The sequence below is a fragment of the Miscanthus floridulus genome, chromosome 1, assembly GCF_019320115.1.
Source record: "Miscanthus floridulus cultivar M001 chromosome 1, ASM1932011v1, whole genome shotgun sequence".
Classification (NCBI taxonomy): domain Eukaryota; kingdom Viridiplantae; phylum Streptophyta; class Magnoliopsida; order Poales; family Poaceae; genus Miscanthus; species Miscanthus floridulus.
In genome coordinates, this window is record NC_089580.1 from 190158660 (window position 1) to 190225822 (window position 67163).

A 67163-nucleotide genomic window follows, 5' to 3' on the forward strand; every position below is an offset into this window, starting at 1 on the left:
CCTCGGCAAACAAACCCTCACGCGCGAGGGGCGTATAAAAAGCCAGGGAACTCCCGACGGTCCTCTCACGTAGAGGCTAGGGGCTTTTCCTGCAACCTTGCCGAGACTAGAATAGGCCCGCAAACAAACCCTCTGTCCGAACGAAAAGACATGCGAAGGTCAGATGAAAGGGCCAGGACACCCAAGACAAAGACAAACGGTCTAAAACCACGCTAGAGTTTCGCTACAACAAAACTAAAGGGCACCGAGCCCGTTACGGTCCAGGGTTCGAAGGCTGGGCCTCCAAGAGGTTTCGACAGCTGCCCCAGGGCAACAGAGTCAGGGACGACTTTAGGGCGAGCCTACGAATGGCCTAGGCCCAGCGAATAGTCGCTCGGGCGTCCTAAGTCGTGTCCGAGACCGGCAGGAAACTATCCGAATGGGATCCCACCGTAGGGAGGCACCGAGCCACCGAGGCCCAGCGAACGGCCTCAGCACCCACTAGAGAAATCCTCTGGTACTTTTGGAGTGCATCTCTGGACCGCTAGCCGTCCCCTAGCGAACGGGCTCGGGCCTCCACTCGGACTACCCGATAATAGCTCACCGGAAGTGTCCACGCTCGCGCCCATCGAGGGTAGCCTGGCATATTCCACCCCTCCTTCCAAGCGAAAGGAAGCGTGAGGGTCATACCCAAAGTCAGGGGGCCCCTGACGAACCTCTCGCTTCGTGCGGAGGCTAGAGGGCTTTTTCCTACAGCCTCGCCGAGACCCCCGCAACCCGAACTTGTGCTTATGGGCTCGACAAATGCAGTAAGAACTACTCGCTCAAATGCGAAAATGGAGAAAGCCCCTGGAGGAGTAACTTCACTCCTCCAGGGCTCGGGGCTACACCCGGCGGGTGCGCTCGCGCGCACACCACCAGAACCTCAAAAAACAAACCCAATACCTACGGAGCAAGTATAAACCTAGCCTCGGCAAACCCTCAGGGAGAGTGCACGCACTCCCCCCGCCCGGGGGCTACTGTCGGGTACCTTAGAATGGGGTACCCCAAGCAACCTCAAATGGGTTGCTAAAGTCCCATCTAAAAAAAATAAAGCTAGAAGGTAAGCCGTGGGCCCCTCACCCGCCACGACCGAGCCCACTGGGTCCTCCTCCTCCTCGCATCGAGCCTCGAGCAGGAGGTCTCTCGGCATCCTGACACTAACTCCGCCTCGCGCGAGGCTCTCTAGGGAAGGTCTCGGCAGGAACGCCGTCTCCGCCTCGCCCGAGGCTCTCCACGGAAGGCCTCGGCAGGGGGTGCATTCTCCGTATCGCGTGAGCCGTCTCGCGCGAGGCCTCGGCAGGGAGACCGATCTCCGTCTCGCGCGAGGCCTCATTTTCCGTATCGCTTGAGGCCGGGTCATCCGCGGCCCATCACCCCCCGCCTCGACCGACCCTCCAGACAGTGCGTCATGTCTCATTAATGCTTCAACCACTCCCCAATCTCAGCTGGACGATGGCTCAATGCCACAGAATGGCCGACGCGACCCGAGGTCGCATCAGCGCCATACCGGCCGGGACAGGCACGGCGGGGATTACCGGCCACTGTGTCCTAACACTGTGTCCACGATCAGCGCCATACCGGCTGGGACAGGTACGGCAGGGATTACCGGCCACTGTGTCCTAACGCTGTGCCCACGATCAGCCGCCCCGCGAGGCCTCGGCACTGTACACCAAGGTCTCGGCGATCTTGGGGTTCGCGCCTGCCGAGACCCCTCCACCGCGGGGCAGCCTCGGCACCGACCAAGCCTCGGCCTCGCGCACAGTCCGTCCATAGTGCTTGCACGTTCACCACCCGCACCCACTCCGAGGCAGTCCCGGGGTTCCCACGACGCATAGAACTGATGGGACGACCACGCCGCTCCAGTGCTCCAAGGACGGACCACTCCGACGACCACGCCACCACAGGAACAAACTACAGGGCCCGGACACGCCGCCTCTGTTCACACGACACCCGTATAGTTAGCTCATGTACCGTCCTTGTCCTCCCTTCAGGCTATAAAAGGAGAGGACTTGGGCCGTTTTGAGGGACGGGAGGAAACACCTTGTAACACACACACGCGCACATCCCTTCCGCCTGAGAGCAACGCCTCAACGGCCCGCACGACACCCTGCCGAGACCTGGGACCAGCTCCCTCTCTCCCTTAGCTTGTAACCCCCTACTACGAGCACTTCGGTGCAAGGAATACAAGATCGACCTCTCAGACTGGACGTAGGGCCTCGATTGCCTGAACCAGTATAAACCTTGTGTCTCTTTGCATCACCATCCGGAATCGAGAGCACGCAGAACAAATTCACTGGTTGGTTGAGGACCCCCCGGTCCGAAACACCGACACAGGGTCCACTAACATGGATGTTGACCCTAATGAAATTAATGGCAGTGGTACATAGGCGTCATAACGTTTTTAGTGGCATATATAAAATTTCCAACTTTTTTAGTGGCTCATAGGTAAAACACTCTTCTTTTTCCACTGGCCTAGGTCCTTGTCATATCAGGAAATGACCATTCCTTTCCCTTCATGGTCTTTTCTCTACCCAATCCTCACTAGGCAACGCGTTGTCCCTGTCCAATCTATCTCCTTCATGGGCCTATTTAGAGAGACTCGAGGTTTTTTAGGCCCACAAGAGAAGCCTCATGCATCCTCCGAAAAAATATAACCCTAGTCGCCGTCCTACCTCTATATTCCCCGTTCCTTAAGAATTCTCATATAATCCTAGCCGCCATTTTTCATCTCCTTTCCCCTTTCAACTCGGCGAGAACCACCGCCATTGAAGAAACACCTCTTCCCATTGACCCTCGACGTCGATTCGCTCTCCTCCGGTGATGTTTTTGTCTTTTTGGCTCAATAACCTCTTCTCTCACCTATGGCATCCATTTTCAAAATCCTCTTGCCCATTCCTCACCTTATTTTCTCTCTCTTTAGTGGTCCCTTGTCAGATCTGTTGCCATGTGAACCGTCTTCATGACAGCCCGACGCCTAAGTGGTCTGTCGCCGTAGGCTTCTCTTGAAGCTTGCTAGATCCGGCCTGTCTCTACCCTCAAATCAACCTAAGACTCACTTGAGGTCTCATTTGGAGGATGGAGAGGGGATTGGAAAAAACATACTGATACGGTATGTTTTAATTCCTTTCCTTTTTTTCCTTTTCTGAAGCAACTTTTCTCTTTTTTATTTTTGACGTGATTGAACACTCCCTCATCTCACTAGTAGACTCTTGCTATTGTATCTTCCTCACAAACTTTTTTTTTGAGCGAATGAGGGAGGAGAGGCTGGCTCATAAACTTCATTTGTTAGCTTCTACTTTAATAGACTACTGAATTTCCTTACTAATCCAGCCAACAATTTATGCTACTGCCACTATCACTCTCATTCCTTAATTCCTCCAGACCCTGAGGAGATTTTGAGAGTGTGGTGCTTTGATCAATTTTTTCGGTCATGGAAACAAATAGACCCCTTTAGAAGAAATTAGGGTGTCTAATTCTAAAAATCATGTGGATGCAATTAAAGGTTTATTTGGTTGAGCTTCGTTAGCTCTTGCTTCGGCCGCTATTGTAGCTTGCTTCTTCGATGGGGCTTGTCATGGCCTCAATTTATACACTTCAGTTCACTGTAGCACTAATGTAGCAGAAGCCAATGATGCCCCTCTAGGCTGGGTTCACCGTCTTCTTCTATTTGCTAGTTCATTTTGGTCCACAGAGAGTACAGTGTCGCATCAAAAGAAATAAAACGCATGAGACATTGCCAAAGAGGACCACTGGATAACACAATGTGGATCCACTGCCCGACGATCAGGGTGGTCGTCCAAGCTCATGGGCGAAGTGGTTTTTTATTTATATAAAAGAAAAACACTATATTTTTTAGAAAAGTTACTTCGCGACCCGTCGCGCTCTGCGCGGACAGCTCGACCCTCTCCCTCTCCCACGCGCCCACGCCCGTGAGGACGACGAGGTGGTCGGCGGCGGACGCGTCCCATCGAGGTCCTCCCCACGCCTACACCTGCGTCCCCACCCGCGTTGGCGAGCTCCTCCCTCTCTCCCCTTCGGCAAGTGCTAGCGAGGTAGGCCTCCTCCTCCTCCTCCTCCTCCTCCTGGATCTAGATCTGGATCTGGATCTGGATCTGTAACCACCAGAGACGAAGACGACGACGCGGTGGCTAGGGTTCCGGCAAGCTTCTTCCTCCTCTTTCTTCTCCAATTCCGGGCGGGCTATAGAAGGGACCCAGTCGGGGGCAGGCAGGCTAGCCTGGCGGTGGGGAAGGAGGCTGGGCGGTTTAGGGGGGCTGGCGGTGGTAGCGGCGGCCGGGCCAAGTCGCGGCGGGGGCATCATGGCGGGAGCTCAGAGGCACGGCGTCTCTGGCGAGCATGGCCATGGCTGAGCTTCGGCGAGAGGGGAGAGGGGAAGAAGGCGGCTGCCGCGGGGCTAGGGTTCACCGGAGGGGCGCTAGGGTTCGTCGGAGCTCCGACGAACCCTAGCGCCCGTGGCAGTACGGTGGTCGGCGACGGGGGGCGAGGAGGAGGAGGATGGCTGGGTTGCTCGACGACGATGACTGGGTGGCGGAGGAGGGGCACGAGGCTCGACAGCGAAGAACGGGGCGACATGAAAGGAGCACGGCGGCGGGGAGGAAGAAGGGTCACGAGTGTGCGACCCGTCGCGGCTTAACTCCGTCCATAATTTTTTAAGATACTATATAAATACCGTGCGTTGCATGGTGTCCAAATTTTTTTTGTGAACCTTAGTATTTGGACGTGAACGTGTGAGCTATGATGACTTTGTACTGGATGCGGATATGTAGATTTTGTCTTTATTTTGGAACCAGGTAGGACGCGAATACGTGAGCTTTGAAGACTTCATATCGGACGCGGATACATAGATTTGGTATTTGTATCAGAACCGGGTAGAACACGAACACGTGTCGAGTGAAGGATGAATAGTGATTTCTACATGATCACTTGAAATCGATTAATTCTATTTTATAGTGCAACACCAATGCTCACCACATCTATCTAAGTCGAATTTGAGTGAATTGTTATTTGTATATGTTTACTTTAGTTAAACTTGTTATATCTTATCAAAACTGTTTTATTTGATTTTTTAGGAGATTGATTTATTTTGCACGGAGAGAGTTTATTGGTATGTTTCGCCAGTGTCAGCAAAGATTACCGGTACGAATATGTGTGTCCTCTATTTGAATATGTGCCTGATTTATTTCATCAGCATGTAATCAATTCTTTATATGATTTTGAACGTGGAAGAGTTTATTTTGGAAACGGTTTTCTTTTTTTCGTATATGATTTTCGATGTGTAAATGTTTGCTTTTGAAATGTTTTTTTGCCGTATATGCTTTCTTTGAAACTTTTTTTTTTGCCATAACGTTTTTTTGCCGTATTGTTTTTATTTCGGATCGGATTTGGGGCAGTGGTTTTTTTCCGTATATGTTTTTATTTTGGATCGGATGTTTTGGCGTCGTTTTTTTTGCCGTAATAAGGCGGGGACGGGGCGGACGCAGGGATCGGATTTGGGATGGTGTTTTTTATGGTGTTTTTTGTCGTGTTAGAGTATGTTTTTATTTCGAATTAGATTTTTTTTGGCGTTGTTTTTTTCCGGTCAGATTTTTTTGGCGTCGTTTTTTTTGCCGTGTAGGGCGGGGCCACAAGGCATGCAGACGATTCTATTCGTTATCTTTTAGGTGGTTGTGTTGTATGTAAAGAAACGGTTTTTTTTTTTTGCCGTATATGATTTTCGATGTGTAAAAGTTTGTTTTTGAAATATTTTTTTTGCCGTATATGCTTCTTTTTTGGAAACATTATTTCACCGTAACTTTTTTTTTGCCGTATTTGTGTTTTTATTTCGGATCGGATTTGGGGCGATGGTTTTTTTTTGCCGTATATGTTTTTATTTTGGATCAGATTTTTTTGGTGTCTTTTTTTTTTTTGCTGTAATAAGGCGGGGGCAGGGCGGACGGCAGGGATTGGATTTGAGACGGTGTTTTTTTATGGTGTTGTTTTTGCCGTATATGTTTTTATTTCGGATCAGTTTTTTTTGGTGTTTTTTTTTCGGATCAGATTTTTTTGGCGTCGTTTTGTTTGGCCGTATAGGGCAGGGGCGCGCGTTATTTTTTAGGTGGTAGTAGATAAATATTTCTAGGTAATGACAATCGTCCGGCTTCATAAAATTTCAGCCTTTCAAGCTTCGGCCAGTGGTGTAGCAGGGGCCGAAGCTTTTCCGAGATGGTAAACCTAAAATGAGTAGTGAGATATTTAAAATCAGTCTTCAATAGAGTATCTATATGGGGGATCTATTTTGGTTGTCTGAGAGACATAGCCTAAATATGGGTATCTTCTCTCCTGAAAACCTATTTGCAGAAAGGATTCTCTTTTGGGTCTGGTTGTCGAAGAAGATGTCGAATATGTATTGAACCTTTTGCCCGTAGCGCTACCCAAAGTACGAATGTGTCTTGTATTTTAGGTGGTGTTGTTGAAGATAGCCTTATTAGGATTCAAAATGGGTCAGCCCTACTGTGTGGAAATGACGCTGCAGTGATTTGCAGAGGGAGACGGAGCTGGCCGCTGGCGCCTTGGGAGTTGGGACGCCATGGTAGGCCGACGCCGTGGTGCGCTGCCGCCCGGGCCTCGCCGTGTCACACGGTCCCAGAGCCGGGTGGACCGCATCAGCGCACTCCCGGATGACCTGCTCCTCCAGGTCCTCACCCGCCTCCGCTGCGCCCGCACCGCCGCGCGCACTGGCCTTCTCGCCCGCCGGTGGCGCCGGGTCTGGACAGGCCTCCCGGAGGTCTCCTTCCGCGGGCTCGCGCCCGACGCGATCCACGCGGCGCTCGCCCGGGTGACCCGCACTTCGCTGGAGGCCATCGACATCCACGTCTCCAGGGGCACGGGACATCGCGCGCTGGACGCGGGCAGCGTCACCTCCTTGCTCCACGCCGCCGCGGGTCGGTCGCCGGTGAAGCTCACCCTCACCATCCCGGTGTTCCTATACTTCACGGTCGACCTGCCCCGCTTCGATTTCGCCACATCGATCGAGCTGGACGTGCGGGACGTCCGCTTTGCCCTGCCGACGGCGACGGAGTTCCCCAAGCTGGAGACGCTGTCCCTCTCGGGCTGCATCATGGACCTCTCCGCCTTGGTGCCCCGCTGCCCGCGCCTGCGCGTTCTCAGCGTCAGGACTCCGCACGAGGTGGACACGATCACGGTGCACTCGGCGTCGCTCCAGGAGCTCGTCGTGAGCACGTCCCGGTTCACGTCCACCATCGACATCGTGGCCCCCGCGCTCAGGAAGCTGACGCTGGCCTTGGAGTTCAGGGGCATAGACAACAGCTTGTCGGTGGTGGCACCAATGGTGGAGGAGGTCACTTGGCGGTGCTCGTACTACATGTATGCTGGGATTGGCAAAATGTGGCGCGTCAGTTCCCTCAAAGTACGGGCGGTGGAGAAGATGGAGCTCACCGACGACGACGAGGGTAGCCATCAGCCCCGTCGTGCCCATGTCCTGTCGCTGGACATACTTGACGTTCGTCTCAGGCTCTCGTGCTCATTGATTTCCTAGCTAGCTAGCTTCGTGGACTTAACTGGCTTCTAAATTGTATTGTATGCCGCCCGATTGTTTTGTAGACCCCTTATCCTTCACAGAGGGATTTTGCAGAAGAATTGAAGAAAATCCCTGTTACCACCTTCTCTGTCCTAGAGCTGAAGATCTCAACATGGGGCCATGTTCTTGGACCACTGCTGTTGAACCTGCTTCGGATTTGCACTGCAGTGCAAAGGCTTGAGCTTGACGTGGTTCTTGTGGATACCCCGCAGGTACGTATTTACTCTACATATAATCTACTGCTTGTGTGTTTACAGTGTAATTATTACATTAACATTATATGGTACATTTTGTTCTAGGTGCAAGTGACAAAGTCTTGGTGGTCTTGCAAAGAACGGTGTCCTTGTCAGGAGAATAATAGGGAATGGAGAACTAAAACTACTATCTCCGTGATCGATCTCACAGAAGTGGAGATCAAAGGACTCAAAGGCGGCGAGGAGGAAATCCATTTCCTCAAACTTGCTCTTCAGATGTGCACCGATGCTTCAGACGATGACTCTGAAACTGTCTGACGAGGTCACTGATGACTGGTACAACATATTCCTCGACACCGTCCAGGAGTACCCTTCTGTGAACTCCAATGTTTTTTTAATAATGAAACAAAACAAGGTCCAGCCTCTACCGTCCGGGAACGGTCCACAGCTGAAGTGAACTCCAGTGTTTGTATCTCGGTTGATTAACATTTAGCATGCTTCAAGCTACAGTAAGAATAATCGTCGTCAGTCGTTAACTTTTTTTATTTAGAGACTAGTCGAAACCCAAACCTTGTGGTTTATCGTTGCTAGCAATGTACCTGCAGTATCATGCTTAGAAACTTATGCAGTTAAGTTAGCCTTCCATGTTGTATGGATTTTTATCAGGCATTGGAAACTGCCATTGCTAGATCCCTACTTTTGTGTTGTGCGCGAATCGCTGCATTTCTAGTTCCTCGCTCGCCTAAAAAACTGATTGTTTGCGCATTGCGCTACTACAACAACCTGCGTTGGCTTTTGGACTTTCCTTCTTTCTAGGTGGCAGTTCCAAAAATAATGCATTGGGACATACTGTAGCATCTATTATGCTAGTGTTTTCCAGGCCTCTATAGCGCTTATGAGACTGATGTAGCAGTGGTTTATTTAGTCCTTGTGGTTCACTGCTGGCATGCTATCTCATATAAGTATTTTATTTTACATTTTAAACTTTTGTTATCTTATTATCATCTTAGCGCGTGAGATGTGCTTTATAAACTCGAATTTTTAATAATTAACTATGTGATTTACTCTGTCTCAAAAAGAATGTAATTTTAGAGCAGTGTTGTGTTAAAGTAGGTCAAGTTTAACCATATTTATATAAAAAAATATTAATATTTATCATACTAAATAGATATCATTAGATTCATTATGAAATATATTTTTATAATATGTTTATTTGGTGTTATAAGTATTAAAATTTTCACCTATATATTTTATCAAACTTTAAACACTTTAATTAAGAATGCATCTATAGTTGCATTCGTTTTGCTGGCTCTACGCCACAGCAGGCTGCGGCTGGCTTGTTTCTTTCTGAAGCAATGGTGGAGTGACAACTGACAACATTGGTAGCCCTGACCCCAGTGATTACAAATGAGTTAAATGCATCAGAGGCCCATGAACTTGTAAGGCTATGTCAATTAGGTCCACAAACTCATAATCTGCATCTCCAAGCTATTTAAGTTGTTCATCTGTCAATTAGGCCCATGCCCCTTCAACAGCCCGATTAATCCGACGTGGCGACGCCAGCGTGGACTGGATTACCACGTGAGCCGCACGTGACTGATTGAGGGCTGATGTCTTCTTTCAATTACCCCCCTCCCCAATCTCTCCTCTTTTCATTCGCTATTGGGCTTCTTCCTTGAGTTCGTCGGCTGGGGCGGGAGGACAGCCAATTCTGATCTTATTGAAATAGCCGTGAAGAATAGAAATGACAGATTTAAGTGGAGTAAACATATTGGATTTCATGCATCCTGTAGGACCTGAGAAGTCTAACATTTTAAGTTTCAAACATTTTTTACGATCATGTGTGAATAAGTAAACACTATCCTTACTGATGGAGTAATGTTATTCAAACAATTATTTGGGATAACATCTAGAGTGGAATAATGCACATGTATCAGCAGAATATTTTAAGAGAAAATTTTGCATAGTTTAATGATTAAAGATTCTGGTTAATGTAAATCATACTTCATTTTTTTTTGAATAGCACATTGCAAATCACGTCGCAAACAAGCTTGAGCTCATCATGTCCTCTGCATCTTAAATACATACACATTTTCCTCAACTGGTGGCATCATCTTATGGCCAATTGTTATAATCATCCTAAATAGCATCGACTCGGGTACATCTTCTATGGACACCTGGGCACAGAAAAAACCCAGGGTTCTGTCATTAACAAATAGGTATGCTAACAAAGCCTATCAAATGAAGTAGAATTCTGAAACAACAAACATGGTGCAAACTAGCTGTGAGGTGAATGGCATCTTCAGACAGCATTGACCTGCTCAAGCCATCGATTTCTAGACCGGATGACCTATCCCAAGTACCATACAACTTAAGAACACAAGAGGCATCCAACTCTCCTCAAGCAAGGCGGATACCTCTCTAGGAAGTACGGATCGAGAAAATTTTAGAGCCTAAGCAAAAAGAAATCAAGCCATATTAAAGTGGGATCACCAGGCTTAGATTGCGGAGATGGATGCAGCCGGTGGAGCGGTCGAGGTTGTTGCCGAGGGTGGCGCCCATGCGCTGAAACTAGGCCCACTTGTCAGCGGTGCTGATCTGGTACGCAGCCGGCCCGGCGGCCCGGCCACCGGCCACCTTCTTTCATCTCCTCTATCTCACTTGAGCGCGCTCTGGTCTCTCTTCTTTCCACAACCAGGTGTGCGCACACAAACCCTTCATTAAAAAAAGGTGTGGGCACACCTATTATCCAATGGCCGTTCTTACTTCAAGATGTGTGCAAGTCAAAGAGGCTACGACTCCTTTCCTCTCGTCCCTTTCTCTCCGCCGCCGCGTCTTCCACCACGCACCTCTCTCTCTCCCTCTCTACAGCGGCGTTGCTGCGTGAGCAGCTCTCCGCCGTCGCTGGGGAAGGCAGTGCCGCCGCCGCCGCGAGCAGAACCAGCACCGCCGCCACCGAGGCGCCGCGAGCAGCACCCGCGTCGCGGCCGTGGCCGCCGCCGCCGCCTCGAGCAGCACCAGCACCGCGGCCCCGAGTGCGAGGTGCGGCGAGATGGGCGAGGCTTCCCCGGTGGAGAAGCAGTGGAGCGGGAAGTGAGGAGCAGATGGATGACGACGGAGAGAGGCACGGAGCTGCGACTAACATGAATCACGACACGCTACTGGGAGGGTGTGCGATAATGTGTGTGAGCCAAACACCTGGTTGTCGTCATGATTTTTCGCTCTGGAATCATGGATTTCGACCGGTAAAACTTGGATCTTCTCCGTGAAGCTGTAAGAGCAAGGTATTCTCCCCCACCTCCTCAATTTTTACGCTTTGATTTGATCTATTTATTGAGTATTTATGCAAAACCTAGTTTTAATGTTGTGCTTCATTATATGATGATTAGTGGATGAAATGTTGTTTCTTTTGTATAATGTATGTGCATAGGTGTAGAAGATTGATTTACATTGCAATGTAGGTATAGATTCAATGAGTAGTTAGTTGTATGCAGTGTTTTCAGGTCGTCTAGTCGAACCTAGTCGCTATAGGACCGACCAGGCGACTAATCGTGATTAGTCGTCGACCAGGCCGATTAGTCGAGCCTAGTCGACCCTGGTCGTCCATATAATCGTCCTATGCATCAGGACATATACATACTATATATATACCTATATGTACTATATAGTGTACACAATATAGCAAGCATCAAGACTACATTAGTGTTTAGCAAGTGACTTACTTGTGGGAGTTGTTTTCTTGCCTTTTCTTCACTGTCCAACTGTCCCAAACTCCATTCCTTTGCTGACTTGTTGCTGGAAGCCTGCAATACCAAAGAACACCATAATTAGCAACACTAATGTAGTCTTGATCTTGAGTTATTGACACATATCAATAGCAGCACTGCTGCAGTAGCAAATATCTAGCATTTAGCAGACCATGGCAGCCACACGGGCAGCATATTACATAACCAAATTAGTTTAGTACAGATAAGCAAATTAGTTTAGTACAGATAAGCAAAAGTGTTCAACACAAAGTCGCAAACATCAACACACAATAGTCCAACAAAAGTAGGCAACTAGTAGCCATCTAATAAAGCAAATCATCATTGAAATGGAAGCCTCCATGTCCATCTGCAGTTGCTGTTGGTGGTGGTGCAGATTCTTCATCCTCATCCATAGGTGTTGCTGAATCAGATTCTACTTGCTGATCTTGTTCTTCATCATCTATTTCATCAAGATCTTGAGCCACTGTGTTCCTTGGACGCTTCCTAGCATAAGTACGCCTCACAGGGGTAGGAATAGCAGTACGAGTAGCAGCAGCCCTAGGCAAGTTACGGCCCTCTAGACCCTGAGTTGCACCAATAGCATCATCCACATTAGCCCAAGTAATAGCATTGGCAGCACCTTCATGAACTGGTTCACAATTGTCATTGACCCATTCATTTTCCCAATGAAATTCATCAAGCAAGAGTGGATTTGATCGCTTTCCTTTGGAACCCAGCTCTCTAATGTTTTTAAATCTGTTTTCCATCTTGCGGTTGTAGCTGACATATACCAACTTATTTAACCTTTTGTGCTCTAACCGGTTTCTCTTTTTTGTATGGATCTACACAAAAGATTGCAGAATTAGATACCATACTCAATTACTTAGCACAACAATAGCTGTAGCATAGCACTTACAGTAGAAAATTCACTCCAATTACGCTCGCATCCAGATGCAGAACAACAAAGGCTAACAATCCTTTTTGCTAAACATTGAAGTTCATATGTCAGGCCACCATATGCACCCCATCAAAGAACTGCAAATTCCATTCCAAAGTATAGAAATCCATTATTAGTTCATTGCTGATATCTTTCAGAAAAGGTAAGGAAATAATTATACAAAATTTCAGATTGGAGAACTTACTAGGATTTTTTCTATCTCTGTCTCTTATTGCTCCTGGCTTTGAGAAGGATTGGCCTTCAGACCTCTCATAGTCATCTGCTTGCTTGCTTATCTTGTTTTGGTCCTCATCATCACTCACCATCTTCCACATAACTTGATTAAACATAATTCTTAGCTTTGTGGCTTGTCTCCTATCTTTTTCCCTTATGGCAAAGTACTTGCTTGGATTCAAGTATAGGGCTGCTCCATACAACTGCTGCTCTATTTGGTTTTCCCATCTCTTGTCAAAATATTCTAGTACCTCTTTGAGTAAATTTGGTTTGTCTTTCAAAGAATCCTTGATTGCAGCCTTTGCATGATCCATGGCTGCCATAATCTCAGGAGCCGCAGGTGTCTCATCTCCATCTGCAATCCTAAGAGCAACAAGAAGTGGCTGTGTAGCTCTTATGCATAATTCCACTTTATTCCAAAATGGCATTGAAAGGATAATGTTCTCAACTTGCCGGCCTTCTGTAGTGCTAGAGAAATTGGTAGCTTGCCATTCCTCACTAACCACTAAATTCCTCAATCCAGTCTTGTTCTTATGCATGCTTGCCAATGTGAGAAATGAAGTGGCAAAGCGAGTTATAGCTGGCCTCACAAGATCTCCTCCAATCTTATCTCGCATGAGATCTAGAATCCTCCCATGCTTGTACATGAACCTACACACCTTCTTTGCCATGTTGATGCAAGTGTTGAATTCCTTGATCTTCCCAATGTCCTCTAATAACAAATCCAAGCAATGGGCAGCACATGGTGTCCAAAATAGATGTGGGATCCTCTCCATTAAAAGCCTCCCTGCAGCCTTGAAGTTGGCTCCATTGTCAGTGACAATCTGTACCACATGTTCCTTCCCAACCTTATCTATTTGCTTCTCCAACAAATCAGCCAACAATGGTCCATTTGCTATCTCACTTGAAGCATCAACAGACCCTAGAAAGAAAGTCCCTACTGGACTGTTAGCAAGGAAATTAATGAGATGGCGATGGCTTGTGTCAGTCCACCCATCGGACATTATGGTGCAGCCATATTCCTTCCAAGCCTCCTCATGCTTCTTCCTCAACTCTGATGTCCTGTTCATAGCCTTTTTCAAGCAGTGGTACCCTTATATCATGATATGATGGTGAGCGGTACCTAGGGCCGTATTGTCCAATTGACTCAATCAAAACTTCCTAGCTTCTAGAATTAATGACTTTCAATGGAATGCGATTCTCATAGAAGAAATCTACAACATGATCATCAACAACTACTTTGGCCTCCTTACTTTTCTTTGTGCAATGCTCAAGTGTAGGTTGACTATGCTTGGATCTGTGCCTCTCTTCAACTACTTCTTCCGGTGACTTGCAAAGCATTGAGCTCACTGATCTGGACATTTTTTGAGTGGCTGGTTTTGGTGCAGCAGTGACAGTGAAAGAAGAGATGGCAGCCTGAGCAATCCTCTTCTTTTGCTTGACTTTTGTTCCAGAGCTTGGTTCTGGTACAGCTGCTGGTTCTTCTGCAGCAGTAGCATCATCTTGTTGCTCTTCATCTTCACCTAATGTAGGATTCAAAGCTAGAATAGTTCTTGAGTTCTTTTTCAGGTAATCAGCCATCTCCTTCTTAACTACTTCTGGAGCACTAGGACATCCAACTGCATCTCCATACCCCCCGGCAAGGGGCTGCTTGAATCTTTTTATTCCAGAGGGGACAATCTTTTTGCAAAATATGCACTGCACAAAATCCTTCTTCAAAGCATCTGGCCACCACCCATACTTCCATCCTGGATCTTGTGATTTTGCCTTCCTCTTGGTGTCAACAGCTTGGGCAGCAAGCTCTGGAGGTAGCTTTGCAATAGCCCTCTCAACTAGTGTTGCAACATCTGGACTAGCTGAGGAAGCCGTGGCAGCTGCACCTGACCCAGATGATGAATGTAGAACACCTCCGTCAAGGTTAGGCATCGGCATTATCACTTCCATGTTTGCACGTCGTCGCTCCACAGCTGTACAAGCACAAGGCTGATAGTTAGCAGCATTACTAGCAGAGCCAGAGAGGATGCAGCCATGTAGGTCAGGAGAGCAGATGGGGAGGGAAAATGGACATACAATCGTCAGAGCAGCTCATCACCAATGAGCAGAGGGCCGGCACCTTCAGGCCTTCAAATCAGAGGAATGCAGCTCTAACTCTGAGCCCCTGACCCCTGAGAGAACATGAAGCATCCAAATTAGAGGAGTAGAGATGAGAGGGCAGAGGAGCAGGGGATGAGGGAAGGACCTGAACGGCAGGGAGGCAGCTGCGGCGGGAATAGATCAGCAGAGGGCCGGCCACCTGCTGGAGCAGAGGGCGGTGGGAGGAGATGGCAGGCGGCGGAAGCAGACACTTGAGCAGAGGGCTGAGCGACCAGGCACCTGCAGGAACAGAGGGCGGGCGGGCGCAGAGCCGCAGATGGCCAGCCACCGCGGAGCAGAGGGTGAGCGGACTGGCGCAGATGGCCACCGGTGGGAGCAGGATGCAGAGGGCTGGGCGGCTGGCCACCGCGGGAGCAGAGGGCGGGCGGGACCGCCGGAGCAGAGGGCCGCCGGTAGGAGCAGGCTGCAGGGGCGCCGGCCACCGGTGGAGCAAAGGGCGGGCGCGACTCGCGAGTCGCGAGCACAGGGCCGGCGGTGGCTGTTAATTTCCCGTGAAATTTTTGTCGCTACCAGCCAAAACCCCTTATCCCTCCCATGCTCGCGCGCACCCGTGACCCGCGCGCCCATGACCCCGCGCGCGCGCGCTCACGCAGCTACGTTTTCGCGCTCTGGCGTGCTCGCCCAGTGGCCCACGCGCGGCAGCAAAAAAAATAGCCAAAACTAGTCGTCCCACCCCTAATCGGACGACTAATCGCGATTAGGCGACGATTAGTCGAACGACCAGGCCCCTAATCGAGCTAATCGGGTCAACGTCCCTAATCGAGCACCCAGGACCGATTAGGACGATTAATCGTGATTAATCGGACGACTTGAAATCATTGGTTGTATGCCATGCGATTTTAGTGTGCCTTCATTTTGAATTAGAGACCATGAGTACTTAGATGTTGACATACTTGATTACCATTATACTGTACGTTAGGATTACAATAACGACCTGTTAGTAATTAGTTAATTAGAGTATAGCTAGTCAATTAGAGACTACGCTTGGTTTGTATACACTTTCGATTCAACGCACACTAACTTCAAATAAGTCCATATTGACTTATTTTAGTTTTGTGTATGAATCAGATGGACCAGGTAGTAACCTTGTACCATGGAGGCAGTGTGGCGATTGATGATTATGGAAATGTTCAGTTTAGTGGAATGCAGTGGGTGACTGTGATATTCATGGCTCGGCCATCGTTTAGTGAGTTGGTTGCTCGGTCTCGGGAGGAGCTACATTGTGATGCAAATGAGGAGGACATAGCAGTTGAGGGGTTACTTCACTTCGGTTCGAAAGACACAATATTAAGGCGGATGATCTCAATTGGCTATGAGTATCAATGGGAGAAATATGTTACATTGGTTATGAGCAACGATATCAATTGTTTGGACTTGTTTGTGCGGAAGGTGTCCATTGATCCCATCCCCCATGGGTATTCACTAGAACTAGGCAATCCGGCACCCTTTGAACTGCCATTACCGAACCTTGAGGTGAATGTGGAAGATGTGTCTGAGCTGCCTGATGCTCTATCTGCATTGAACGAGGTTCAAATTTCTCAACCAGTTCAAGTTGAATGTCAGACTGATGATGTCGTGGTGGCCCCTTAGGAGATCCCTTTGACCCAAAATCATCCTAGTAAGTGTCGCAGTAACACAAGCTTCCGCCTGTCATTCCATTCCTTTGTCTCAATCCTATCGTTTTTGTGCTTATGATGCAGCTAATGTCGGTGGTCAGCTTGTTGCTCCATCTGTCAACGTTGAAGAAGTCTGTAGGGCCTCCAATAGTGTGGATGTGCAAATCGTGGATGATGTGGAGCCTTACGGTACCGCAAGAGCCGTTGATTCTGATGATGACTGCCCGGTTGGACAGTTAACAAATAGTGACACTGGACTACTCAGAAGGTTTTTCCATGACCATGATCCGTTGGTGTCCCATTTCAAGCAATCTTAGTGATGCTGAGCCTGGTCCAAGCATGATAATTCAGAAGGGCCTGGTGTTTGAGAGCCTTCCTGCATTGAAAAGATGGCTGCAAGAGTATTCAGTGAGACACAACATACCATTCAAGGTGAGGCACTCTGATGTAGAGCGGCGGTACATAGTGGTGTGCGAGAAGGAACGATGTGACTAGAGGGTCTGTGCTAGGAAACAAAATAACACGGGGAAGTTGAAGATCACAAGAGTCATCCGGCCACATACTTGTAGGAGTACACAGTTAACTGAGAAGCATCGGCAGTTGACCTCAGCCCTCATTGCCACCTCATTATGCTCCATATTCACAGTACAACCCAATTTGCGTGTGAGGACAATTATTGAGATGGTTGAGAAGGAATGGAAGTACAAGATCAGGTATGGCAAAGCTTGGAGGGCAAAGCAACACGCCTGGAAGATGATATACGGAGACTAGGAAGAGGGATACGAGCAGTTGCCACCTTTGTTCAATGCAATGAAAACAGTTAATCCAGGCATGCATTACGAGTATGTGCCAAAACCAAATGAATGGAAGGATGGGAGGCAGATATTCTTTCGTGCTTTCTAGTGCTTTGGTCAGTGCATTGATGCCTTTAGGCATTGTCAGCCCGTTTTCTCCATTGACGGTACTTTTCTTCTAGGCAAGTACGAAGGCACACTGTTAATAGCTATTGGTGTCGATGGAGATAATGTGATGGTTCCGTTGGCATTTGCTTTGGTTGAGAAGGAGAACGAAGATAGTTGGGGATGGTTCTTGAGGCTCATTCAGATTCATGTGGTAGGTCGTGGGAGGGAGGTTTGTGTCATATCTGATAGACACTCTGGCATACTTAGTGCCATACAGGAGTAGATTTCGGGGCATGCACCTTTGCACCACCGCTGGTACACTTGGCATCTCGCTGAGAATTTACTTCGCAAGGATGATATAAAGGATATCTTTCCTCTATTCGAGGAGGTTGCTCGCATGCTTGAGGTTAAGCACTTTGAGGAAAAGCTTGAGCAACTTAAAATTGCAACAAATGTAGAAGGTAGAGACTGGTTAAGAGGCTTGATGATAGATGTGGAAAAATGGACAATGGCTCATGACGATGGTGGTTGGAGATATGAGTTTCAGACTAGCAACATGGTCGAGTCTTTGAATGGTTTGTATGGGGCATACTTGGTATGCCGGTGAATGCAATTGTATCCTTCATCTTCTACAAGCTTGTTGCCTTGTTCAATGACAGACATGCAGAAGCAATGTTGCAACAAAGTAGAAGGGAGAAATGGGCACCTAAACCGCATCACGTCCTTGAACAGGAAAAGGTGAAGGCCACGATACATGAGGTCGAATGTTTCGACCACAACACATGCACGTACGAGGTTGTTGAAAGGGGTGGTACAATGGCCAATGGTCAGCTTCGGCCCACAAGGGCGACGATCTGATGAGGTTCGTAGTACGTGGATGCAGCGGATCAAACGGAATAATCTGGGCAAAGCAGGGCACCCCACGCACGGTATGTCAGGTTGCCGAGCGCCACAGGCAACTAGGACGAGCGTCCGACGGCGGTGGCTAGGTCAAACTTGATGAAGGCGACAGTTGAGAAGATCATGGTCATGTATTTATATGCAAGGTTTGGGCTGAGATGGATTAGAGTTAGTATTAATTATTTTTGGAATATTTAATTTGTGTATAAAAAAGAATTCTAGAAAAGTATAGAATTACTATTTGAGCCACACAAAATACTCCTAAAGCTCCAAAAATTTGGAGAAAATTTTCAGAGATATTTTAGAACATGATGAACCCAAATAAAGTATTTGGAGCTCATGAAAAAATATCTTAGAGCATCTATAAATTAGATTATGCTTGCAGAAAAATGGGAATAACTTTCGAAAAAAGACAGAAATTTTTTGAGGAGTTTGGAGAGATAGGTTGATGGATGATGAAGTCAAAGGAATGATTTGGAGGAGAAGAAGAGGATCTTCAGAAACTTTGAATGAAAAGATTAGGATCGAGAAAGCAAGTATTTGATTATCGGAAAAGACAGAGACGAGCCAGAGATAGATAAATGACTTACTAAACGCAGTTTGAAAATTTTACTCACTCGTAACACCAAGTCAAGCAACAAGCAAACATCACATCATCCAAACGCACGTCAAAATTAGAAAACTTTGAAAATTCATATTTTTCCTATAACTAAATTTGCGCTAGCTCAAACCTAACTTGGTAAATTTTATCCAAATATTAAAATCTTTCATTATTTAGTGTTTTCTGTGCACAACCCAAAAACAGAAATTTTGGGGTGTGACAAACTACCCCACTTAACAGGAATCTCGTCCCGAGATTCAGAGAGACTAGGGAGAAAGATAAAGAAGATCTCCACGCCTCCACACTTCCTTGATTCGAGATTCATGAGATGAAGGAACTTGCATGATAAAGTGGATTTGGGAGTTGCACGGGATAGCAAGGAAGATAAAGGTCAACGATGCTTTGTAGAGGATGTTACCCCACTTAACAAGAGTTTTGCTCATCTTCAAAAACTACCTTCAGGGCCTCCTTCAGAACACATGGATGGAGACGACACACAAGCAACACAATAAACAAGACAAGCACACATTACAGCATCAGAACTACACATGATTCTGTAGCATTGGCGGACATCATAATGAGTGGATTATAGGTGATAAAAGGCCATCGCGAATTTAAATAAGGTGAGATCAGAAAATTTTAGTAAACCAAAGAAATAAAAAAAATATCAAGGAGGTAAGAAGCAATAGCTCAAAGGAAGCTATCAAGGAGATGAGACAGTAAGACAAGGATGACAAATAGGCAAATTAATGACCAAGGAGGTAGAATAATAGTTTTATAGCAAAATAAGCTTTAGAAGACGACAATGCTAACTAGGCGTATGTCCTACAGTCAACACAGCTCTGATAACAATCCATCACATCCAGTTTTAAGAACAAAACTAAGCTCGTCATATGTGTGCCCAGAAAGTCTACACATACAACAACAGAGTGAATAGTATCAGAAACAATGTTATTAAATAATGTATACATAGCTATATTAACACTTACATTAGAGTATCATGGAACGGTAACTAATCTTCAGGCTCCATTCTTCACAGGATGGCTGACTGGGGGTACATACGCCTAACACTCCTCAGAAAACTCACTAGCTCCACCATCTGGTACCCATCCGGGATTTTTCCAAAGTAATTGAAAAGTAAAGCAAGCGTAAATACATATCGTACTCAACAATTATAACATGGAGTTTAATGAGGCTTAAAAGGTAGACACTTGTTTAACTGCATTAGCTTTTATTGAGTCATCTTTTAGCAATTGAGTAGAAACAAGTTTATCATAAGCCCACATAAACACATGATCAAGTAAACATGAATAATGAGTAGCATAAACAATTAACCATTAGTGATCATCTATTCCATAAGGGTCCAAGGTCGCTCGTGACCGTGAGCACGACTGTTATAACAGTTTTACACTCTGCAGAGGTTGTACACTTTCACCGTGAGTCGTGATTTACCCTTTCGTTCCGAGGTAGCTAATCTCTTGACCCACTTCCAAGAAAGGTCGGCAGGGTTCACTATGAAGTCTTTCAGAAGTTCGTCTAACAAGTTAGGGCCGCTAGGTTTTCAATTGGCAAGGGAATATAGAGCCCCCTTTCGAAAGGCACACACACGTAGAAGTACTCTTAGGAACAGAGGCCGCACTATACTCAGCTCGGCAAGCCCCTTTTGCGCCCTTTCGGGGTAACCACTAACAAGCTAGAAAAGGTCATTCATACTAAACTAAATCCAGAGCCATGTAGCTCTCACGGTTGTACTGTAAGTCCCGGATGATCGCTTATAGATAAGTCCTTAAGAAGAGGAATTAAGAGCATCACAAAAACTATGCTCTAGCCCCTTTGTTCCTTGTTGCTAAAAATCATCTTTTAGTGTTTATTGCATAATTCATTAGTCAACTTACAAGATCATGGTCTTTAATTAAGCACTAGCATCATACTATCTAATGCAATAATTCCATAGGTGACAAGGTACAAGTACAAAGCTAGGAAATCCTTATTGGAAATCAAGGTAGACACATGCAGTATGATTTAAGTAATTAACGTTGAATAGGTAACAAGGATGATCCCCATGCTATACTTGCCTTTGCACTTGCTCATACTTTCTCAAACTTTAACATATGGTCAACACCTTCTGGCCTTCGACGCTCACGGACAATTCTTCTTCTAGTCGCAGATCGCAACAACTACTAAACACACCAACAAACATACAAGCAAACAAATATAAATAAATAAGAACAGTACACCATATGAGAGAACAACGTACTAAAAGAGAGCTAGCTACTACGGTTACAAGATCATAAGAAACGCTGAGAACGGAGTTACGGTTGAAAAGAAACGATTGTTGAGCATATTATTTATAAGTGAAAAGAAACAACTACAAGCTTGATTTGTTTTAGTAAGACAAAACCAAGGGAAATTTATTAATTCAGATTAGACAAATTATATTTAAACTTTAAAACCGAGTCGAAGCTAATCATGTTTTTATTTATAAATATTACCATGTAATTCATTAATGAAGTTAAACTTTATCTTTACAAAAAGAAGTAAACAAGTGGCAACATCTAATTTGGATTTGTATAGGGAACAAGTTTAAACTAACCAAATTTAATTTAAAAACATATTTATGTTGCTATTAATCAAATTAACAGTTAAATATAAAAGACCGATATTGTCCTATGTTGCTTTTATTTAGAAACTAGTTTCATGCACATTAATCCAATAAATATTTAATTGTAAACACAAAAACTCGTAGCATGAAAAAACGTCGCTGCTAAACCGTAGATTACGTCAATATGATCTTAACGCAACAAAAACGGACTCGCAAACTTAAACGGACGATGAAGGGTTAAAGCTATAAGATACTAACAAAGGAGAACCTGAGACTTCACGAGAGATGTAGATACATACTGTGCTTGGTCATATATCAGACTGTTTCTTGGGCAAGTCCCATACGTGATCTGCATTGCTGCTTGCTTCGCGCGAACTACAGGAAACGATGCAATCATTTACTGAAGATACGTATAGGCACAAAAGCTAGTGACGGTGTTGCAGAGAAGAGATCATGCTGCAGGGATACATGGAGATTCTCACCATGGCAGAAGAACAACGAACAGGCACATGACAGCATGCTCGCCTCATACCATGAGAAGAGAGTGGGGAGAGCTTTCACCTGGTCGTGCCCCTCCGTCAGCGGTCCCGCAGCAGCCGGCAGGGCACGTATTCATGATCTTCATGGCCGTGGTTCGCTCGCCACCAATGGGCAGCGTCGGGCATAACAGCTCCAGTTGATGAACTTGTAGATGACGCTAGACAAACAATTGAGAGGATGAGCAGCTTCATACCATGGTTTGAGTCTCGCGGCTGGAGATCGGTAGGATGCAGGGCACGTTAGGGAAACAGATAGCGTACATGGCTTAGGGCATGATATAGACGATAGAGGAGATAGGGACGAGGACATGCAGGTGCTCACCAGTAGTCAGCTGCAGACGGCGTTGACAGATGACAGGTGTGCTCAACTGGATGAGAACCGAAGATCGATGACGGCGGCTTGAAGCGGCCAGAAGGGCGACGATCTGATGTGGTTCGTAGTACGCGGATGCAGCGGATCTATCAGAATCATCTAGGCAAAGCAGGGCACATCACGCACGGTATGTCAGGTTGCCGAGCGCCACAGGCAACTAGGACGAGCCGTCCGACGACGGTGGCTAGGTCAAACTTGATGAAGGCTACAGTTGAGAAGATCATGGTCATGTATTTATATGCAAGGTTTGGGCCGAGATGGATTAGAGTTAGTATTAATTATTTTTGGAATATTTAATTCGTGTATAAAAATATTTCTAGAAAAGTATAGAATTACTATTTGAGCCACGGAAAATACTCCGAAAGCTCTAAAAATTTGGAGAAATTTTCAGAGATATTTTAGAATATGAAGAACCCAAATAAAGTATTTGGAGCTCATGAAAAAATATCTTAGAGCATCTATAAATTGGATTATGCTCGCAGAAAAATGGCAATAAGTTTCGGAAAAAGGCAACAAATTTCCCGAGGAGTTTGGAGAGATAGGTTGATGGATGATGAAGTCAAAGGAATGATTTTGAGGAGAAGAAGAGGATCTTCATAAACTCTGAATGAAAAGATTAGGATCGAGAAAGCAAGAATTTGATTATCGGAAAAGACAGAGACGAGCTAGAGATAGATAAACGACTTACTAAATGCATTTTGAAAATTTTACTCACTCGTAACACCAAGTCAAGCAACAAGCAAACATCACATCATCCAAACGCACGTCAAAATTAGAAAACTTTGAAAATTCACATTTTTCTATAACTAAATTTGTGCTAGCTCAAACTTAACTTTGTAGATCTTATCCAAATATTAAAACCTTTTTATTTTATTTAGTGTTTTCTATGCACAACTCAAAATCAGAAATTTTGGGGTGTGACATCAGCGACCTGAGATAAGAATTCATCATCCTTACTTGTCATTAGCGGCCTATAGTAGTTTGCCTCCGCTTGATCGATGAGCTGGCAAAGCAAGTCATTGTCCGAGTCATCTTCATCGTCCATGTCAAAGCAAACACCCTCATCGGCCTCCATAATCTGAGATAACAAGGGACGAGCAGATTTTTTTCCTGCTCATCCGCCTTCCTTTTTTCAAACCTTGCCTGTGCTAACTTAGCTGCATGGTCAGTGCTAGGTGCATTCCCTGTATGGACACAAAAAGGGCTAGCCACGTACATTAACATAAGAACATGTTAACAAAAAAAAAATACAAGGTCAAAACACTTACTAGTAAATCTAGGCAAGTCAGCAACGAGTTTCTTCATAGTCTACATTTGAACTTTATTTTTTTGTCTCCCTAGCCCTCTCCTCCTCTTCCTTTTTTTTTTTTTTTGCCCTGTTCACTTCTCTTATATCGCCCTGTTCGTTTGAGCTTATTTGGTTGATAAGCCATGGCTGAAAGTACTGTTGGCTGATTTGGTATGAGAGAAAAATATTGTTCGTTGGCTAAAAAAGTACGGCTTATAAGCCAAACAAGCCCAAACGAACAGGGCGTAATCCATACTTTTCAGCTTTTTTTTTTAGCCGGAACAGTGTCTTTCTCTCCCAACAAATCAACCGGAACAATATTTCTCGCCAACCCTCCTCCTTTCGTCCTCCCGGTTGTACCATTCTAGGGTATCTGGACGTATTGGATAAGGTAGACCCCTTTGCCACGCCTCACAACATTGATCCTACTTTGTGGTGTTTAATGTAGTTCTGTAGAAGCTGAGATCCACGTCTAAACTTATGGCCAAGTATAGTTTTCTTCCATATTTAGTCGTTAATTTCTTCTTTGAAATCATAGAACTCCCAATGACATTTTCGAGTGCTCTGTTGACAGAAATTAGTCATTTTATGCCCCAAGTGTAACCATACAGACTTTACTCCATGAAAACAAAAATTGAAAGTGTTTAAGAAATGAAGAACCTCATCATAATAAACAATATGCTCGCACCAGTGACATATTCCAAGCTCCGAAAGCACTAATGCCATAGTTGGCTTGCACACCGCAATGGTACTTTACTGGCGAGGCAACACGCCTCTTGTTTTCTTTCTCCTTCTGCTTTGGCTCAGGCCAATGAGACTTGGGTTCATATAGCCACTCACTGAAGAGACATTTCCAATATATGTACTGCACAAGTTGATACATAAAAAAAACATACAACTACATGCTATCGAGAAAAAAGGCGCACTTCGTTTTTGTTACAGCACTCAAATTGTGCAGAAATAAAGGAATTGAAACACACCTGGATCTCCGCATTCACATAGGGGTGGGTTATTAAGTTGTTTTGAGTTGGCTTTATCCTTCTCGTCCGTCATCGATGGAGGGTTTGGATCCAACCCACCGCTTGAACCACTCGTATTTTGCCGGCGACCCCCATTGCTTGAAAAGGAAGAACCTTGAGTCAACTTGTTGGACCCATCGACCCAATGAGAAAATAGCATCTCTCCTTGTCCTACAAAAGTTAATACCACCACCATCATATCGGGAATTTCATTAGGAATATCAATGAAACAACATGAATTATTTACAAAGGATTACTTACATGACAATCGCCGCATGTGTAGAAGACCGTGTGCAGTTTTCGGATGCCTCTATCGTCCAAACACGTAGGTTGACTTATCACAGTCACAATTAGGCACCGGTAGCTTAGGATGGACAGGTGCATCCTTGCAAGATGTGTCCCGGTATAAACCTTTGGGACGAACCTTCTTTTGCCACTTCGCCATACGTCACATGTCCTCCATCCTTAAAACAGAGACTACTAACAAATCAAATCTTCATCTCCCCTAAATGATCATCAGCACTGCTTAGCTGCTTGGTTTTCATCAAGAACACACATTTCAAAGTCACTGTACTTTTTCGTATTTAGTTGTGCAGTGCCCATACATGCCAGTAATGTATTATTTTAGGTTGCTTTATCATAGGATAACTTGGCAAATCCAACAAAATCCACCACTTCATCTTTAACACTGAATGAACACTCATCATAAGGGACAAACAAAGATAATTGCCAAGGTAGATCAGTAATAAACATGAGCTTACATGAATATTAAAACCGAACCTTGAACAAGATTCAATGTAATAAATTTATAAATAAGCATATGCATCAAGAGTTGCAGTCATATATCACTGCAGAACCAGAACACGTTGTGTACATGACCAGAACAACTTCTGTACACCACAACAACAGTTCACTAATCACTACAGAGGAAAAATAAACATAGATAACACGAGCTTAAATGAGCATAAAATACAGAACAAGACATGTTGCTTTCAGCTCACACAATCATTTCAGATCAGCACACATGATCATCATATACTCACAATTCAATGTAGCCCTGAATAGTTCGCAACCCAAACGAAAACAGAAGTTGACACAACCTAAATGAAGACAATGGTTCAGACTGCTCATAGCAGTTCACAACCTAAACGAAGACAACGGTTCCTTATAACACGAGTTCACTGCCTAAAAATTAATGGAGTCTCGCTATCTGGCACCACCTCTTCAACCATGCTAGCCTTCCTTCATTCGTGGTAAAGGTAAAGAAGATTTCACGATTTTCAGCCTTTACAAACAATCGGGTAGCCATGAAATGCTCAACGCTTCCCTCTGCTGCCCCACTTTCCACAACCAAACGCATCACCCGCCTGATGGATTCAGCCCTCAATTCCCCCAGCATCACCTTTCGGGCTACTATACTATTGGCCTGCATGGTCTCCAATATTCCCTTCATTATCTTCACCATAGTGTTTTTAACTCTCTTCCTCGCTTTATTCCTCGCACTAGTAGTCCTTGCTCTCTTCCTCGCGCTAGTAGCACATGTACTAGTACTACCACCTCTCTTCAAACTAGTGATACACAAAGGGCGTCCATCACATCCATTATCACATACATCCCCTCTGCCCCCTTCATGATCCGTCCACAGATATATGCTGAAACATGACTTCAAGATCACCTAGACACTCTGGAGGCCCATCCTTTAGCTTCCTCCATTCAGCACGTCTCTGAGAAACAAATAACCATCAGTGCGCCTTTCACTTGATGTCTTTGCTGAAAACAAAAGACCAAAGAGTAGGACAAGTACCCTTGTGTGCTCTTCCCAAAAGCTCTTACTTGCCACCACTGTCCCATTAGCCCGGCCAAGTCCAGTTTGCTTGTTCAGCCACAACCAAACGATATATAGGCCCTTAAGTGCATCCATCGATCCTTGAGCTGAATTTCAGAGTGACGCAGCCCCACCCTCACATAGTAGTTATAAGATATGTTCTTATAGCCCCTAGCACTCATATATCCATTAGGTGCATTCCCAGCTCTTATTTCATCAACACAAAGCTCAAAGAACACCGCATTGCTGTTGCTATTCCAATCAGCCTTGTCGAAAATTAGCTCCTCCTTCAATTATACATGCATTGATACAGTGAGAAAAAGTGGACAATTATCATCAAAATTCATAAGCATTAACCAAAAAAATGTATATGCTGAACTTTGTTAACACTCTTGTCAAAGCACTGTAAACATGTCTCAAGTTCACACAATACCAGAGTGGTCTTATAATTTGGATATTCAACTAATTCAAGTTCACATAGTTGACAAAAAATTATATATGTTGAACTATGTTAAAAGACTCTTGTCAGTGCAACTGACTTCTCATGGTCTGTACCAATGCCAGCCATCATGTCTTATATAAGGAATTGGCAAAGTATGCATCACAAATAAGACAAGTAATCAAGTATGATAGTTGGCAAAACAGAAATGGATCAAATAACTCCAGAAAAGAGTGAAAGACAACATCTAGGAAATTACTGACATGAAAGACCACATACATTAGGCAAATAATTCTAAGAGTGAAAGACCACACCTATTAGGCAATTACTGAAAGAGTGATAGACTACAGCTATTATTAGGCAAATAATTCTAAACTAAAGGGGTGAAACACCACATCTATTATGCAATTACTGAAACAGTGATAACTACCTATTACAAGGCAAACAACATTATTAATTCTAAAAGTGTGATAGACCACATTTATTAGAAAATTACAGACGGGCTGTCATCTCTTCATCAGTTGCTATTCATGCGCAGTGGCAACTGGCAAGAGAAATCAGTGGCAAAATAAGATGGGCAAGAGAAAATTCACACCGATGATGCCTGACGAAGAGGAGCATGGTCACCGTCACCCTCTTCGTCCTCGCCGCCAGCCACAACTCCTGCGCCCCCACGAACGCCACGACGGCCACTACCGGGAGCTGTGGTAACCTTTCTGGTAGACGCTCCTGCAGGCCGAAGAGCGCGGTACAGCCTTGCCGACGTGTGCCAGCAGGAGCGCCGAGCGACCTGGTGCGGGTCGCCGCGGAGCCACAACCCGCGGACGCCTCCAGGGACAAGGGCGGCCTCTGCGTCCCCAACCGCGCCGACCGACGAAGAACGAAGCAGCTGACCAAATGCCGTCCCGTAGTCGAGGTCGGGGGGCAGGCAGTTCAGGTTCAGCCCCTCCAATCCGCCGGGCCCGCGCGGAGGAAGGGCGCCACGCCGGCCGGACGACGTGGCCACCGCGGTGAAGCCGGCGGCGATGGGATTGGAGGCCGAAGAACTGTCCTCGCTGAAGCATTTCATGGAGGTGGAGACCTGATTGTCGCGCGCCGTGTTAGGGACGACCTCCTCGTCGTCGTCCTGCTCCTCGTACGGACTCATGTTGTGGCGGTCGCGGCGGAGGTGGCAGGCTGGCGACGCCTCCGATAGCCCGAGGATGGGCGGATCCAGCGGAGGATGGCGAGGGCTGGAGTGCTATCAGTGCTGGTGTTGCGCGCGTCGGGCGTCTAGCTGGGGAGAAATTTCGAAATTGGGAATTTTAGGGAGTAGAAGGGATGAATAATGAATTCGGGGTACACGAAGATCTAGAGAAGTGGGGATCTAGGGAAGGGTTCCTTCTAGAATTCATCAGACCGTCTCAGCTCTCTGTGGCCCACTCAGGCGTTTGCTGAGCCTCTTTCCCTTGGGCTTCTTCTAGGCGGAGCATCTTGCGCCGGGTCTGTCTTGGGCTGCGATGCAGTTGTAACAATCCTCCATTTTGAGAGCTGGCTTCCCCTCAAAAATAAAAAAAAAGGAAAAAAAAAGAGCTAGCTTACACCAGGCCCGACCGGACGGAAAGAGAACGCATCACATCCAATATATATATATATATATATATATATATATATATATATATATATATATATATATAGAACTACTGCCTTGTAACTAGCTACAAAATAACTTATTCTGTAGCCACTTTGAGTTACGATAATTACTATGTTAATTTACGAGATTATAGTAACTCTTTACTAAGTGATTTACTATAATGTTATGGTAAATATCCCCATATGTTATAGTAACCCAACTATCGTAAATATGTATTGACATTATCGTAAGTTAGTATATAAAATTATCGTAAATGAAAGTAGCTACAGAATAACTTATTTTGTAGCTGGCTATGGACCGACAGGAACGACGATTGTCGCACGATTGTCGCACGAAACGGTGGTTTATATATATATTTATATATATATATATATATATATATATATATATATATATATATATATATATATATATATATATATATATATATATATATATATATATATATATATATATATATATATATATATATATATATATATATATATATATAAACCACCGTTTCGTGCGACAATCGTGCGACAATCGTCGTTCCTGTCGGTCCACTACACCCCCTGCGACCGCGACTTCCCTCCAGCCACCGTGACTTCCCCCGTGCGATCCCTCTCCTCCCCGCGATCCTTCCTTCCCCGCGCGCTCGTTCCTCTCCACGCCGTCAATCACGCACCAGACGCTCCTTCCCCCACGCGATCCTTCCTTCCCCCGCGTGATCGTGCGATCCATCTCCTCCCTGCAATCCTTCCTTCCCCGTGCGCTCCTTCCTCTCCAGCGCCGCCCGTGCTAACATTGACCACCCGGCGTTTTTCCACCCGGCCGGCGAGAGGCGTACGACGCTGCCCAGGTCTTTGTCGGGCACTTCGCCGGCGACGTGCACCCACCAGGTATGCCCAGCCCACCCCATCCATTCCCTTCCTGCTGTGCGAAAACTGAGAACCCAAACCCTAATGCAAGCAATTTGCGTTTAGATCCCATCTAATTACAACTGTAGACATGTATTATGCCTATTAACTCCTATGTTAAGTTCAACCCTGCTTGTGATTGATCAAATTACAAGTGTATACATGTATTATGTTGTTCTGACGGAAAAGAAATCTGTTTTGGTCCTATGGATGATCCACCCCATGGGGTTTCTCTTAATCATTCTGAAGACGAAAATGTATTGTCGTCGTTATCATGTATTGAAGCCATTATGTATTTTATATTTTACTTTTTTTACTACTTTTAATCGTCTCTAAATTTTCACTGCTACTTTATGTTGTTCGGTTTGTATGCTTATAAATCAAGGAATTCAAGGGCCCGAGGGAACAGTATATGCTATGGGAGTTTTCATTCTGAAGATACAAATTCATGAAAGGTGCATTTTTTTATAGATATCAAAACCAAACCTCTATGCCTCACTGAAAAATGAGAAGAGAAGCTCATCTTTATCACCCTATAATATTTTTCTGATATTCATATTTTTTCGCAGACACAGGTATCCTTCTGAACCACCCAATGTGACTTTTGTTACTTCCATTTATCATCCCAATATTGACAATGGAGGGCGCATTTGCCTTGTTATTCTGAATTTACCCCCAAAGGGAATCGATAGGAATTGCCCACATGCTCAATGGTAGCTTAGAAATCTCATAAATTCATATCCAGTCTAGATATTTTTAGAAACTCTTATTTGTAATCACAGCAGTCTTTGTCATTGATGATGATATTATTGCATAGGGAGCCTGGCAACCATCACTCAAGGTAATTCAGGATTGTGGTAGTGATCAATATTGCTATTGTTTTGACAAGTATTAGCTTGCTGCTAAGTGATCCACACCCAGATGATGGGTTGATGGCTCAAATAGTAAGAACATTTCAGTACAGTTGCAGTGTGATAGTGGTATACTGATACATAATGCACTTGAGCTCATCATCCTGCTATGTTTCTTTTTTCTGAGACAGAGTCGAGAATACAAATACAACAGACAAGTTTTAGACATAAATGCTCGGTTATGGACAGAGAAGTATGTTTCATTTCTTGTTAAGGCCCCGATAAGAGCAATGAGAAATCAAGGGTCTTGATTCTCTGCTCTCCATCTAATCCATCAGGGTCAGTATATCCAAAGTACTTGCTTAAGAAAATAGCTGATGTAGTCAAGAAGCATCCTAGGCTTCTGGTAATTTCTTTGGTTTATATTGAACTTTTAATCAACCTGTTAAATTTCACTGAACATCATAAAATGTCATTTTTTAAATTTTTGCAGGTTCTATCCGATGAAATTTATGAGCATACTATCTACCAGCTTGCAAAACACACAAGTTTTGCTTCACTACCTGGAATGAGGGAAAGAACATTAACTAGAAATGGTTTTTCTAAGGATCTGTTTGCTGTTTACATTACTACCCCTCTCCAGAAATGCGTGTGCGCTTTATTAGCTTTATTTATTGCCCCTATCGTAAACATTATAATGTACCTTTTCAGAACTACACACCTAACTTATTCCGAAACCAGAACTTGGCCATTAGGTAATGTAACCAAGTACTGAAATATTTGATGATGGAACTTTTACAGGCTTTTGCTATGACGGGTTGGCACTTTGGTTGAGAAGTGAAGTATATTTGAAAAAAACTTGTTAATCTGATCAGGCTTGCACTAATATAAGATTTGTTGAGAGCCAGTGTCAAGTCTAATCACTACGGGATACTGTGTATTTACCGAGTGTGAGTAACACTCGACAAATAGTGATACACACTCGGCAAACTCTTTACCGAGTGTCACACTCGGTAAAGTGGACTCGGCAAACAACGACTCGGTGAAGTTATTTTATCGAGTGTCTAATATCGGTGCACTCGAAACAGAGATTTACCGAGTGCTGCAACGACACTCGGTAAACAATTATGACTTGACGGTCGTTAGCCTCCAAACTGACCGTTAACGGCGACTTTTACCGAGTGTCACCAGCAGCACTCGGTAAATAAATTAGCATTTCGTGATTAAAACAATTCCGCAAATAAATTTTTTGAATAATGTTTACCGAGTGTAGCTCCTAACACTCGGTAAAAGAATAACCAATTTCGTGATTAAAACAATTCCGCAAATAAACTTCGGGAAATAATGTTTACCGAGTGTTCACACTCGGTAAAAAGTAGTCAAATTTTACCGAGTGGCGATGTGGCACTCGGTAAAAAATGGCACACTCGGCAAAATTCACAGAATCAGAATCAATTTGGTTCTGTTCTCTGTTTTACCGAGTGCTGCACTCGGTAAAACTGACAGAAACTCTGTTTTACCGAGTGCTGCACTCGGTAAAATATGTCCACAGAATTTTTTTTTGTTTGTTTCAGTGCATATCCAGTCACAATAAGCAACAAAATCACAGAAAATTATAATAACATGACAGATAGGCAATATATATCACATATATGTCCACAAATGTCACATCCACTCACAATAACCAACATATGTCGACAAGCACCATGCAAAGTCCACAAACACCATCAACATGTGTCCAAAGTCCACAAAGTTCAACCAAGTCCACAGTTCAACATACAAACCCATCAAACAAGGTCGGATGGCCTGTCACGTGGTCGGAGGCCTGCGGAGAAACGAAGTCAAGTCTAGGTCTTGATCACCCTGCATATCGTTGTTCGATCCAGCTGTAGAAGGTCCCTAGAATGAGATTGCACATGTGAGTTATCTGGATCAAAGCAAATTCTAAGGTCTAAGCTATGGTAGATCAAACTAAGGTATAAGTCGAAGGTATATGACACGAAAGTGAAGAGTGCATCTAAGTGACTCACAGGAGTGCCGTCGCGCGGAGGTGGAGGCACCAACGGTATCATCGGCGGTGGAGGCTGGCCCATGCTCTGAGAAAAACGGGCCATGTACTCGTACCAGTCCTTGTGCGCCTGCTGGAAGGCCTCAAGCTGGGCCTGCACTCGCGCCCTCTCCTGTGCCAACTCGGCCTGGTGCGACAGCTCGAGGGCCTGAAGCTGGCTCTGTGAGGCCTGCTGTGACTCCTGCAGGGCTTCAATCTGGGCCTACAATTATTTATCACATAGTTAGAATGCAAATAAAGAACGAGTAGAAAATGAATGGACAACGAATGCAACAGAACTAACCTGGAGTGCTACCACCTAGGGCTGTGAGCGTGGGCATATGGCCGGACTCGAACTCGTGCTCCAGGCTCTAATCTGGGCGAGTGTCTGAGTGTTGGCCATGTCTATGGTGCTGTTGCCCATATAGTACCGCCCGTGTGGCTTACCTGGTCCCAACCTCATGACGATGTCACCCTCGAGGTCAGCGGTGCTCGGATCAAATTCTGACCCATGGATCTCTCTCGCCATCGCCGTGTACTCGCTGAGGCGCATGTGCACGCTCGGGTTGCTGTATGCCTCGGGCGGGTCCTCCGCGTTGTAGACGAGGTCGGGGTCCTTTCCCTTGCCCTTGTGTGCCAAGGCATATGCCTTGAACGAGGCGCACTCCTGGCCGGGGTGGAACCGCGTCTGCAGGAAGAAGCACAACAATAAGATATTATGCATTCAGAAGTTAGCATAGCAACAACGAAATGAAATCCGCGTACATATCTGGCTACATATTCCTTGAGGGTAGTGGGGCCTTGTTTGTGCGAGGAACCCTGCATCATCGCATGGCAACGTGAGCGTACGGCGTGATATTGCTCGTACTCCTCACTCAACCACTTGTCCACAATGGCCTCCCAGCAGTTGTCCATCCCCGCACACCAAAGCAGGAGGCACCTGCACGTACACGAGCACATGACAAATCATAAATCAATTTCAGTGCAATTAATCACAGACGATGTAATCTCATGTTTACCGTCAAGTATTGCTCCTTAGTCAGGGGCAGGTGCACTGCCTGCGCTCTGGTGACTCTGTTTCCTCTACGGGCATGGTAAATTCTTCTGCACAGGAGCTTTGTCTCGTAGAAGAGGTCCTGCACTCGGTGAACACAGACTCTGTTCACCACGTCATCCGCGTCCTCCCTACGTACTCCCTCCGCCAAGGTATAGTAATCCTACAAGCAAATACAGTCAGTAATATACAATTAATGTGATGTTATTATCAGCATAGTGCGATGAACACGTACCCACAGCTCTTTCATCACCCGGTCGGCCTTGCTGTTATAACACCTGCCAGCTCGATCAGTCTGATCGCTGGCGGCGTGCCAGTGGGACCACTTCATGGCGGGCTGCACAACACCATCGATCCTCACCATCCCGGGGTAGTTTGCCCTGCACAGAAGACCCAGGATCCTGTTTACTCGGCGAGAGTGACTCCCTGGGATCACCATTTCCCAATCCCTGCACAAAGTTATTGAGATTGAATATTAGTTTCTGTTATAACTTAAAAACCTGTGAATTAGTGTTAACATGCAAAAATTACTTACTTAGTTCCGGATGGTCGAATCACTGGCCGTCTCTATATGGGTAAGTTTGGGAGGCGCGACGACCCTCGCAGCCAAACCGTAGGCACCCCATTTTCCTCTGCCAGCCAAGTCGGCATCCTCCTCGCGCTCAGCCCGCTCGGCCTCATCCTCCCTTCGTGCCTCCTCCACCGCCTCCGCTATCTCCTCCCTGGTCTCCTCCTCCTCCTCATCCTCCTCCATGGCCGCTACGAACTCGTCGTCGTCGTCCTGTGGAGGAGGTGTCAGCTCTCAACACCCTCGTCGTCGCCGTCCTCCTCCTCCACCCTAGGCTCCTCCTCCATCCTGGGCTCCACCTCCCTGGGCATGCCCTCGTCGTCGTCCTCCTCCTCCTCCCTGGGCACGCCCTCCACCCTCAGTCTGTGCACGCCCTCCTCCTCCACCCTGGCTGGACCCCTCGCCACCAGCCAGTAAGGTCATAACCGACCTAAGCTTCCTGATTCCACTGCCCACCATCAATCACCTGCAACAAAAGGAATAAACTATCAGTACGCATATACAAAAGTAAATGTATCATACATGTATAAAAGAGATGCAAAATAAGTAAATGTATCATACATGTATAAAAGAGATGCAAAATAAGTAAATATATCATACATGTATAAAAGAGATGCAAAATAAGTAAATGTATCATACATGTATAAAATTGCCATAAGTACTACAGATCTTACATGTACTAGAAATAATCATCAAGATCATCGATAGGTGGGCCAAAAATCTCATCATCGCTATTATCGACGTAATTATGATCGTCTCTCAAAGTCTCATCACTAGCGACACTGCCTGAATGGTGTTGCTCAAGTAATAACAAGTCCTTCGCGTTGTGAACCTCCTCTCCATCATCCCCGTCAACAATGATCGTATCATTGTCTACTTCCATTGCGAGATCTACATCTAAGACAATCTCAAAACTCCCTTCTAATCCTTCTTCTTGAAAGAACTCTCCATCATATGTGTTTGCATCGATGTTATAATCATCATCGTTTGGGACGGGTACTTTACCATGCGGCGATACCTTGTACACAACATCATACGCCTTAAGACGGTCTTTGGTTTGGCACGGGTATGAGAGATAATAAACTTGCGTGGCCTGTTGGGCCACAATGTACACGTCGTCTCCTAACAAGACGGATGACTTTAGAACTTCGACTAACCCAAGCTCAGGGGTCTTTATCACTTCTTTGGGATCAAACCAATGGCATTTGAATATGACAGGATGAAGAGGTACACAACCAGGAAACTTGAGTTTGTATATTTCTTCAATTATTCCATAGTAGTCCAACCCATCTGTGCCTGGCGTGAAAACACCGGTATTTGTGGTTCTTCGATTCGGCCGACTCTGCTCGTGCCGAGTTGTGTGAAAGCGATATCCATTGACATCGTACACAGAGAATGACTTGACCCTAAATTCAAATCCATTGGCAACTTGCCTCAACTCGGCACTCATAGACATGTCAGTTTTGGCCTGCTAGTTCAAGTAGGATGATTCGTTATATATTTGTCAAGTTGAGAGTTAAGTACAAACAACAAATGAAATTGAACAGTACCGCCTCCTTGAACCAACAAATAAAAGTGGGATTTCGTTCTCCCGCGCCATGTCTTAGAAGGGTTTCAACTTCCGCTTCGGTGGGTTCCCTCCGTGATGGACGATGGTAGAGGAGAACAAATTTGCTGTAACGGCCGTTAACAAGAGGGTTGGATGGGTGCATGCGAAATATTGACAAGAAAAGAAACAAGTTTGTGTAAAACTTACGCAATGTATGGGCCAACCTCTTCAAGGTTCCACAACACATACAGCTGGATAGAGCGCCACTCTTCTAGGCTCAACATCTTCAAGGTAGGTTCACTTGCACTTCCGAGTTGCCCTCGGAAAAGGCTGAGGGTCGACTGATTGTCGGCAGCATTGTAACGAGGGGGTGGATTATGCATGTTAGGAAGGTTGTCGGCATAGTATCTTGTTGTGAAGTATGACACCTCCTCCACAATGGATGCCTCTGCATAGGAAGCTTCAATTTTGCATTTATTTTTGCATTTTGTTCTAAGAACCTTTAGGCATCGCTCAATTGGATAGCACCAACGGGCATGCACAGGGCCCCCCCATTTTTGCCTCATATGGTAGGTGCAAGAGCAAATGTTGCATCAGATTGAAGAAGCCGGGAGGAAAGATCTTCTCCAACTTGCAGAGCAACACCGGGGCCATTCTTTCCATTTCTTCAATCTCGGTCCGAGATATCTCCTTAGCACATAGCTTGCGGAAGAACATGCTCAACTCTACCATCACTCGCCAGATGTGATCAGGGAAATAGCCATGAACCATCACCGGAAGAAGGCGCTCAATCCATATGTGGTAATCATGACTCTTCAGCCCTGTGATTCGCATGGTACTTAAGTTCACACCCCTCCTCCAATTCGCTGCATACCCGTCAGGGAACATCAACGATTGGAACCATTGAAGAACTTCTTTCTTTTGGGCCCTCGTTAGGACGAAGTCGGCCTTAGGCTTCTTCCATGACTTCCCGCGTAAGGGAGGCAACATGTTTAGCTTTGGTCTATCGCACAGCGTTGCTTGATCCAATCTAGCCTTGACATTGTCCTTTGACTTTTCCCAGTCCATGATTGTGTGAAGGACCGCCTCGGCGAAATTCTTTTCAGTGTGCATTACATCAATGTTATGTGGAAGAAGGAGGTCCTTAAAGTAAGGAAGCTTCCACAAGCACGACTTGTGTGTCTAGGCATGCTCTTTTCCATATCCCACGAAGCCCCCCTTTTCATTGTCGACCACAAGACCATCTAACATCTCAAGAACCTGGGCACCTGTCATCATTTTCGGTGCAGAGTCTTCCACTGTGACACCTTTTCGAAAGTTCTTCTTGTCTCTCCTGAATGGGTGGTCAAGAGGGAGGAATTGTCGATGTTTGTCAAACGAAGAAAACTTGCCCCCCTTCTCCAACCGAAAGAACTCCACAGCTGACTTGCATATCGGGCATGGCATCTTCGTGTGAACACACCAGCCACAAAATAACCCATAAGCCAGGAAGTCATGCATGGAATAATGGTACCAAATATGCATTCTGAAGTTTGTCTTTGTGAATCGGTTGTATGTCACTACCCCTTCGTCCCATGCACGGACCAAATCGTCTATCAAAGGCTCCATGTACACACTCATATTAGCCCCCGGGTGTCCTGGAATTATAAGTGACAAGAAAATATTTTGCCGTTGAAAGGCGACGCCAGGTGGGAGGTTGAGAGGGATGATGAATACGGGCCAACATGTGTATGGTGAAGAACCCATTCCATAAGGATTGAACCCATCAGTTGCCAGTGCAATGCGTACATTACGAGCCTCATCAGCTTTGTTGGTATGCTTCCGATCGAAGCTTTTCCATTATTCACCATCGGACGGATGTATCATCTTGTCAGTGTATCGGCGTCCAGTTTTGTGCCACGTCATCTGTTTTGCGGATTCCTCGCTCATGAAAAGCCATTGGATCCTCGGTATGAAGGAAGGTACCTCAGGATCTTTGCGCCGACTTTTGTTTGCGTCTTCCGACCATGACCAGATTCTAACTCAATGTACCTAGATGCCTTACACTTCGGACAGTACTTATCGTCAGCATGTTCTCCCCTGAATAAGATGCATCCGTTCGGACAAGCATGTATCTGCTCGTACGACATCTTGAGTGCACGAAGGATTTTATTTGACTCATACGTGTTCTTTGGCAGAACGTGATCATCCGGAAGTAGGGTGCCAACTACTGTCAATAGTTGATCGAAGGATTCTCTACTCCAGCTAAACTGGGACTTCACAGCCATTAGACGTGCAATGACATCCAGTTTAGAAACATTGGTGCGCCCGTGAAGGGGTTGTTGTGCCGCATCCAACATGGCGTAAAACGCCTTTGCAGTTTGCTCTGGCTCCTGCTCTGCACTTCCTTCATCGAAAGCCATGTCATGGTCATTTAACATTTCTGCCACCCCCGGCTTCAGAATCAAACTCCTCGATCCGTTGTCTCACGACCTCTTCTCTCGCACGATGGCGTTCACCATGCATGGTCCACCGGGTATAGTTCTCTACAAATCCATTGTTGACAAGATCTTTAGTCATCTCCTCATATGTTTTCATTGCCTTGTTCTTACACTTCCTACAGGGACACCAGGCATGTCGCTGTCCGTTTGCAAATGCCTTCGTCATGAAATCATTGGCCTTCTCAATCCATTCATTTGTGTATTGACCCCTCTTCTGATAGCCCGTGTACATCCACTGACGGTCATCCATCCTAACATATAGACGATATTGCAGTTTAGAGCAATAAAACTGGAAATAAGATCAATTCCTCCAGTAAAAATAAGAATACAACATCAACAGAGGATGTGGATTCCTGCAATATTGTGCAGATGTCAACTTTGCGAGGAAAACAAAAGCCAGTCTGAAACTCGCAGATGCTTAACTCTATGGCATTGCTCAACGTTTTGTACTGGATGTTCAGCCAGAGGGCATGCACTTTGATTATGCTATAATAACGCTGAATTTACTAGGTCCTGATGCAATGCAATGGACTGGGGCTTTGTCCCTGGAACTCTAAAAAACTAGTAATATATATGTGGAATATCTATGTGTATCCTAACAACACCTTTCTATAGGTAAAGCTTTTGTTCATCACCTAAAGGTTTATGTTCCAATTAGTGCAGGAAAAATACAGTCTAACAAAGACAGGCAAACAGTTAAATCTTTTCTCTTTCTCTAGTGCCCCGTCTCGATTGCGATAATAATGCAGATAATAAAGCAGCAACACTAGTAGCTAATCGACACACCACACCAGCACCTACCTACTTTCGCTAGGTGGTTTAGTAGTAGCAGTAGTATACAAATTTATTTACAAAGCTCCGTGCACGCTGGAACGTGATGGCACAGTACAGTAGCGTGTGTGTGTGTTTCGTTTAAGTTTCGGCCTCAAACGAACAAGCTGTTTAGCTCTAACTATATATATATAGTTTGTCAAACTTGTCAAGGTTTCAAGTTAGAAGAAAAAATGGCAGTAGATAAGGGCAGCCTTTTCTTGTTGCGAATTGTGCTCATCGTATCCTTAATTTGACTGCTCTGTACAAGCCGTAAGTACTACTGCTATACTACTAGTAGTGCTTGCAAGCTTCAGTTCAGCGCTTAGGTACACGACAAGAAGCTGGAGAGAGAACAAAAGGACAAAGAGAAGTTTCTCGATGGGAGATTCTTCTCCCTGCCTTCATCTTCTTACGGAAGGAGCTTATCCATCCAACAGGTAGTAAAAGAAGCCTATCAAAGTACTGTGACGCGCCACTGTCAGTTACTACCAACATTTAGCTTTTCATTAACAGCGTACTTCTACTAAAGCCCTTATCAGAATCACACACAGTCAAAAGTGCTGCAACTTGCAAACTGGCAGTGTCAAGAAACGTTCGGGGCAATCTGTGGATGGGATTAAACAAGCTCCCATTTGCAGTAGTCAAGTCGCCAATCTCCAGGTGCACGGGAAGTCAGGCATGCAGCTGGAACACGAACACCCACGCCGTTTTAGGCACAGGCTGTTTTATCTTTGCTACTACGCGGGTTAATTGAGCTTAGGCTCTTACAGATAAATAACAATCAACTCCATAAGCAAGTTAATATCTTCAGGGCATAACATATCTTGTTATCAGATGAAAAAATTAGAATATTATTGGGGACCACCTAATTGTCACCCATTGTCGTTAAGAAAAGAAAAAATGGTGCCCTCATTTCATTCTTCCATCAATTTGCGTCCTCATTCACCTGGCACTGAGCCTTATCTAACATTACTTTATTACATGGCAATGCAAGTAAACTTTTCTCACATCCCTTCTATTTCATACTAAAAACTCCAGTTGAAAAGGGGATACCATAATTCACTAGGTTATGGTTTGAAAGACTAGGCCCAAGACGAAGCATAGGGAAGATAGAAATGTTAGTTTGGTGTGCTGAAAGTACGAGCACGCAAGCAATCCCCAAAGGTCCGTGGACGCCGAGCGCTCAGTCCGAGCAGCAGAAACGGCGGCCAAGTGCAGGCAACGGGGGCCGTCCCGCACGGATCCATCCATTTCCATTCCATCGCATCACGGCGCCACCAGACGGAGGGGAGAGGTGGGCAACAGGGCAGGTACCTGGCGTCGACGGGAGCAGGCAGGGGTCCCTTGTCGCCACCGGTGCGGCGGGAGCACGTACGGAAGGGGAGGCCGCGGTCAGGGGAGGGGAGAGAGTGCTCGCCGTCGCCGCTGCTGCTGGGGCCCACCCCACCCCACCTCACGGGAACGGGAGCGAAGGAGGGAGCACGGGGCGGCGTCGGCGGAGGGGATCGTCGTCCGGTGCGCCGGTGTCGCTGTCTCTCTCTCCGTCTCTCTCTCTCTCTCCGTCTCTCCGGTGGCGGCGGCTGTGGGGGACCGCCCGGTGGCGGCGGTGGTGGAGGGGAGGAGGCGGCCGTGGCGGTGGGGAGGCGTGTGCGGTGTGTGTGTGTCTGTGAACGATTTGAGGGAGAAACGGCTTGTTGAATGCTTCTGTTTACCGAGTGCCTAGATGTACGGCACTCGGTAAACTCAAGCACCGCAGCCCAATGACATGTGGGCCTGGTACATGTTTACCGAGTGCCCAGATCTACGGCACTCGGTAAACATAAGCATGGCAGCCCACTGTGGCAGACAGGTGGGCCGTGGCTAACCTTTACCGAGTGTTTGAGGTCACACTCGGTAAAAGTATCCATTATTTCATGCAAAACAAAAAAGAAAAAATGCCAATTTAATCCTAAAATTCACCAAACTTTCACATGAACTATTTCATGTCATCTATTTACTATCTAAAAAATTCCAAGTTCAAATCATAATGTTGAATTTCACTCTTAATAGAAATCCTACTCGTCATTGTGAATGTTTAGCGTCTCTTTGGGAGATGTACCGGTTCGGCAGCGACGAATGTAAAAATACTTCCAAAACGTTATGAAATTTTTTCTATAACATAGATGTATGCTTCAATGTTAATTCTTCCAATCTTGTGATTTATCGAGTTCGATTTTAATTATTACAATTAAATTCACACGATATGTTCCTAATTTTCATAAAGAATGAAAATTTTGTGAAATATAGTAAATAAATCGAAATAAACACCATATTTTGGAATGGAGTACTAAATATCATATGTGGATAGAGGAAAAAGAATGAAGGAAAAAACAAGAAATTTGGTTGAATTTTACCGAGTGTTGGGCCAATACACTCGGTAAAAGATAGTGTTTACCGAGTGTATTGGCCCAACACTCGGTAAAATTTTCATGTTTGCCGAGTGTATGATCATAACACTCGGTAAACATGTCATGCCTTGACGCCGTCTGGGCACGGTTGCTATCCTAGGTGACGTGGCACGTTAATACCGAGTGACCGTTTTTACCGAGTGCACCCCGTCGGTAAACTTGTAGTTTTACCGAGTGTCTGAATATACCGAGTGTGCTGACTCGGTAAAGCGGTTGACTACCGGGTGTTTATGTTTTCCGAGTGTTGGCACTCGGTAAGTACTTTTTTCCGAGTGCCCCGACTTTTGACACTCGGTAATTGTCGGGGCATTCGGTAACTACACAGTCTCCGGTAGTGAATTGTCCTGTGGATGACCTGATAGGTCTTTGAGGACATACAATTTAGAAATAATAATGGTTGGAAACATTAACTATGCAACAGGGGTTGGTTATTATTTTGATGCGCTACTTTGTTGTACATCCTTTATAGCAGTGATTGAATTAGCTTAGAGGATTATAATTTGCAAAGTTCGTTTATAGTAGAGATGCAGTCGCAATAATTTTTCTTCTTCTCATGGAATGGGTCTCTATTCTGTACATATGCATAGGTCCAAATGTAGATTCCTAAAACAATATAGTAGAGCTTATCTCGTTACTTTGTGCTAACGATTTCCTTTTTGGGTTGGATGAGGGCCAATTTACAAGTAGCTGGTGCAAAGCACATGTGACATGTCCATATCTGCTGGACAGTGCAAACTTACAGGCTAATATTTTTCTAGGGCACGGCCGGCGCACGCCGGCAGCGCAGTCCTTCCTTCCCCCGCGCGCGTGGTACGATCTTGCGATCCCTCTCCTCCCTGCGGCGGCACCATCACCTCTCAGCCCCAGCAGCACCTGACATCCAGCACCGACAGCAGCATCGACACCGGCCGGTGCATCTGCCCGTAGCCGGCGATTGACGGCGCGTCACATGGCGCCCGGCGACGCATCCCAGCGACCCAGGCTCCTTGGTGGCGATGGCGGGGCTTGGCTGCCCGACACGCAGATCCACTACGGTGTCTTGTCCTCGGCTCATCTCCGTCTCCGATCCTGGTGTGTGGTGTCCGCAGCGTCTTCCTCCTCTGATTGTCCAGTAGTCCCACTCCCACGACCCCAAGGTGAGCCCATGGCTTCTTGTGTTCTTAATAAATCAACTCGAGTAATCCATCTCCTTCATATATCTGTGTATCTCTCCGTCCCCACCCTCTCTCTCCGTACAGTAGTTTCTGTATCAAGATGGATATGTAATTAGCTAATCTGATGGGGAAAAGATTCTAATCTTAGGTTATGTTGTTATTCTTTTATTACTTGCAGATTGCAGATCACTGACATATTATTCAGATAGTTTTTATTTGTATCTATAATTTCTGAAAATTCATGTGGTCTGCAGTCTAAATATTCATTTTTTAGATAATAAAGTCTGAATATTCATGTGAGTTCAATTTGTTTCATGTGTGTGCAGTAGTCTGAAAGTAGTAGAGGTGCAGGCTTTTATTTCCATGGTCTCTTAAGGATGTCTTAGAACATGATTGACGATTATTGAATGTTTTTTCCTATACTACCGCTGCTGCTATCTAGCTTTATTTCATCATCTCCATCAGGTGTGAAAATGTATGCTGTGCTACTTGCAAAGTTTATCACTACCTTGGGAATCATCTTATGGCTGATTTACATGGTGAATCTAACTCGCATAGATCACAGCCGGCTTCTAGATGCACATCTCTCAGTCTACTCACTAGATACCAATCATTTAACTGGGGAGCTAACACAAATATCATAGAAAACTTTGTTCGCTTCACTGAAAAAACAAGTAAAAACACTATTTCAGCTGATTTGTTGTGAGAGAAAAACATTGTTCCGGCTGAAAAAAGAAGCTGAAAAGTACGGATTATAAGATAAGCGAACATGGCCTATTTCTTTTCAAAACTAATAATAAGCAATAAAAAATGAGGTCATATTAGTTCTTTTTTTAGTGGCAACTTTTTTGATATTTCTAACTAAAGCTATATTATTATTTAGGGTTAATTGGATCTGTGTCATTATAACTTTGTCATTTCTGAAGAACACCATTACTATTCACCTATTTTGAAGCATGACATTACAATTCTTCGTTTCTCACAAATATGCCACTGAATACGTATGGACACAGTCTGGGCCCAGCTACAGGCGTATACGAAGACGTATACTTCATCTCCCCTGTCACTGACACGCAGGCCCCACATGCCATCTTCTTCTTCCCCCTCTCCTCATCACCTTCCTCCTGCTCCCACCTTCCGTCCATGGCTGTCGTGAGATGCTGGCATGGCGCTCCAGCGACCGTGGAGGGCTAGCGGACGACAGAGGAGGTCGAGGGTGGCCCTGCAAAAACACCGAGGGTGCCCTCGCCGGTGAGAGCGGATCAGGTGAGGCCGGCGTCGGTAAGGATGGCCCAAGGTCCGCCGGCGTTCGTGGGAGACGAGGTTTCCAGCTCAGGTTAGCCACGAGATGTAGCGAGATGGCCTCCTCATGCGCTTGTGAAGCCGATGGAAGCAGCAGAAGGGCGCAAGATGGCTTGTGTGAGGAGATCGACGAGCTCGGGTCGACCCCGGCAATGGCGGCGGTGGTACTTGGTGGAGGCGTTGGAGCAAGGAGGGCTTGTGCTGCTGCTGCTGCTGCTCACGGCTTGGAGATGCCCATCTCCCCGAGCGCAGCCATCACCTCCTCTCGAGGCCGAGCTCCTCAAAGCTCTCGGCGGCCTCGACCCTCTTCCCCTTCCCCTGCTGTGAGCTTCGCTCTGTGGCCCTCGAGGCGGGCCTCGGGACGCCAGGGGACGAGGCGTCCTTGAGGTGGTGGAGGCGGAGGCGCTCGAGGAGGAGCTCGTGCCGCGGAGGGGGAGCGGGAGTGGAGGTGGGGCCGAGGGTGGGGGCGGCAGTGGAGAGGGTGGCACGGAGGAAGTGGAGCCAGAAAGGGGACGGGCGAGAGAGGAGGAGGCAGCGACCCACGGTGGCGGCGCCGGCCATCGCCATGGGCGACCCGCGGAGGCAGCGACCCACGGTGGCCTGGCGCTTGGGATGGAGATAGAGAACCAGAGAGAGAGATTCGGAGAAGAGGAGGAAGAAGATGACATATGGGGCCCGCGTGTCAGTGATAGGGGAGATGAAGTATACGTCTTCGTATACGCCTGCAGCTGGGCCCAGGCTGTGTCCATACGTATTCGGTGGCATATTTGTGGGAAACGAAGAATTGTAATGGCATGCTTCAAAATAGACGAATAGTAATGGCGTTCTTCAGAAATGACAGTTATAATGGCACAGATCCAATTAACCCTATTGTTTATAGGGTAACATTATAGACTGCAGCTATGAAGACGAGGATGCACGATGATTATGACAATGGTGGAGAAAACTACAACCAAAGGATTATGGCAATTATATGATGATAAATACTATGTCTATGGATTTCAAAAGTGTTCATGGCCTTTGGTGATGGATATACACTTTCCCAACAGATTCACTACGTAGAAAACGATTTTTAGCAACGGTTCAATTTTTTTGTAGGGGCGGCTGGAGATGGAGCCGCCCCTACAGTGGCGTGCTCGGGTGCCCAGACACCAGCCGCCCCTACAAATGGAACAGCAGGGGCGGCTGGTGATACGAGCCGCCCCTACAAATGGAGTATGATTTTTAGGGGCGGCTCAATCACCAGCCGCCTCTAGAAATGGTATTTGTAGGGGCGGCTGGTGATTGAGCCGCCCCTAAAAATGGCCCGTATTTATAGCTTCTATTTGTAGGGGCGGCTCAATCACCAGCCGCCCCTACAAATGACCATAAAAGTGAAGCAGCACCTTCTTCCTCCTCGGGTCATTCACTCCAACCCGTGAAAGAAAGTTGGGGAGGGCTTGGGCACCTCCCAAAAATTGCTCTACTAAGGGGGGAAGGTTTTGGTCTCAAATCCTTTGGTGGAGACGTTGTAGAAGGTAAGAAAATGCTATTCCATACTTTTTTTGAAGTTTTAATGGTTGATTAGTGAATAATTAGAGTTTTGTTTTTCTCTCTCTTCTATGGTGCTTGAGCTATTTATGAGCAAATTAGACCCAACTTTTAAATGTACTAGGGTAAATTAGGGAGGGGAACAAGATCATACCCTTATTTGGTCCATGTTTCTTGATTTTAGTGAACCATTAGTTAGTTTTATGGATGTTTCATGTGCATGTGATCTAGATCTAGGGTTTGGTTTTTTTATTAATTTCGTTTTTGTAAATTTATGTTTGATAAAATTGGACTAGGGTTTATACGAAAGATATTGTGTAAAGTATAATTATTGCTAATTGTTGTCTTTGAAATTGTTTATTATAATCAATAAATATGTATTTTTATTATTTATGGATAAATGGGCCATTAATTAATTTTCCTCTACCATGGTGTGTTTGTATGCTTTATGTAATTATATTAGATTTATATTCATATATATCTGAGGTATATACAATTATTCTCAAATAATTATTACTTTGATTAATTTTTATATATATCTGAATAAGTAGTCCTTTAATGTTTATTTTGTTGTTGTTGTAAAAGATGGAGTACAGGAACTCTTGGATGTATGGTTCGTTAAGGTTCAAGGCAGGTTTCCGTGAAGAGGTGGATAAATTTATTGAAGCCGCAACGAAGCATGCAACGACATTGAAAGAGAATAAGGATACAATTATTTGCCCATGTAAAGATTGCAAGAACCGTATGGCATGGACAGATGTGACTATCATCAGATCACATTTGATTATACGAGGATTTGTTGAGGACTACACAGTGTGGATTCATCATGGTGAAATGGTTATTGTTAACGACGAGAATGAGGAGGAATACGACGATGAAACCATAGAATCCCTGTCCCAATATTCAGCCGAGCTTGATGCACAAATGGATTTCGAGTTTGGCAATGAACAAGGTGGTGATGCTGGTGGTTGGGATGGTAACGACGAAGGTGGTGCCAATAATGATGGTGGAGCATGTGTCGGAGTTGAAGATGATTTAGATGACATGATTCGAACCCTTGGACCAGAGATTTTACTAAATAGCCCGAAAGGTCTAGAAAATTTGGAAAGGGTGACAAAAGCATCGAAGGAGACTGTGTATGGTGTTGAAAAGGGTTGTCCGACACATTGGACATTGCTACGTTTCGTGCTTGAGCTGCTCATCCTGAAGGCTAAGTACGGCTGGTCAGACTTTAGTTTCAATGATCTATTGCATCTCCTGTCATGGGTGCTGCCACAACCAAACTCAGTTCCCGCCAACACATACCAAGCGAAGAAGATCATAAGTCCATTGACAATGGGGGTTGAAAAAATACATGCATGCCCCAACCACTGTATACTTTTTCGTGGTGAAACATTCAAGTCATTGAATAAATGTCCCCGGTGTGGGGCCAGCCGGTATAAGAACAATAACCTTTACGGTGGGGACGAACCATCCATGGGGAAAAAGAGGAATAAGAAGGGTACAAAAAAGGTGGTACAAGAATCTTAGCCCCCAGAGGACACTCCATTAGGCAACGATACAAAGCAGAGAAGAATTCCTGCCCTGGTAATGTGGTACCTGCCAGTGACCGACCGCTTGAGACGTATGTTCCTAAACCCTAAAGAAGCCGCACTCATGACATGGTGGGATGATGAGCGCAAGGTGGATGATGATAAGATTGCACACCCGGCTGATTGTAGTCAATGGCAAAGGTTTGATGAGAAGCACAAAGAATTCAGCGATGACCCAAGGAATGTACGGTTTGGCCTGAGCACCGATGGAATGAATCCCTTCAATGAGAGGATGAGCAACCACAGCACATGGCCAGTGATCTTGACCATGTACAACATCCCAACATGGTTGTGTCAGAAGAGAAAGTACCTTCTCCTCACTATTCTTATTTCTGGCCCTAAACAACCAGGCATTGATATAGACGTGTTCCTCGAGCCCTTGATGCAAGAAATGGAGAGACTATGGAGGCATGGGGAGCAGATGTACGATGCGTTCCGAAAGGAGGACTTCATATGTAGAGCAATAATATTTGTTACTACCAATGATTACCCCGCGTTGTTTGCTTTGTCTGGACAGATCAAAGGGAAGACGGGATGCTTGGTTTGCTTGGATGGTACTACATGGGTGTACCTGGATGCATCCAAGAAGATAGTTTACCTAAGGAACCGACGCTTCTTAAAGACAAGTCACAAGTACCACAGCAAATTGTTCTTTAGATTTTATGACAACGCCCTGGAGATTGAACCCCCTCCGGAGAGACGTCATAACGGAGAACATGTGTACAGAATGGTGAAAAATATACGCGTCGTCTATGGAAAGAAGAATCCAGATGAGACGAACAGAGATAGAAGCACACCTCCTATCGAAGGCGTACCTTTCAAGAAACAATCGATCTTCTTTCAGTATCTGCCTTATTGGCCAGACTTGGAGGTCCCCCATGCCATTGATGCTATGCACGTACAGAAGAATGTCTTTGAGAGTCTCATTGCTACCTTGATGGACACAGGCAAGTCAAAGGATGGTCTGAAAGCACGGAAAGACATGGTGCAGCTAAACATGATGCCACAGCTTCACCCGGTACCTGAGGCTAATGGAAAATACACTCTGCCCGCGGCGTGCTTCAACCTAACACCAGACGAGAAGAGAGCTATATGCACTTTCCTGAGGGGGGTCAAAGTCCCGACTGGGTTTTCAGCAAATGTGAAGAAGCTAGTGTCGATGAAGGACTTGTCAATAACACAATGCAAGGCTCACGATTGCCATGTGATGCTGACAGTGTTTCTACCTATTGCAATCAAGGCTATAAAGCCAGAGTTCTTGAAAATGGCCATCACCCGCATGTGCTACTTCTTTTCGAAGATCTCACAGAAGACGATTGGCAAGGAAGAGCTGAGTGACCTACATGAATTTGTGGTGGAAACACAAAACCAACTGGAGATGTGTTTACCTCCTGCTTTTTTTGATATAATGCCACATCTCATGATTCATATGGTTCATCAGATACAGGCGCTTGGCCCTTGCTACTTGCATGAAATGTGGTCCTATGAGCGGTTCATGTCGGTTTTAAGTCGATACGTGCATAATCGAGCATACCCAGAGGGCTCCATGATAGAGGGTTACAGTACTGAAGAAGTCGTCGAGTGCTGTCAAGAGTACCTAAAAGTACAGAAAGGGATTGGTAAACCCGATTCTCGTCATAAGGGTAGGCTGGCTGGGAAGGGCACCAGTGGTAGAAAAGTGTTCATCAACCATGATTACAAAGAGGTGAGTTGGGCGCATTACAGTGTCTTGCAGAGTACACAACTGATGCAACCGTATATTGATGAACACTTGGCTATCATTATGGCAGAGAGAAATGGCCGTTCGGATGATTGGGTCATGAAACAGCACAAGCAACGACTAACTATATGGTTGAAGGACCAAAACATACCGCCTGGAGAAACCATAGACTCTATTACCATCAGTAGGTTGGCGGAGGGGCCATCGAGACAAGTTACATCTTGGAATAGTTATGATATCAATGGGTACACGTACTATACCCACGCAAAGGATAGTAAATATGTGAACCAAAACAGCGGCGTTCGAATAGAGGCTCTCGATGGATTAGGGCGAAAGATCCAATACTTTGGCATCATTGAAGAGATATGGGAACTTGACTATGGAAGGGATATAACGGTGGCCCTGTTTCGATGTCGCTGGATCAAACAACACCAACTGAACGAGATCGGATTGAGAGTCCTAGACCTCGAGAATCTAGGCTACCAAGATGACCCTTGGGTGCTCGCTTCATGTGTCGCACAAGTTTTCTATATGTCTGACCCACAAAGTAACCTCCCCCCGAAGAAGAAGACAAAGCACGTGGTTGCCTCCGGGAAACAACACATTATTGGAGTTGATGGCATGGACGATGTTGAAGCTTACAATAACTATGATGAGATGCCGTTATTCATAGACTTTCTTAAGAAGATCAGTGTTGTGGAAAAGAACATCCCCAAAGATATAATGCCATGGGAACGAAAAGGTGTCAATGGGAAAGTCGTTACAGCGGGCTAGCTAGTTGTGTGTGTTTGTAAGGCTTCATTTATGCATGCGTGTGAGACTATATATTTGTGTACATGTGTAAGACTACATATTTTTGTATGTGTGTGATACTACATTTTATGCATGTGTGTGAGACTACCCTTTGCAACATCCAGATGACTCTATTTGAACATCCACTCTATTGCAACATCCAGAAGTCATTTAGAGTTCATAATGAGACACTAATTTGGTATTCAAATGGAAAGTTGACCAAAACAACAATTGTAGATCTTGCTGAGATGATCAAACTTGGTATTCAAAACTTTTCAATTTGAAGTTATTTAGAGTTCATAATACTAGAGTCAAAGTGTTGTTTTTTTTCATTTGACCAAATTTGACTTGGTCAAACTTGCTCAAATGAGACACTAAATGACCTCAGATGAAAAAACTCTGAATAACAAGGTTGTTCATCTCATCAAGATCTACAATCCTTACATAGCTTATTTTCCCATTTGAGAAAGTTTTATCAAACACTAGTCACAAATTCTTGAATCTCATATAGACTTTCTGAAACTATGTCACACACTTGTGAAATTTGATCTACATTTTGTTCAAACTTTCTCAAATGAAAAAATGGACTATATAATGATTGTATATCTTGATGAGATTAACAAACTTGGTATTCAAAACTTTTCAATTTGAGATAACCTAGGGTTCCAAAAACTAGTTTGTAGGCGTCGAAATTTAAAAATCACAAATTTGAACCGTCCAAACTTTCTCAAATGGAAAGTTGACCAAAACAACAATTGTAGATATTGCTGAGATGATCAAACTTGGTATTCAAAACTTTTCAATTTGAAGTTATTTAGAGTTCATAATACTAGAGTCAAAGTGTTGTTTTTTCATTTGACCAAATTTGACTTGGTCAAACTTGCTCAAATGAGACACTAAATGACCTCAGATGAAAAAACTCTGAATAACAAGGTTGTTCATCTCATCAAGATCTACAATCCTTACATAGCTTATTTTCCCATTTGAGAAAGTTTTATCAAACACTAGTCACAAATTCTTGAATCTCATATAGACTGTCTGAAACTATGTCACACACTTGTGAAATTTGATCTACATTTTGTTCAAACTTTCTCAAATGAAAAAATGGACTATATAAGGATTGTATATCTTGATGAGATGAACAAACTTGGTATTCAAAACTTTTCAATTTGAGATAACCTAGGGTTCCAAAAACTAGTTTGTAGGCGTCGAAATTTAAAAATCACAAATTTGAACCATCCAAACTTTCTCAAATGGAAAGTTGACCAAAACAACAATTGTAGATCTTGCTGAGATGATCAAACTTGGTATTCAAAACTTTTCAATTTGAAGTTATTTAGAGTTCATAATACTAGAGTCAAAGTGTTGTTTTTTCATTTGACCAAATTTGACTTGGTCAAACTTGCTCAAATGAGACGCTAAATGACCGCAGATGAAAAAACTCTGAATAACAAGGTTGTTCATCTCATCAAGATCTACAATCCTTATATAGTCCATTTTTTCATTTGAGAAAGTTTGAACAAAATGTAGAATTTATAATTGTGTTTTTATGATATAAAAAATATAGAATTTATAATTAAAAAAAATATTTGTAGGGGCGGTTGGATCAGGAACCGCCCCTAAAAATATATTTGTAGGGGCGGCTGGATCAGGAACCGCCCTACAAATGATACCTAGTATAAATTGGAGGGTAGCGCACGGGAGTCATCGTCTGGGCGCTGTCTTCTTCCTCCGACGCCGTCAGGCTGCCTAGGGTTTCCACCGCTGCCCACACTGCCGGCCCCACCGCCGGTCCCGCGCCCGCCCACACCAGCCCTCGGCGCTCGGCGTCCCGCCCCCGGCCCCTGGCGCCCGCCGCCGCGCGCCGACGACGCTGGCTCCTGGCGCCCCGCGCCCGGCCCCCGACGTCCTGCCCCCGCACGCCGACGACGCAGGCTCTCGGCGCCCCGCGCCCGGCCCCCGCACGCCGACGACGGGCGAGCTCCTCGGCGGTGGGTGAGCGCGGCCGCGCCCCTACGGCTTCTGGACCTTCGACCGCTTCAACTCGCCAGGCCACCGGCCGTCAGGACCCCTTCGACGACCTCATCACCCGCCACTCCGGCTCACCGTCGTCTTCTGAACACCTGTGCCGGTACGCTCCTTCTTTTGCTGGATAGATTTTGATGCTGCCCGTCGCCCAAGGAATTTGGTCAAATTGATTGCGGAATGAGGATAGGGTGTATTGCTTGGATGATAGGATGGATTCCTGTAGGCAGCGTTTGGTGACAATAGCTTGAATCCTTTGCTGGGAGATGCATTTAGACGAATTGTGTGTTGGTTCTATCTAGGGTTTTATTTATCTTGCTGTTGGTCGTTGGTCGAGAGCTCTGCTGATTTTGATTCTGCAAAAAGTCATAGACCACGCGTCCGCGTGCAAATGAGCCACCGGCGCTCATATAGGTACTTTACCATTCATATAGATAGATAGACTTTTTATATGACTTGGCTGATTTACTTCTAGGTGCACATACATTTTTCTTCACACCACTTTTGTTTTTTCTTCACACCTACTTTTGTTTTTACCCAGGCAACCAATTGAACTGAAATATGTTTTTTCTATAGTAAACTCTCTGAAACTATATCTACTTGGAATCAAAATTTATCAATTTTCATGCTTTATTTCTGAAAGTTATATGTTTCCAGTGTGGTTTGACTGTTTGCCCCCATGGGGCTGACTGCAGCCTAGATATGGACACATTTGCAAGCCTACACGCAAGCACACTGTGTCCATATCTACCTTCTTCTACCAATAGTAGGCCTTACCATGCCACTATTTATGATCTAAAATGGAGGAATACCTACTAAACAAAATAACAGCTGATTTGTGCTAAAGATATTTAATCTGACATAGTCAAGCAATTATTCTTATGATATATTCAGAAGCCTAGGGGAAGATTAGCAATTTCATTTTTAGGTTCCAAATGCATGCTGTTTGATTTAGCTTGCTTTTATCAAATAACTTAATCACTCCCTTGAAACAGTAGGAAATCAAAGTATTCCAACAGATTCAACCAATTTTAGAAGTCGATATTTTAGCTGCTTCCTATAATACCATATTTTCTTTTCTTTTCTGAACCCGTTAAATATCATGTGCTTGTTGAAAACCCATTGCACAGCATCTGTTTTCATGATTTTGAATATGAGAGCTGAGATTGGGAGGTTCTCATTTTAGCTGTTAGAACACGCTTCCTTTCTGTGAAATAGCAAGTGGCATCCTCTTGCTATAGTGGTGATTGGGTTAGAAATGTGTTTAGAATAAGAATTGTTTTAGCAGGAACTGATCGGTGGTACCTTATCTCATGTGCTTTGCTCTCAATTTGTTTCACAACAATTTGATTTGGCTGCAAGGATGGGTTTGTGCCACACTGCCACTTAGAGCAGAGCTTATTGTTATTTCTTGTGTTAGCTACGTTACAAGCATCCTTTAGTATTCGAGGTGAGCTTAGAGTGGAGGTGCTCAGTTTAGGTGTTGGAATACTCTTCCTTTCATCAAAATAGCAAGTGGCATCCTTTTTCTACTTTTAGGCGTAAGGATTGCTGCCACATAGAATCGAGCTAAATATAGTATTGCTTATCTGTTTGTTTTGTCAATGGTTTCTATTATCGTAATTTAACTATTTAAGAAGTTATTCGGGTTTGCTATTAGAACACACACTTAGAGTGAACTAGAAAATATTGACATCATTTTGGTATTTTTGGGATTCGTCTCTACTGCTTGTGTTCACTAGCTGCTAGAAAAGGCTTTCCTGCTAGCTTTGTTTGTGTATTAGAACAATTTAGAATATTAGTAGTTGTGCACATTTATAAGACAAATCACCTTTTTTTTCTCTTGGATGGGTGTTGCTGCTGCTCATGTCAAGGCCATCATAGGATTCCAGAACCCTTTTATTCCTTGCAATGCCAGCAACCTTTGCTTCTCATACTCAGTGAGGAAGCCATAATTATTTTTTCTTGTTTGTACAACCATTTTTTGTCCTGAAATGAAAAGGGCATCAGACATCTAGTACCCCAGTGCAATTATTATGTGGTTGAAGGAAAACAAAAAAAATCATTTCATAAAAGTTGAAGGCAACAATTATGTGGTTGTTACTTCAGCAAGTTTGTTACTTCAGCACAACAATAACAGCAGGTGTTTGTTAGCTTTTGTTCATTCATCAAAGCTATTTATTTCATATGGGTGAAAACTAAAATGCTAATTTCTGTTGTGACCTTGTTTAGGATCTGCTAGAAACTTTTTATTTCATATAATATTACCAGTTATTTATATTTCATGACTTTTTTGCCTATGCACTTACCAGTTATCTCTATTTCATATAATATTTGGATGTTGCAGCTACTACATCCTATTCTTCATCCGACCTGCAATCTATTTGTCTGCAGCTTGCATCCTATTTGTCTACTATTATTAGGTGCAAGTGGCATCAATTTCAGCAAAAACGTAGTATTACGTTTTCTTTGTTTTATCATGATGTCTTGGTTTCCTGTTTGGTGATTTTGAGTATTAGAAATGTGGTTAGCATGAGCGAAATCATTGATTTGCCCATGTACCAGTGGCTGCTGGCTGCTGGCTGCTGGTTGGTCTCCTACAACTCTTATTACTACTACTTGGTGGCTGCTGGCCAGCTGCTCCTACTACTACTTGCTACTCCTACTACTCCTCTCTCTACTTACTACTATTGCTACTTATTATCTTCTGTCTTCTATCAACTCTTACTACTAGTGGCTGCTGGTTGGTCTCCTACAACTCCTATTACTACTACTTGCTACTCCTACTACTACTCCTGCTCTTCTCCTACTACTCTACCACTCCTCTTCTACTACTACTCTCCTCTACTGCACTCTACTCCTCTCCTCTCCTCTACTCCACTGTACTCTTCTCTCCTAAGCAGCTTTTGCTACTTCTACTACTACTCTACGACTTCCCTACTACTACTGTTTACTACTTCTACTTCTGTCTAGCAGTTGTTGCTTTTTTTGGGAAGCAGCATCTGCTTTTTTTTTGCCAAATCTCCCCTCTCCTCTATTTTTGCCACCTTTTCTATCCTCTATGTTTGGGAAGCAGCAGCTGCTTTTTTATAACTTTTCCTCTCTATGTTTGTTAAGCAGCAGTTACTTTTTTTTGCCAAATGTCCCCTCTCCTCTCCTCTCCTTTGTTTTGCCGATGATGAAATTGTCCAAGTCCATACATTATATGGAATATGAGCTGATGATCAAGAACTTGTGAGGAACTTGGCATTATTAGCAGCTGCCCCTACATTACCTTCTCCTCTCTTCTCTATTATGATGCCTTGATGCTCCAAGTTCAAGATCAGATGATGATTGACATGTTTCTGAGGCCTCTACCACTGCTACTTCTCATTTTTTTATATTGTTGTTTTATAGGACTACTTTGGTTTATAGACCTTTTTGATTTCTTATACCTTCTCGCGTACCTAAAGCACACTTTCTTGCATCTGTTAGAACAAAGCGCGAAATAATGTCGTGGACAACAGACCATGCAGCTCGATGCCCCGAGCATGATGAGCAACCAACCCTTGAGGAGCAAGCACTAGAGGACCAGCTTACTCAGGAATAGTTCGATAACGAGGTAGAAAAAGATCTAGAAGTGATGCTTACTCAGGAGGAGTGTGACGAGGAGGAAGGCCCTGAAGGAGAGGCTGCTGAAGGCGAAGAAGAAGAGGATGATGAGTCAGAAGAGGGATATGAAAGTCCCGAGGATCCTTTCCCACCTGAAGCAAGAAGGAGGCCAACGGAGGAAGATTTGGACAAGGATTTTGACCCGAACGAGGAGGTAGGGAAGAAGCCTTAGCTTGTAAATTTTGCTAAAGCTTTGGCTGTGTTACCTCTGCTAACACTTTGACCTGTCCTATATACAGGTCCCTCCTGAAACTCAGAAAAGACGATGTCAACGTCCGCAACATCTCGCTGGACAAGACGGAGTAGAGGAAAGGAGAGCAGAGGCAACAACCACAGAGACGGATCACGATGCCTCTGCTCCACAAACTCAAGACACAACCACGACTACCAAGCCTAAGAGGAAACGAGGGGATAGAAAAGGAAATCTATATCCAGATAAGGCTTGCTATGTGATAACGGAGGTTGGGCCAGCAAGGGAGATCCTTGAGCCGAAGGGATTAAGAGGACAATTCCGTAATGCGATCGGGGCCCTAGTAAGAGATAAATTGAACCCAGCAATCCCTAACTGGAAAGAGGTACCAGAGAACATAAAGAATGCACTATGGGATAGGCAGCTGAAGGTCAATTTTAGATTTCCGGAGGGTAAGCACGAATTGGTAAAAAAAATGCTATCAGGATGATGGGAGAGTCATTGCGACGTTGGAGGTCGGAGCTTAACACGAAGTATATCCAAAAGGGGTTAACTCCCTTCAACGAGTTCGGCAAAATTACTCCTAGTCAATGGGAGGAGCTCGTGGCTCAGAAGACTTCAGCGAAGGCATTGGAGCTCAGTGCTCGTAACACCGAGCTAGCGAAGAGGAACAAACACCACCATCATCTAGGCCCCGGTGGCTACTATGCCAAGGAAGAGCAGTTTAGAAAGATGGATGAAGAGGCCGCAGCTGCTGGGAATATCGATGTGACGAAGTTGAAGGTACGCTCAAGGAACTGGATATATGCGAGGAGTACAGAACCATCCGGCAGTAATCTTAAGTTTGATAAGCCGGAGACCCAAGAGGCGGTATCAAGGATACTGAAATATGCTGAAGACAAAGAGAAGGGCTCATTCAATCCTTCCAGAGAGAGGGACGAGCTTAGCCTTGGCTTGGGAAACAAGGAGCACACAGGCCGCACCAGGGGGCTAGGGAAAAGGATGACTTGGAAGCAAGGATTCGAAAAGGACAAGCACATGTACAAGAAATATGGCCGAGACCGGGAGACTAGTCTTGAGCTCCAAGTGAAGGCTCTGGTTGTGAAGGCGCTGGAGGAGCAAGGAATGTCTATGGAGCCACGTATATTAGTGACGCCACCGGGAGAACTGGCATTAGTTGGCAGCCCTCCGAAAGTTCCTAGCAGCCAAGGTTCCACTGCAGCCACAACCTCAGTCGATCTCATACGGGAACCTACTAGTTGCACCTTGGTGTTTCTCAGCGGCCGGCAGAACACTGTGATGGAGGTGGCAACGGGTGTTGCACATCCTCCCGGTGGCTTACACCACAATAACAACATACCGCTGGACTACACTAGGGTCGAGGTGCATATAGTGAAGCCCAAGTTCATGCAGTGGAGGATAGACTACGCAACTCCCGAGGGGCTGGTGTTATTCGGAGACGTTATGGGGCAGTTCATCCTCTGGCACAAACGGGACATTATATTGACTGCTTCTTCGCCGCCTCCCCCTCTCCCAAATTTGGAGCGAGTTGTTGAGGCCGGGGAGATATTCTCACCGTCTCGTGACGCCCACATTCCTGAGATGCCACATTCTTCCCCGCCTCCTATCGAGCATGTGCCTGATGAGATGCCACAACCTTCTCCAGCTCGTACCGGGCAAGTGCATCATGAGATGCCACAGTCTTCTCAACAAGCACAACCGATACATGAACAACGAGTGCCTCCTGAAGAAGGTGATGCACAAGAAGATGAGGACGTGCCTGAATGGGAACTCCGAAAGAAGATTCCAATCCACATAAGGCCAGTTTATGTTCCGATCAAAGACGTCTCGTCGGTGTCCAAGTGGTATTCCCATGATCAGTTCAAGCCTGAAAACCAAGTTAAAAAAGTCCCATCACGGGGTTCTGAGGAGGCCGTCAGTAGCAAACTTCACCAAATTGCAAACCAGTATCCAAATGTTGATGCCATCCAATGGTCAAAGGATTGCCCGAAAAAATATGAAAGAGGCAAGCCCTTCCTACCAAACCGGGACATCCAGCGCCTACCACTTGGAATGAGAAGGTTCCATGATTGGTACTTGCGTGTTCTCCCAACGAGCATAGATATCATACAAGCATGCTTTCCTACCGGCACATTTGGAAGCATGTTCTCCCAAATGATATATATATACAAGCATGTTCTCCCAAATGGTATGAAATACTAAACTGAAACTTGTTTTCTTGTAGTGGAGAGAAGAGAAAGGAATGAAAAGAGACCCATACAAGGATGACCAACTCTTAGAGCTCGTCGGCGACCTTTGTAACTTTATATTGGACCAGATTGTACATGTCAGAGGCGCCTACCATGATCGAGAGTCTGACTTAGGTACAAATCCTCAGTACCAACACCTTCGTGAGACTGAAAGGCTAGCTCTAGGACGTTGATAACAATGTGTATGAAATTTGTATATTTAATGATGGATTGTATATATATATCATTACGAATTGGACTTGTAATTGTACTTTATATAATACTATTGTGCTTGTAGTCGCGTTCGGAACGTTGGTCGCGTGGCGTTCGGCAACGCGAACGCGGTTCGGAACGTTGGTCGCGGGGCGTTCGGCAACGCGGATGCTGGATGGAATACGCAGAAACAAACAGTTCTGGTCGAATTTGAATTGTAAATTTAAATTTTTTTAGCGGGAAAACGTACTGTAGGGGCGGTTCTAGATTGAACCGCCCCTACAAACAGGTATTATAGAGGCGGCTGGCACTACAGCCGCCCCTACAAAGAGATTTGTAGGGGCGGTTGGTTCTTGAGCCGCCCCTACAAATAGATTTGTAGGGGCGGTTCGTAATACCAGCCGCCCCTACAAATCGATTTGTAGGGGCGGCTCAATCACCAACCGCCCCTATAAATCGATTTGTAGGGGCGGCCTGGGAACCGCCCCTACAAATGCATGATTTGTAGAGACGGTTCGGTAGGGGCGGCTGGCTAAACCGCCCCTACAAAGGGTTACCAGCCGGCAGCCGCCCCTAAAAATGCTTTTTGTAGTAGTGATTATCAAATTGTTTGTTAACTGTTGTAACTTAGGTATGTTTAATTTGGTTATCAGGAACTCTTCACTTCCTAATTTTTTCCTTCTATCCATCCGTGTCTTGTCCTTCAAACACTCGATTTTGGGTCAATAGTGCAGCAACCTGACCTGAATTTCCTCACCAGCGCGTGCTCCCTGGGACACAATGCTGGTGCGTGCAAAGGTCGAGGCCAGGGAGGGACTACGCGTCGTCGGAGAGGATTGGCGATGCTGCCATGCTGCTCCCCAATTGGTGCCAGGTTCGCCTCTTACGCCGCCTGCGACATGCAACCAAAGGACCACTTCTCTCTCCAGCAGCTAACATTCAGGTAATGTCCAATCATCCATATTTATTCTCTGCAGCTGTCGTATGCAAGCGCACAATAATTCTTACATGTATATATGTCGGTACAGAAAGTGACCAACAAATAAATATTTGTAGTTTTGCCGTACATTATGATCGGAGGTGGCCTAGCACTCAATGACATAGGGTTTATACTGGTTCAGGCAACGTGCCCTACGTCCAGTTTGAGCCGGTTGGTGACTTTATTTCTGAGCCCAGGTGCTCGAAGTTTGTAGTGGGGTTACAAACGAGAAGGAGGAAGATGAGGATACAAGAGGTCCGGTCGGACTCTGGTCGGAGGGACCGAGGGCGACGGGAGCTCCGCTATATGCTAAGTGTTCGAGCGTGTGCTCGTGGTTTGAACCTGACGGTTCTGCTGTTGTGTACTAGTGAACTTGATCGATCTAAATCCACCTGTTGGGAGAGAGCACATCCTCTTTTATAGATGAATGGGATGACCTTACACGTGAGAGGGAGAGAGTACGTATGCTGCTAAGCCTTGTTGCCCACGCCGGAGGGTACAGGATGATGGTAGACGCCCATAATACTATTGTATGTCAGATGCACGTGGGATGTTGTGTTGTCTTCTTCGGGTATGGCAGACGTCGACGCCTGCCACACTGTTGATACTCGGAGGCGTGCAAGGGTTTTATCATGTTCGCCTGGTACGGTAAATGCCGACGCCCACAACACTGTCGATGCCCAGAGGCATGTGGGGGGAGCCTTACCGTATGGGAGTTAATGACGCCCACAATACTGTAGGGGAAAATGTCGGCACCTACAACACTGCTTGGGTTCTGTCGTGCTAGGAAGGTCGCAGAGTACTGTTTCTGCAGGTGTACAGGGTACGGTGGCCGGTATTACGGTTTGACTTGTGCGCCCTGCCTTACTTTCTCCGTCCATTTCCTGGTCCTTACCGAGCGGGCGTCCCCGGTCGGTTGGTCCCAGTCGGCTCTGATCGCGCCAGTTGGAGAAGAGTAGTGAGCAGGGGTTTGGCGCATCCCCGGTCGAAGACGCGGGTCGGAGTTGGGAGCGGTGTTGGGCCAGGCCTTCCGGTCGGAGAGGCCGTCCGGAGGCTGGCTGAAGACCGAAGCGAGCGCTCCGGTCAGAGAGGCGAGCTGGAGTCGGAAGCGGTTGTCATTCCTCCTCGGCCAGGTCTTCCGGTCGAAGATTGGATCGCCCCTCTGGCCTGTCGTTTAGGTACTTGGGCCGGCCCATGAGTTACGCGTTGTCTGCTTGGGCCGGGCCTTTGTTGGGAAGCCGGTCCGCGAGGGACCCCGGGTTTATGAACCCGACAATATATTTTTCAAACTAGCACATTTAAGATGATCAGTCCATAATTCAAAATTTGGCAACATAGGTTTTATCCAAAGAAAGTGGCAATAGACTAAATTTTGCTTTATTATGATTCTCTCACTATAGGAACACTGTTTTGTTTGTATGTTTACTGTGGTGTAATTACAAAATTAATCATTTGCATCCGTACCACAAATAGTGTTGGTTACTCTAGATTGTTCAGGTTCATTTTGGTGTGCTTATGCTTAGGGATGCACTACTCAGGTCATTGCTATATATTCTAATTTACTATTTATGTATGCCCCCTTTCATGCTTCTGGAGTACATCCAAATATTCTGCTATCAACTATGATTTGTCTTATTTTCTTTTTGATGGAACAGTATGTAGTTTTTCAACAGATGTTTGAGCATTTATTTTGTATCTCTTGTGAATTCATGCAGTTGCTCTACTGGCATTCTTTGGTTTCAAGTCAATAAAGATGCATTGGCACTTCCTGAAAATGCCAATGGGAAACATTAGGGGAACACAAAAAGTGGGAAAATGGTTGAGGCCGCTTCAGAGAAACTTGAAAAGTGAGGAGCTGGCTAAGGCTAAGAAGCTTGGCAAGGAAAAGGTTGTCCTTGTCTAGAAAGTTGAAAGTGGTTATGTTCATTCTTTACACAAACTGTAATAATTGTTTACTTTAACATATGTACTTGAATAAGTTTGCAGCACCATACCATACATAGATTTTGTTGAATTGTGTTCCTCATAATCTACTGAATAATAATATATTGTATTTAATATTCACCTAAGGCAATCATCAAATGATGTCATATAAATAACTTTGTGCTTAGATGCTAAAAGGAAAGGTCCATAGAGTAGAGTTGGTGAGCCTGCGACGCCGCGCTTACTGTGACTGTGTTAATTTCATGAACTTTGTTTTTTGAATTAAATATCACTTTAACGGCGGTATTTAATTTTATAGCATTGTTATCTTATCGTGCGTTTCATGTGTTTTTAGTATAAAAATTTAGTTATTTCGTAGCAACGCACGGGCATGCTACCTAGTATATATAAAACTTGATCCGCGGGGTAAGACAGCCCTTGGATATTCTGTTTAAGAAGAAGACCTTTTTCACGCAGATTGAGAAAAAACCTGAACCTTTGTCCCATCCATACACAGTCACACCACAGCTCCCGTGAGACTGAGCTGGCCTTAGACCTGTGCTTTGGCGTGGGGCATTCGAGGGGATTTTTTTTCAACGCGTTGATAAACTACGCCTTCTCTGGCCAACAAATCCGTCACCGAGGGGGTTCGAACTCTGGCCGGCACAGTGCAAAGCGCACAGTCAGACCAACCGATCTAGCGTTCACTTGCTCCCATCCAATATACAGTAGGACTATCTTATAATTTTCGGCAACCCCTAGAAGGCTTTTGAACTATCATTCCGAGAGTTATTGAATAAAAACCGTTTTTTATATCTTTCCACTCCCAACAATTTTTCTATCTTTATGTCATCTCTGGAGAGTCAATCATGATATCTATATTTGGCCAGCGAGAAATCCGAAATAAAGAAGGGCTATATTGGATTGTATCCAATTAGAGAAGTTATAGGATGTTATATTTCACCAAAATCTCTATTCCAACAATTATGAAATATAACGAGAGTTTTTTTAGAGTTGCTCTTAGGAGGAATAGTTTGAAAGAAAAACTACAATTATGTCATGCTTTCCATGCATGTGCATCGACACGTGTTGTGAATCTACAGTGAGTGCTCACGGTTGCTCCATAGGGATTGTCTTTACCAAAAAAGTTCGAGCTTTTTACCTGTATTGCTCTGGGAAAAATGCATCTTCCTTATATGGTCTTTTTTTATGTGAACTTACCTGTATGGCTCCAAAACAAAATTTTCTTTCTTCTATAGCCTTTTCTCAAGTCTGTTAGGGTATTATGTCAGTTTACCCACTGATTGATATAAGAAATGTCTACATTGCCCTTCCGCATCCGACTGCGACCGAGACCGAGCGGGCAGAAAGACACCGAGACCGAGCGTGTGAAAACAGAGGATGGGGGAGGGCGCCACTGCCGAGATCTCAGGCGCTTAGGGTCTGGGCGGCCGGACAGAAACCTGCTGTCGAATGAATTATTTTTTGTTTCCCGCGCAGACGGAAGGAACACGCCTATAGTTCCCGCTCGCCCACTCGCGCACAGCATGCTGCTGATAAATTATTTTCGTATCATGTGAGCACACCCTACATTCACAAAAATAACAATTTAATGGTACGATTGCTTTATTGGAATCCGCCCCTCTATATGCATTGCTGAGAATAGGTTTACATGAGCATTTGCTAAGTTTTAAAAAAAAGACGTAACTGCTAAACCAAACATCCAAATTAAATTTCAATTATACCATCGGATTTCTTGCGATAAATCCTTCAAAACAAAATCTCACATAAATATATTTAGATAAAATTTTATTAATGAACATTTATCTCATGAAGATAGAATATTGTATTTTATTAAGCAGAGACAATATTCTAGGTTCAAATAATAATGTTCTGTCTTCGTAAGAAAAATGTTCTCGGTTTATAAGAATAATATTCTAATTTTAGGTTAATGAAATTAGTATATAATATATAAAAATAAATAAATAAATAACATAAATAAAAATAATAAAATTTAGAGGCATAAAGAAAAAAATAAAAAACACGTAATAGAAAAAAATTTAAAAAAAACATCACATGGATACTTTTCAAACATCCTAATATATACTATAAAACATCACATATATACTAAGTGAATATCATCAACTACACCATAGAATATCACTAAATACATTATAGAATATCGCATATATATATTACGTGAACATCACTAAATATATCATAAAACATCACATGTATACTAAATGAACATCATAAAAAATATCATAGAACGTCACATGTATACTGTGTGAACATCATAAAAACATTATAGAACATCATATGCATAATACGAGAATATCACATGTACAATACACGAACATCATAACATACATCATAGAACATCACATGTATACCACGTGACATAAAAAACATCATAAAACATCACATGTATAACACATGAATATAAAAAAACATAGAACATCATAAAAAACATCACAGAACATGACATTATATACCACGTGAATATCGCAAAAAATATCATTAAACATCACATCTATACTATATGAACATAGCATCTCATAGAGTATATAAAATAAAAAAGTAATCATGAAAAATAATTAAATAAGCTAGGATAGAAAAATAAAAAAAATAAAATAATGTATAGAAAACATAAAGACAAAAGAGAAAGAAAAAAGAAATACAAAATATAATAAAATATAAAAGTAAAATAAAATAAAACATACAAAAGAATTAATTATAGAAAAAACAAAAAAATATAAAATAAATAATAATTTAAAATTAAAATGAATAATCACATGAAACAAAAATAAAAAATAAATTCAAGAAAAGGAAATAAATTAAACATAAAAGATATAAAATAAAAGAATAATAAAAATCACATAAAACAAAAAAGAAATATAAAAATGAAGCACAAAAGGAAAAGAAAAAAAGAAAAAGAAAAGAAAAGAAAAAGACAAAGAAAAGGAAAAAAAAGAAAACATAATACACGTACCAACATGGACGCTGCTCTCGTAGCCACAAATCCCGCGCCCTCGTTCGTGCACGTGGTGGGCCAACCTTGGTGCAGCGTCCGTACAAACCTACCTCGCGTGATGATTGGAGCGGGAAATTTGGCGCGCTCCTGTTCGGCGCACGGCTCCCGTACGAGCGTTCGGACGGGAAGAATTCCTCGGGATCTCCAGCCCCGGATCCGCCGGATCCACCTCCGCCCGGCCCCACATCGTGGGGGAGGCGCCGCCGCACGGCTGGTGGAGCACGCGTAGCCTTGCCGCCTGTTCGGGTGGGTGGGTGGCTGGCTGGGCTGGTGCTGGTGCTGGTGCTGGTGCTGGTGCTGGCCAGCTCATTCACGCGGGCACTGTTTACATAAACAGTACCTTCCAGTCAGAATAGTATTTTTCACTCACAACAATTCAGTCAGAACAGTATTTTTGCTTATTTTTCAGGGGATTATTTATATATTTACCATCATTATGATGTGAGTGGTATAAAAAATACTATGTCAGTGACTTATGTGTTAGTGACACAGTATAAGATGTCATCCGTAATAATGGTAAATATGTAAATGCCCCGCCTCGCTAGTGGCTTCCCCTGCGTCCGCAAGTTCGCCGACATGCCGCCGGAGCGGCGGCAGGCGGCGCTGCAGCGGTGGTACCAGGTGCGCTGGCTTTTCTCGCTTCGGATCACTTTCGCCATAGTCAAGATCCTCTGCACTACGGCCATGTTCGCTTGAACTTATCAGCTATGTTACAATATTTTTCTTTAATAATAAATCAGTGAACAACGTTTCTCAGCTCCTGCGTCTTCTACGCCATGATACATCTTCTGGAACCTCAATTAGTAACGAGCAAACTTTCCACTATTCTAAACGCAATAGTATGATACTAGGCCAAACTGTCCGTCTCTAAAATCTCAATATACAGCAATAAGGATTCATGGTCCACCCAGCCACCCTGCGATGCTAGTATGATCGGCAAACGGGAATACCAAGAAGGTGAGGATCAGTTGTTTTGATTCGGAGGCTAAAGTTTAGTCCGTGTCATGTTAAATAGATATTCAGATGCTAACTAGAAGGACTAAAATGAACTAATTATAAAACTAATTGCACATGAGTAGATTAATTAGCGAAATAAATCTATTAAGTCTAATTAATCTATCATTAGCAAATGTTTACTATAGCAGCATATTGTCAAATCATGGACTAATTAGGTTTAATAGATTCGTCTCGCAAATTAGACAAACTGTGCAATTAATTTTATAATGAGTCTATATTTAATACTCTAAATTAGTATTCAAACATTCGACGTAACAGGGATTAAGTTTAGTCTGTGGAACCAAACACCCCTCGAACAATCGTTATACTTTCACGCTTACACGAATCTGGAACTGGAAGTCTACCTTGCTGTTGATTGTGGTAGCTTGTTTAACAATAGATCATGTATCATCATGGTCACCAACCATAACCACAAGCATGCCGCAAATTCATCTACTTGTTGCACACCAAAAGAAAAGAAAATTGTGGCCTTACTTTTCATGGCAAACAATTGATGCTATGGAATGTTTTTCCCCTTTACAATACATACAATGTTTATCACAATCATCACTTTTCATCTCCAAGATCATAGGCAAACATGTCAGTGCAAAAATTTCTGTTCTTCAACTCCTCTAACATGTAGGTGAACGAGAACTCTGAGAATCCATACTGGAAAGCGATAGGATACAACGTGCCCGAATTTTTATTTTTAGCCTTTTTTTGAAAAAAATTCACAAATATGCCCCTGGTGGTAAGATTTCAAAATCTGAACCCTTAGCTTGGCGCAAGCGTTACTGCCGCCGAGCTTACACGTCTCGGCGCCATCGTTACTGGCGTCGAGCTCTTGGGCTCGACGCAGACGTGGCGGTGACATAGCAGGCAGCTCGGCGCCAGAGACCCTGCACCATAGATCTTGGCGCCGAGCTCGGCGCCATAGGTCTTAGCGGCAAGCTTGGCGCCGTAGATCTTGGCGCCGAGCTCGGCGCTAGGGTCTCTGGCGCCAAGCCTGCCTTACGTATGGGCCCTCCTTTCTTTTTCTCTCTTGCTCTCCCTCTCTCTCTCGCACCAACAGCGTCGCCGCCCGCGTCCTCTCATGCCCCTGGCCGGCCACGCCCTCGCCCGTCCGCCCTTCCCCTCGCCCTCGGCCACGGCAGCGCCGGACCCCGCGCCCACGCCGTGCCGCCCATGGCCGCCCGCCGTGTCATGCCACCCACCCCGCACCGCGCCGTCGCCGTGCCACCGCCGGCAGCGCCGCGCCGTGCCGTGCCGGCGCTGTGCTCGTCGTGCCGTGACCACACCGTGCCACCCACGCCCACCGTGTTGCCACCGCCAGCCCTGGCCCCTGCTGCGCCCAGCCGTGCCACCGCCTGCCCGGCTCGTTGGCCTCACCCATTCCCGGCATCCGCTGCGACTCCATCGACGTCCGTGACTCAGTTGTTGGAAAGGTAAAAATTGTGAATATGCAATGTACGTACTTAGTTAGCTTTGATTGTAGTGTAGTAGTTTTGACATTTGTTATTTACTAGTTAATGTGATGACTCAGGTAGTTGATTTAGTTAGTTATCTAGTGAGATAGATATGTAGATAGATAAAACATAGATACATAGGTACATATATATAGTTAGATAGCTACTTAGATAGGTAGTTATATATTTAGTTAACTAAATAGGATCTAACTATTTAGTGAGTACACTGTATCTATGTAGGCAGTTATTATCTTATTTACTTAGTTTATAGTTAGAAAGTACTTGTTAGGTACTATCTATCGTTCAATTTGGATTAAAGGACATGTGTTTCGATATGTGTTTGAATTAGATAGACAACCTAGTGACCATATATCATGGAGGCACCGTTGAATACGATCGCTATGGATATATTGAGTTTGTTGACATGCAAAGCGTGTCTGTGCTATTCAATGATAGGCCTTAATTTAGTGAGATGGTTGCAAGGGTTCAGGAGGAGCTACATTGCCTTGGAGATGATGGCATTGCAATTGAGGGTGTACTGCACATAGATTCTCCTCCCAACATCCTCAGGCGAATGATCCTAATTGGGTGTGTGGATCAGTGGAAGAACTATGTGAGATCGGCTATGAAGAGCCAGCTGTAATGTTTGGACGTGGTTGTGCATAGGGTGTTAGTTGATCCCATCCTTCATGGGTTTTCCCCACCAATGGGTCTGTAGCCACACATTGACCCTCCCGTCTCGGAACCTGATATGGACATGGAGGTTGCACCTTTGATTTCCGATGCTCAATCTGCCCCAATGCGGTAGTTGGAGATACTTGTAAGACTCATATTGTTGTGGTAGATCCTTCTCATGAGATCCCTTTGACACAGAATCATCCAAGTAAGTGTCTTAATCGCATGGTTATTGAGAGCTTGAAAGGTCCTAATATGGCTAGAGGGGGGTGAATAGCCTATTTAAAAATCTACAGATCAACTAGAGCAATTTGATTAGTATGACAAATAGCGAAATGCAAACT

General features: G+C 44.8%; 2 protein-coding genes, 1 long non-coding RNA gene and 1 pseudogene across 6 annotated transcripts; 2 read left to right on the forward strand and 2 right to left on the reverse strand.

Annotated features, from left to right (window-relative positions):
• The first annotated feature begins 6607 nt into the window (after positions 1–6607).
• Positions 6608–8393, forward strand: LOC136506537 (F-box/LRR-repeat protein At1g55660-like; annotated as a pseudogene).
• A 4192-nt stretch (positions 8394–12585) lies between these two features.
• On the reverse strand, positions 12586–13799 carry LOC136468670 (uncharacterized). Its single transcript, XM_066467162.1, has 2 exons — positions 12701–13799; positions 12586–12593 (listed from the first exon to the last, which is right to left on the reverse strand). Exons 1-2 carry the CDS (start codon positions 13797–13799, stop codon positions 12586–12588), a joined length of 1107 nt encoding a protein of 368 aa, XP_066323259.1.
• Positions 13800–25572: 11773 nt separating this feature from the next.
• Positions 25573–28307, reverse strand: LOC136506548 (uncharacterized). 2 transcript variants are annotated; one of them, XR_010771658.1, is made up of 3 exons: positions 27583–28307; positions 26528–26835; positions 25573–26447 (listed from the first exon to the last, which is right to left on the reverse strand). XR_010771658.1 is itself a non-coding variant. In XM_066501464.1 (2 exons), the coding sequence occupies exons 1-2, from the start codon at positions 28132–28134 to the stop codon at positions 26602–26604; spliced, it is 786 nt and encodes a 261-aa protein (XP_066357561.1). In that variant the 5' UTR covers positions 28135–28307; the 3' UTR covers positions 25573–26601. The 2 variants fall into 2 exon arrangements, 1 of the variants encoding a protein (XP_066357561.1); XM_066501464.1 differs by having other exon boundaries at positions 25573–26835.
• A 913-nt stretch (positions 28308–29220) lies between these two features.
• Positions 29221–31204, forward strand: LOC136506554 (uncharacterized). 3 transcript variants are annotated; one of them, XR_010771663.1, is made up of 3 exons: positions 29221–29501; positions 29905–30776; positions 30864–31204. It is a non-coding gene; the product is annotated as an uncharacterized lncRNA (long non-coding RNA). The 3 variants fall into 3 exon arrangements; XR_010771664.1 differs by having other exon boundaries at positions 29905–30463; positions 30562–31204; XR_010771661.1 differs by having other exon boundaries at positions 29905–29974; positions 30089–31204.
• The last annotated feature ends 35959 nt before the right edge of the window (positions 31205–67163 follow it).

Coding starts and splice junctions, on each gene's coding strand:
- LOC136468670 (XM_066467162.1), bottom strand. CDS start 13,799: ATGAACAGGACATCAGAGTTGAGGAAGAAGCATGAGGAGGCTTGGAAG.
- LOC136506548 (XM_066501464.1), bottom strand. CDS start 28,134: ATGAGTCCGTACGAGGAGCAGGACGACGACGAGGAGGTCGTCCCTAAC. Junction 26,836..27,582: donor CTCTTCGTCAGGCATCATCG/GTGTGAATTTTC, acceptor GTATAATTGAAG/GAGGAGCTAATTTTCGACAA.